The following is a 71,750-nucleotide window of genomic DNA, read 5'->3' on the forward strand; positions in this document are numbered from 1 at the left end:
TTAAAAGATTAAATGTCCAAACCTAATACTTTCAGCTAGATTTTGGCTGAATCGGACCCATAAATTTGTAGTTAATGACAATATTGGAGTTTTTAAATAAATTCAGGGGGAAAATGGCGGCCTTTTTGTTTTTGGACCCAAACATGCACTTTCGCCTGGTCAAAATGTTCTACACCATCTTGATTCATGTCTTGCCACACATTGTTATGAACAAATATTCGGAAGTGTATTTTTCACCACATTATTCTGTTCAACCAAAACTATATTTAATTTTGATCCTGACCAAATTTACCTTTTTGTTAAAATTTTCCCCCAAAATTGTCTTTTTTCAAATTTGTTTAAGCAAAACGGCGGCCATATTGAATTTTTAAATATTAAAATGTAAAATGTACAAACCTTTAACTTTCAGCCAGATTTGGGCTGAATCGGTCTCTTAATCTTCTAGTTATGTCAATGGGAGTTTTGTTATATGGTTCCAGGGGGAAAAACGGCGGCCATTTTCCAGTTTGACCCAAAAATGTTTTAAAGCATTTTTGGCACTGTGGAGCTTAGACTATAAATAAATAAATAAATAAATAAATATAAAGAGAACATTTATTTTGTTTTTTACCCATACACACCGACGTGTGTTAGCACTGTATACTCAGTACTTTCCCGAGTCCTGTGAAAAAAAAATCACATGCATGTTACTCGGGTGGGATTCGAACCCTGGACCCTTGCAATTCTAGAGCAAGGTCTTACCAACTAGACTACCGAGGTTGCCCGGGAGCTTGAGGCAGTTCGAATCCTATGTTTTGGCAGCGGGTACCGCGATATATTAGAGAAGTTTGAACACAAACAAATAAACAAATAAAGCCATTTATTAAAACAATGTAAATTTAATCTGGTGGAAAATCATAAAAGGTTACGCTCCGGAAGTGTCAGGCATTCAGGCGCCGGTTCAGTTAATGGCACACACTGGCCCCTCCCCATTGCCATATAGAACCCTTCAGGACTTGCATCCGACCCAGAGCACATCCCCCCCTGCCTCGAATCCTAGCCACCGCGCGGGCCCTGTCCCTTTAGGGGAGAAAACAAGGCAGATCCCAATCACACTGTCCCATCAGGGGCAGCAAAAAGCCTTGAATCTATATTAGAGACAGACGGTATTCGAACCCGGACCGGATGATCCGAGTTACTGAGACAGTCCCAGCACCCTTAACCCACTGCGCTAATGTGTTGGTGCTTAAAAACTGGTGTTTTCATGGTCATAATCAGTAGACCGATTGCGCCCCGTGCCTCAGGTGACCAATAGTGGGTAAAATGTAAACAAACACGGCGTACTGCATATAAACGTACGTTAAGAAGACATGGTTACTGTTATAAGGTGATTAAGCTGCGGTTGCTTTGTGTTTTTGTGCTATGGGGTCGGTGCTTAAAAACTGGTGTTTTCTACGTGACCTATAGTGGGTAAAATGTAAACAAACACGGCGTACTGCATATAAAAGTGCGTTAAGAAGACATGGTTACTGTTATAAGGTGATTAAGCTGCGGTTGCTTTGTGTTTCTGTTTACTACTTACTCTCAATTTTTTGTTCAATAAACCCTCAATTCTCGAAATCACTTGAGAGTATTCCTGAGTTTGTTAGATGAGACCTTACCCGTGGCTGAACAATGCCAGTAATGGGTAAAACCAACAGTCCACCAACTAGGAAATTCCACGAGAATGTTCACAGGATGTCATGTGTTTGGCACGGAAAGTGTGGTTTTACATAGCCCTCATTGCGATGATTTTGTTGCCATATTAAAAAATAAAACTCCTGAAGAAGTTGCAAATTTATTTTCACCCTCAAATTATTTGATTAGAAGGGGTATAGCTGTCAGCTAGAGTGCGGTCTCCCTTGGCCCAGCCCGACTTCACTCCGTGCACACAGCGTAAATTCCACGGCGCTTGAGCTCGCTCAAACCTCATTTACGTATTCTAACAATACTCTCAAATTAAACCTTTTTTTGTAGTACAATACTTAAAATATCAAACAGCAAAATGGGATTTAAATCAATATAACAACATTCAACTTTAGAAAAAGGGCTTCGTTTTTAGTACAAGTTTTCTCATGTCTTTATTTTGTAGCTATGATTTTCAATACCCACTATATAGCGCAATCGGTCTATCCCACATATTGAGGTGAAGCGCCCAAGTACCAAAATATCTTCACACATTTCTCCTATTTTACACAATCTCCACTGGTTACCCATTCATTCCAGAATCCAATACAAGATCACCCTTCTGACATTCAAGGCTCTCCATGGACTATCCCCTACCTACATACAGAACATGATTCGGCCCCATAGTGCCAGGCCGGGTCTGAGGTCATCTGGCAGCATGCTCTATTGTTCCTCTGACCCGTTTATCCAGCTATGGGGACAGGGCATTCAGTAACATTTCACCACGCCTCTGGAACTCTCTGCCTCAACATCTCATGGACACACATGACATCTCTCGATTCCAACATTCTCTTAAAACCCATCTCTTCAGATTAGCCTTTGCAGTTATTGAGTGAAGGTTTCTTCTTTTTCTTTGACCAGCGCCTTTTTAATGTTCCACAGATTTAGTGAGCTTTAAAAATGCTGTATTATTATTATTATTACAACATTGGAAACTCGTTTCTTATTTGTGTACAGAATAGTACCTTTCTTGTCTAAAGATGAAAAAGGGGGCCCTTCATAGTGACACAATGATTCATTTGTCTTAAGGTTCCATGTTGCAGGTAAAGGTATCACTCTCGCAAGACGCGCTTCAATTCTAGACGTGGTATTCACTTTGATGCACAAACTTCTCTCTCAAATTAGTTGTAATTTTTTATCAAGATGAGTTTTAATCAACACTTGGAAACGTTGTTTATTTATGTGGGATTACTTGAGTAATTCTAATTGACATGCCACCACTATCAGTCTAAGATACACAGTGCCAAAAATGCTTCAAAACATTTGTACCTTACACTATTTGCTCCCCTCAATATTTCTACATGAAAATGTGCGGTTAGTACATGCTGACCATGAATTAGGATGGTGTATACGGCAAATTTTTCCGCCGCTTTTCCACTGAAACATAATTGACATAACTACGGCAAGGGAGTGGACATGCTACCCCTTCAAAATTGGCGTATACTGCGTGTACAAACACACGCTGCAGTCAATAATAGAACAAACAATATATTTATCCAAAAATTGGCCCGGAGAAATAAATCTTTCAGCCAAACTCTCAAATAATCCTGGAACCAAAAATGCTAGAGATATGCAGTTTGTACCTGAGTCATCCTGGCATGTCCCTGCGTCCGATATCCAAAGGTTTAGGGCGACTTCCACACTTCTTGATAGCGAAAAGGACAAGTAAGCGGGGTTGCTTAGAAACGATCTCAACATCCTCCCCTAAGGGAGTTTTGTGCACAGAGCTGTCGGACAGAAAAACAAAATGGGTTAATTCGATCCCAGTGTCATGCTCAATTTTAACAATTTTACCATCATCGGATTGCCATTTTCAAGGGCTTTCTTCTCGTATAACACTTAGTGCTATGACGATTTTTAAGGCGGGGCCAGCGGCAAGGGAGTGGACATGCTACCCCCTTCAAAATTGGCGTACACTGCGTGTACAAACACACGGCGCAGTCTACCAGGGCTAGGCGCAGTCAAGAATGGAACAACAAGCATATTCATTCAAAAAATTGGCCCGGAGAAATCAATCTTACAGCCAAACTCTGAAATAACTCTGGAACTAAAAAAAAATATAAAAAGCGACAATTGCCATGCCCTCGTGTATAAAAACATAATGGCGTCGCAGGCCCAATGCAGCACAGCACTTGCGCCCTTCAGCATCTGTGCCCATCCCAGCATCTGCACCAATCCCAGCATCTATTGGTGAGACCAGGAAATTGTGTATCTGGTGCGCCAAAGCAAGGACTTGCTCTATGGCCAAAGGAACAGAGAAAACAAGGACTTGTTTTGTGACCAAAGGAACTGAGAAAGTAGATTTTAAAGGGGCGTTATCCAACAAAATAAGTGTATTAATAGATACTTGTTCGTGATAACTTACCAAAGACCAAGTTTGATATTGAAATAAGGACTTTAAATCATTCGGCCATCACTATCCTGTCCTCTTTAGTTGCCTTTCTGTCCGAGATTTTGTCTTTGTTTCCTCGTCACTCAAATGTACAGGTTTTACGGGGAATACCATAACAGTCAACCCACGGGCCGGTCCAGGGAGACTACAAACAAACTAGTGTCGGCACTGAAGGCTTTGTCTTAACTGGGAAGCTACCTCGAGAGCATTCATCCGAAGTACGGTTTAAGATGACCTAGTTCTATTGTAGTAGATTACTTCGCCATTCTCTGTATGACGAACCATGAATGTTGTTTTGTTAAGAATAGCATTACTGCACAGCCATTTGGTGTTAGAGATGTATGTATACCCCCCCCCCCCACACCCTCCTCATGTGTCTCCATCGTGTTCTGGGAACTCAGGAATGAACTCTTTCGAGGATTTTAGAGAGTTGGTATTTGTGCACAACATGGAAATAGTTTACAAATACTGACTGCTTCGAGTGCCATGGTTAAAACGATGACTCCCGAGGTGATCCCCGGAGCGTTCATTTTCCCGAGGCGAAGCCGAGGGAAAATAGAACGCTACGGGGATCACCAAGGGAGTCATAGTTTTAACCATTGCACGAGTAAAAGCAGTCAATATTTGTTTTATAACACCCCAGACATTTCAGAGTGAAGACGAGCCATCTTCCTAAAAATATGCAGATGTTGATAATGCAGAAGAAGAGGTGAGATTAAGGATTATCATTGACAAGATGCTGTCAGAAATGCAAAGGCGTTTTGTTCAGAACAACGATGTTATCCATGCCTGCGTTGCATGCGACCCAGCTAACCCAGAATCAGATCACTTTCTTCGTCTTGCCGACATGGAACCTATGACTGCACAATTTCCAAACATTATCATATACCCCACTAACCTGGAGCATCAGGTAGCTGTGGCACGTCAAATATTTCTAAAAGATGCACCGGGTTCAATGGAGGAATGGAATGGTTGTTTAAATTGAAATCACCATTCCCTGACATCCTCCGCTTTCAACTGGTCTGTACCATCCCCGTTTAACACCGACCGACCCATCAATGTGGCCTCGCCGTAGAGCGCGACATGACAAATGAACTACTCCAACATCCCAACGAGTTTGGGAGCCATTCAACATTTCCAATGTTTTAAAGTTTCGAATCAGTGGGTGGGTGGGTCAAAAGCCTCTTTTTCAAAAAATTTATAATCGACATTCACTTAAAAAAAAAAACGGCCGCCGGTGTATCGATTTTGACGCGAAAGTGCAATTTTGGCGAAAGTGCAATTATGGGGCAAAACAAAAATGGCCGCCGTTTTTGCCCCTGAAACCATAAACAGTCCATTTGACATAAATACAAATCTAAGAGACTGATTCAGCCCAAATTTTTCTACAAATTAAGGTTTTTTAAATATTTCAAAATTCAATACGGATGCCACCTTGCATAAAAAATGGGGGGGGGGAGAAACAAATGGAGTTAAGCGGTACGCGGTTACAACCCTAAATTTGTTTTCATTGGCAATCCCTCCCCGTCCAAGTTCCAAGTCCACTTGTAACAGGAGTTCGGTCTGGAAAACATTGAGCGAGGAATAGAAAAACAAGTCACCATAAAACGACTGTCTCTCCCCATTGTCCACATTCCCAGTAATATGGGGGGGGGGGGCACTATAAGAACAAAAGTCTTGGTTCGCGTCAAATGTGAACAGTTGCTATGGTAATCGCCGGTTGCTACACAAAGACCGAATAACACTTCGACAAAGGGATCTTCTATTTTTGGTTGGGAAAATGGACGAACCCAAAGGCTAATCAACTTCAAGTACCTCGTAAAACGCACTACTGTCATTCGTGGTGACTCGTGTTCAATGAAAGTAGTCTTGAAAATCTTCAATGAAAGTAGTCTTAAAAATCATACCAACAATTTCAACAAAAATCAACTTTCACAACGCTCCTATCTTTGAAGATGTCATTGCTTGGAATGATGGGGCTTCTTGGGTCGCTGATTCTAGTATTGTCCGAGAATTGCTCCCCCACCGCCGGATGTTGCCCCCCTATGTGGCAACGATGGGGTAACTCGTGTTATCGTCTCACCCCTGAAGGAGCACCATGGGAGTCATCCCGATCAACCTGTTGGGATATGGGAGGCAAGATGCTCGCCCCACGCTCGATCCAAGAAAATGATCTCCTTGTACGCATGAGACAACATCAGCCTGATTATCGCGGAATTGAACATTTGTGGGTGGCTTGCAATGATATTGAACAGGAAGGGAACTGGAAGTGTGAGGAACGTGGTGATGGTGAGACGAATGGTGCAGAATACCTCAACATGTATAGCGGAGAGCCGAACGGGGGCACACGTGAGAACTGTCTCGCCATGCGGTACTTTGAAGACGGAGGCATAGTGCGTGATGGTGGAATGTGGCATGATGTAGCCTGTTCTGACCCTAAGAAACATTACAAAGCTGTCTGCGTTCTTCGTCCCAAACAACCCCGTACATACTGTTCCTCGATCGGCAGCGACCAGCGTCTTAACACCTCATGTCTTGTAGATCACGTCACTGCAGAAGTTATCACTAAGAGCACGATGGAGTGTGCCTTTGCCTGCAGCAAGGAACCGAGATGTCGCTCCTTCAACATCAAACAGACCGAGAAGGCGGACACGAAGCTGTGTCAATTGAACAACGCAACCCGCTCAGAAGACCCCGCAAAGTTCAAGTCAACTGACTCGTTCTGTATCTACTCAGATTTGGCGACTCTTTATGATTTCAATGAGGATTTTCACAGAGAACTGTAATCGCAACTGCGATGGCACTTATGGAGGGAGTCGGCCTGCATACATGAGCTGTATGGTGTTTGCTTCATAAATTTGTTAACACTTTAAACTGACTTTCAAACTATTTGTTTTAACTCTTTTGTAACATACAACAACAACAAAATTGTTTGACGCAATGGGACCAACAATCGATCACCTGGGTACCCTGACTTGGTAAGTTCTAAAATGTAATAATTATTGTGTTTTTACGAGCACCATTATTTATTTATTTTTGTTTATAAGCAAAGAAAAGCTAGCTCGAAGCAATGCTTGGCTGTACTTGCTATATGAACATTAGGTAGGCATTTGCCCCCTCGGGTGTACAAAACACTATGATCCCCATCACAACATGCAACAATATCGTTTGTTATACCTCGGTAGCAAACTGTGAAGTTTGGTTGGTCGAGAACCAATCATGTGACGCGCAACAAAAACGCATGTTACATGGCTCGACGGGGGCCGGGTAACATGAAAAGTGATGTACACCGGTGTTCATCACCTTGATCGTTCCCAGCGTTGGTCGATTTCGCGCTGTGTACAAAACAACCGCGGGTTCGAGGGAATTGTTTCTTGGTCGTCTGCTTATTAAACAATGAATAGTCCGTCGTAATAATGTTTGAAGATGGAAACAGAACTTCGAGAAGAGGAATAACAATTAAACAAATGTATAACAAAACAATTGTTGCACGCTGTGACGGGGTCCATGGGTTTTGTACACCCTCGAGGGAAAATTGCACCCTTTGGCTTCGCCTCGGGTGCCATTTTCCCCCTCGAGTGTACAAAACGCCATGGACCCCGTCACAGCATGCAACAATTGTATAATGATTAGTTGTTAGAACAACCAAAGAGGTAACGTAGAAGAGCAAATTTTACTACTATATTTATATAATTCGTGTCTTTATTCGGTACAAAAAGGACATGTATATTAAAGCCTAGGACATTATAATCACAATCACAGAATTCAATAAATAATGAATAGCAATGTATACACAAACAAAAAACAACGAAAAACAAACAACACAAACAAACACCCCAACAATCATCAAACAAACAAATATGATTGCTTATTACTTACTTATTTGTTAAGTTTTTTTAAAATGTATATTGCTTTTTATATGAGATCTATGGAGGTGGGGAATAGAACAAGAAACTCGGTCAAATTCTGTAGAACATAGAAATACATAACTCTTATTTATACGTCTATATCATTTTGCCATGAATCTGGTGTGTTTGATTATAGTGTTTGGTTTTGTATAGGCAGTAATAAAGGCTAATTCATGTATGGCGTCATGGCCGCTTTTGATCGGTATAATAGGTGGTGCTTCTTTTCATACCACAATAGCGTTCAATAAAGTCCGTAATTATATCAAGGCTGTGATTTTTCTTTTAAAGTATTTCAGACGAAAATATCTCTCTGCGGGATTGGTAATGGTAAAACTTCAGATTATTGCCAATTAAAAGTCTTACTGCTAATTTTAGGGCAAGTAGTCGGCCAGGTTACACGTCGCGTTGTTCTATTTTGTACCCGATATAAACAGTCATTCGATTTCACTTAATGCTCAAGCAATAATTGTTCTTTTGTGCCACATGTAATAACAAATAAAATAACACAGCATTAGTTTTTCAAATGATTTTTTTTTCTTTCGAGAAAACATAGAATTACATTACTTTTGGCCTATGTTTTGCTAGGGATCTATTGGCACTTAAGGATTATAATGGCTTAATTTGGTCGTGCCATTCAAAATAAGCATGCAACGGTGATCTTTAAGGGCCTTCTCTAACCATTTTTCCTTGTGAAATATTTCCCTAGTGAAGGAAGCCATATATGAGAAAAACTCTAAAAACCTATCTTTAAATTAACCCCAAAACAAAACAGAACGATCAGCTGATTTCGGTTGTTACATCCAAAATTACAACCATGTATAAATGCTGCAAAGTGGGTATGTATTTTTCAATATTACTCCTGACTCACAACACTGATTTAGCCACAGAAAATGGTTTAATGACACACAGCGTGAACAGTGTGTGCGACTATTTTGTCAGCTCTAAACAATTCTCTAAAATAGGCCTCCCTTTAGTTTGACTACGTGAATTTGCTGTTTCAAACACAATCAGTTCTTTGTGTTATTATTACGAATGTTAATAAACGAATAGCGAACGTGTATCAATTCTGCAAGTTTGTTGTTTGTTGTGTCTTTTTTGTTAGTTCGTTTGTTTCTTTGCTTGTTTTTATTTTTATCAATTTAAAAAACAAAAAGTAGTAAATGGCCTGATGTTTCAAACCTAGCACTGAGAGTCTTTCTCGAAGGCTAAACAAACAAGACAGATAACTAGTGTGCAACATAAGCAGCTAAGTGGAAAAAAATAGGCCTACACGAATGAGAGGGGGGGGGGCGGGGGGGGGGGCGTTGGTCTGACCCATTTCCGGGTTAGGATAACCCAAAAATATTTAGACTCGGATTCTGCGTCAGTTTGACCCATTTCTTTGTCATTTTGACTCGGATACCCGGTCAAACTGACCCAGAATTGGGCCACGCCCCACGTACTCTGAGCGCATATCTTTATTATCTTTGGGAGATATTCAGTTAGATGAATCAAAACTAGTTTACTTACGCATGACCAGTCGTTCGCAGGTAAATTTTCAATGGTTACCTGGCAGAGAGTTTACAGACTCAATGTCATTGCTCTACTTCCAACGAGTTCTGCGCTTTGCGATCAACATGATTCGTTTACAGGGTAAGCGCAGATTGTACGCGCTATATAGCTAGCTGATATACTAGCTGTGTAGCTGTGTGGTCGAAGGGTGTCTAGTTTTTCATTGTGTGATGGACTGTGTGTTTTTTCCCGCGAGTTGTGTTTTGATAAGAGAATGCAGTTTGCTGAAGGTTACCCATCCAACCAAACTGTTGATGTTTGCGCTTCTTTTGATGTTTTTCGAAGCCAGTTTGATCAATATCGTGGGTTGTCATGGCGATGCCTATTTTAGAAAAAAATAATTAAAAACGTCATCTGTTGAGGCCTGCATACATGTAACCTCGAAAGGCGAGTTGAATTATTATTATGTTGGTATCTCAGTTTCCTTTTTCCCCCTTAAAATAAAATAAGTCAACTTCAAGCTCGGGTTATGTATCGTTTTTCCTCGACGTTTAATATTGTATTAACTCATAGGAAACGATATAAGTCATCTGTGAAGTTTAAAGGCAGTGGACACTATTGGTAATTCTCAAAGACTAGCCTTCATAGTTGGTGTATCTCAACATATACATAAAATAACAAACCTGTGAAAATTTGAGCTCAATCGGTCATCGAACTTATGAGATATGAATGAAAGAAAAAACACCCTTGTCACACGAAGGTGTGTGCGTTTAGATGGTTGATTTCGAGACCTCAAGTTCTAAATCTGAGGTCTCGAAATCAAATTCGTGGAAAATAACTTCTTTCTCGGAAAGTATGGCACTTCAGAGGGTGCCGTTTCTCACAATGTTTTATACCATCAATCTCTCCCTATTACTTGTCACAAAGAAAGGTTTTATGCTAATAATTATTTTGAGTAATTACCAATAGTGTCCACTGCCTTTAAGCTGATAACATCGTCTACTTGTTTTAGAAAACAGCAAATGTCAAGATCACACGAAAATCAAATCCATCCACGTTTAGCGATGTGGCGGCGAGTACACAACGTGTCTATGACCGTATCATTCGCGAACGGACATCAGCCTACGAATATCTCAGAAACGATTCATGCATGAACCGTTTCTCATAATTCAAATGTTTTGGGGTAAACATTTTCAAAACAATTTTACTTAAAAGAGAACCAACACTCAATAATTATACTACACAATACGTCAATGATTATACACCGCTAAAATTGAGGTCGAAGATGGATAATTTAGAATAATAACCACACATGCTTTAACTGGCTGATAGTTCTGAAACATGAACTATAATTGCTTGATATTAAGAAAATGCATCGGCGGGCGTTTTTTTTTTCTTCGTTAGACTGAGTCTGTCACAGTGATAGATTGACTGTGTTTTCCCTGCTATGGGTTGAGTTTTGAGAAAAGAGAAAGCAATTTGCTGACAGTTAACCGAAACAATGGTGGCACATACGCACACATGACACATCACTGCAATCAACAGGGAGTTGCAGAGTCTCAGGATAAATGTGGATGCCCTCACCATTAACGGTGGAATAACATTTATAAAGCAGGTTCATTTGTAACAGTTTTTTTTTAACTTTTGTGGTATTTAAAGGCAACCTTTCTTGAAATCGGTTTCACCTTTAAAAATAAAATCTTTTAAAAATCTTTTTAAAGGCAGTGGACACTATTGGTCATTACTAATAAATAATTGTCAGCATAAAACTTCACTTGGTAACGAGTAATGAGGAGATGTTGATAGTATAAAACATTGTGAGAAACGGCTCCCTCTGAAGTGACAAAGTTTTCGAGAAAGAAGTAATTTTACACAAATTTGATTTCGAGACCGCAAGTTTAGAATTTGAGGTCTCGAAATCAAGCATCTGAAAGCACACAACTCCATGTGACAAGGGCGTTATTTTATGCATGTGTTGAGATACACCAAGTGAGAAGACTGGATTTTGGCAATTACCAATAATGTCCACTGTCTTTATAGATATCTTTTCTGGAGAACAAAGTAAGAATCGGGTGTACGATCCCAGCCGAAAAGAGGAGGATGTAGATTTAGTTTTCTATCCCTTTGTTCAAACCAATCGGTTAAGTTACCTTCATGGTTAGATTAGATACGTTTTCCCCTTGCTACGCAAACAAAGCAAAAACGAGAAGTGGTCAATTATGTTGTCCCTTGAAACTGAAACATGACCAAAAAAAGTGCGATATATTGCTGACGAAATGGGGGATTTATCCATTGATTTTGAATTGCTTTAACCTAGAAAAGTAAGATTGATTCGTAAAATCTAGAACATGTTTTTGCACAATTTGGAGGAAATGTTTCTATAGCAGTTTTCGGACTATAGGCCTACTGAGAATTTTAAGCTGTAAGTTTGAGAAATACCCCAAAATGCATGTTAAAAATGAACCTGATTTGATAGGTTTTCTCGGTCAATTTCGGAAAATGAGCAGCTTAATGAAAATGAGCAATTTAATTTTTGTTATCCATTATTTTTCGGGGACCATGGTTAACTGACGAAGACCTGATATTGTATTGTGTTTGAATGGGTTTAAAAATGTTTTTCTTGGTTTGTTTTGTAAGTATTTTGCCAACCACAATCTGTTTGCGTGTCAGACAGCTTGGCTTATTATGTTCAAGTGCCAACAAAATGAACCGCATGCCCTTAACATTCGTAAGGAAACAAAAAATAAACCTAGCGTTTTTTAGATTGCACAAATTCCAGAATTGACTGTCCCAAAATAAAATTGAATGACACGCCTCACAGAAACATCGACGAATTTGAATACAGCTTCATTAAATTGAATGATTATTTTGTTAAATCAAATAACGCAAAAGTACATTTTGACTATAGTCTTAAACATAAATCGAATGACCCTTTTCAGTAGCATTCATTTTCGCGCGAAATTGATTAGGCTGGTGGTTAATTTAGCTGCTCATTTCCCGAAATTAATCGAGAATAAACAATCAAAATTATTGCTCTGACATGGAATTAAACGTAAATGAGGTTTGAGCGAGCTCACGCACCGTGAATTTTACGCTGTGTGACAGCTATACCCCTTGTAATCAAATAATTTGAGGGTGAAAATAAATCAAATTTGCAGCTTCTTCAGGAGATTTTTATTGAAAATATTGGCAACCATATCATTACAATGAGGGCATTGTAAAACCACACTTTCCGTGCCAAACACATGACATCCTGTGAACATTCTCGTGTAATTTCCTAGTTGGTGGACTGTTGGTTTTACCCATTACTGGCATTGTTCAGCCACGGGTAAGGTCTCATCTTACAAACTCAGGAATACTCTCAAGTGATTTCGAGAATTGAGGGTTTATTTAACAAAAAATTGAGAGTAAATAGTAAACAGAAATACAAAGCAACCGCAGCTTAATCACCTTATAACAGTAACCATGTCTTCTTAACGCACGTTTATATGCAGTACGCCGTGTTTGTTTACATTTTACCCACTATAGGTCACGTGAGGCACGGGGCGCAATCGGTCTATTGATTATGACCATGAAAACACCAGTTTTTTAAGCACCAACCCCCATAGCACAAAAACATAAAGCAACCGCAGCTTAATCACCTTTTAACAGTAACCATGTCTACGCACGTTTATATGCAGTACGCCGTGTTTGTTTACATTTTACCCACTATTGGTCACCTGAGGCACGGGCGCAATCGGTCTATTGATTATGACCATGAAAACACCAGTTTTTAAGCACCAACACATTAGCGCAGTGCGTTAAGGGTGCTGGGACTGTCTCAGTAACTCGGATCATCCGGTCCGGGTTCGAATACCGTCTGTCTCTAATATAGATTCAAGGCTTTTTGCTGCCCCTGATGGGACAGTGTGATTGGGATCTGCCTTGTTTTCTCCCCTAAAGGGACAGGGCCCGCGCAGTGGCTAGGGTTCGAGGCAGGGGGGGATGTGCTCTGGGTCGGATGCAAGTCCTGAAGGGTCCTATATGGCAATGGGGAGGGGCCAGTGTGTGCCATTAACTGAACCGGCGCCTGAATGCCTGACACTTCCGGAGCGTAACCTTTTATGATTTTCCACCAGATTAAATTTACATTGTTTTAATAAATGGCTTTATTTGTTTATTTGTTTGTGTTCGAACATCTCTAATATATCGCGGTACCCGCTGCCAAAACATAGGATTCGAACTGCCTCCAGCTATACCGGGCAACCTCGGTAGTCTAGTTGGTAAGACTTTGCTCTAGAATTGCAAGGGTCCTGGGTTCGAATCCAAACCGAGTAATATGCATGTGATTTTTTTTTCAAAGGACTCGGGAAAGCACTGAGTATACAGTGCTAACACACATCGGTGTATGGGTTTTAAACAAAATCAATTTTCTCTTTATTTTTATTTATTTATTTATAGTCTAAGCTCCACAGTGTCAAAAAATGCTTTAAAACATTTTTACCTTACACTATTTGCTCCCCTCAAAATTTTTACATGAAAATGTGCGGTAAGACGTGCTGATCATGAATCAGGGTGGTGTATAAATATTTTGACCCGGCAAAATGCATTTTTGGGTCAACAAACAAAAAGGCCGCCGAAACTAAATTGCTGGATAAACTTTGTTGAACAGAATATATGGTGAAAATTCACATGCGAATATTCTTACAGAAAATGTGCGGTTAGACATGTTGATCATGAATCAAGATGGTGTATACAATTTTGACCCGCCGAAAGTGTTTTTTGGCTCAAAACAAAAAGAAAAAGGGCCACCGTTTTCGCCCTGAAACCATAAAAAAACTCCCATTGACATAAGAACAAGATTAAAGGCGGTGGACACTATTACTAAAAATAATTATTGGCATAAAACCTTTCTTGGTGACGAGTAATGGGGAGAGGTTAATGGTATAAAACATTAAGAGAAACGGCTCCCTCTCAAGTGCCATAGTTTTTCGAGACCTCAGATTTAGAACTTGAGGTCTCGAAATCAACCATCTAAATGCACACAACTTCCTGTGACAAGGGTTATTTTTTATTCATTATTATCTCGCAACTTCGATGACCGATTGAGCTCAAATTTTCACAGGTTTGTCATTTCATGCATATGTTTAGATACACCAACTGTGAAGGCTAGTCTTGGACAATTACCAATAGTGTTCACTGCCTTTTATAAGAGACCGATTCAGGCCAAATTTGGCTGAAACTTAAAATATTAGGTTTGTACATTTAACATTTAAAATATATTCACAAACTCAAAATGGCCGCCGTTTGCATAAAAAATAGGGAAAACAATTTGTGGGAAAATGTTCAGGCAAATCTGGTTAGAAACACAAATAAGAATAAACTTTGTGGTTTCATTTACTAAATTATAATGATGCAGATTTAGACAAGAACAACAAATTTAGCCCAGGTTTTTAGCGCATTCAGTTTCAGAGTCATATCCAAACGTACACAGCGACACACATTTAAAAAAAGAATTCATTTTTTCCACCAAATATTGTCTCCCCAGATTAGGCCTTGATTCCAACAAATTATGCACTATATTTTCGAATAGCTATATAGCTATGTAATACTAGGTACTTTCAATTGTTTTTAATCCACTTTGTTAGAACGCAGTTTGTTGAAGCGCCGAGAGTGCTTCAATTCATTCGCTTTTAGTTCGTATTACGTGGTTTTTAGTTTTTATGTCTTTAGCTGTTTTAGGGAATCACGTTGTGCTTCGTGGACTGAATGTTATTTTCAGCAATTGGTTATTGTCAAAGACAAGTCTTCTCACTTGCTGCATTTCAACCTATGCATAAAATAACAAGCCTGTGAAAATTTCAGCTCAATCGGTCATCGAAGTTGCGAGATAATACAGAAAGAAAAAACATCCTTGTCACACGAAGTTGTGTGCTTTCTAATGCTTGATTTCGAGACCTCAGGTTCTAAACTTGAGGTCTCGAAATCAAATTCGTGGAAAATTACTTCTGTCTCTAAAACTACGTCACTTCAGAGGGAGCTGTTTCTCACAATGTTTAATACTATCAACCTCTCCCCATTACTCATTACCAAGTAAGGTTTTATGCTAATAATTATTTTGAGTAATTACCAATAGTGTCCACTGCCTTTAAGAATAAAAGTGTTAACCCTCTCGTATTTACGAAATTGTTGTCTGCCCATGAGCAACGTTTATAAAACCGCACATGGTCACGTTATAATGACTTGCTTGTTTCGGTGTGTAGAGAGAAGATGATGAAGATTGTGTTTTTCTTTATTACCATAGAAACATGGATTTAATCATTATCAGTAATAGGCCACGATAACAACGCAGGCCATCAGGTCATCTGTCGAATATCAAGATACCCGTACAATTATAATTATGATAAACGCAGTGGTAGTCACGTCACTACAAATCACGTCTGTGTCATATTATTTCCCATCGATTCGGACGGTTCACGGGTAGACAGCGGGTGCAGAGCAATTAAATCAGATCGTCAGTTTATAACAACTCAGGATTGCATCTAAGAACCCACAGTGTCAGTATTGAGTTCCATCTTTTTGTCATACCTCGGTGATGATCAACAATAAATGATCCATAAACGCCATTGTAACCTTATGGTGATTATCAACAATAACAATCCATCAGTAACAAGTTCTCAAAGTCATCGGCGGACATCGACAAATTGTCAGTCTTGGTCTCGAAGATGCTGGGGGTGATAAGCCTTCTTGGTTGTCTGATTGTAGTGTATAGCTCAGATCTTTGCTCCTCAAGTGCCGGATGTTGCCCTCCTTTGTGGCAATCCTGGGGCAACTCGTGTTATTATCTCACCCAAGCTGCTTCGACCTGGGAAGCATCTCGAACTGCATGTAGAGATTTGGGAGGTGAGATGCTTGCCCCTCGCTCAATCGAAGAGGCCAATTATATGTGGCAAATCGGTAAGATAGAAAGACTTTCCTACCTTTGGGTAGCTTGTAATGACATGGACATTGAAGGTAATTGGAGATGTGAAGGGCATGGGGAAAGTGTGATGTTCATAGAATGGGCAACGGGAGAGCCAAATGCTTATGGAAACGAGGACTGCGCCTTTATGGAAGTGCATAAATCTTCGAGTGTATACGATGGATCTTGTGAAGGTCCAGCAAAGGCCGTCTGTATTCGTGGCCAAGAAGTTTTCCCAGCCCAACAGGGACAACCCAGCAGCAAGTCTTGCTTTACTATCGGCACTGACCAGCGTCTTAAAACACCTCATGCCTTGTAGATCACGTCATTGCACAGGTTACCACTAAGAGTATGATGGAGTGCGCCTTGGCCTGCAGTAAGGAACCGAGATGTCGCTCCTTCAACATCAAGTAGACCGAGAAAGCTGACAAGAGGCTTTGTCAATTGAACAAAGCAACTAGCTCAAAAGACCCTGCCAAGTTCAAGTCAACTGACTCGCTCTGTATCTACTTAGATTGGTAAAACTCATACATCGACGGCTCCGCTTCATGACTTCTTAAAACTATTATAACAATCTTGTAGTTTAGACATTAAAGGCAGTGGACACTATTGGTAATTGTCAAAGACTAGCCTTCACAGTTGGTGTATCTCAACATATGCATAAACCAACAAACCTGTGAAAATTTGAGCTCAATCGGTCATCGAAGTTAAGAGATAATAATGAAAGAAAAAAAACCAACCTTGTCAAACAAGTTGTGTGCGTTTAGATGGTTGATTTCGAGACCTCAAGTTCTAAACCTGAGGTCTTGAAATCAAATTCGTGGAAAATTACTTCTTTCTCGAAAACTATAGCACTTCAGAGGAAGCCGTTTCTCAAAATGTTTTGTACCATCAACCTATTCCCATTACTCGTCACCAATTAAGGTTTTATGCTAATAATTATTTTGAGTAATTACCAATAGTGTCCACTGCCTTTAAGGCATACTTTGTCTCTATTGTAAAAACGTGACAGTGCATATTTTAGAAATCAGACGTGGTAAATTAAGGAAATTACGAACAATGGTTGTTCTTGATTATGATTCTCATGGTGTACCCGATGTTGAAAACCGGCGGGAAATTGGAAAGTTGAACACTTGGAGAAAACTTATCAAAGGGGAAAACTCATCAACAAATTATATGTTGAAATCCGTCCAAAACCTGGCGGAGACTCTATATTAAATAGGGGGGAAGATGTATCAAAGCATTGATCGCTACTTTATTTAAAATAAAATAAATTTTGCAATTCTGCCTAAAAGAAGAAACTTAAAGGAGACTAGTCGAAAATGTAAACAAAGAAAAAGCTGAGACCCCTTGTTTTTGACTTTCACAAAAGTGAGATTGTGAGTGTGGATAATATAATATAATATAATGGGTCATACAATTAAAATAAGGCTTGTACAGTTAAAGGCAGTGGATACTATTGGTAATTACTCAAAATAATTGTTAGTATAAAAATGTACTAACCAGCAATGGAGAGGTGTTGATAGTATAAAACATTGTGAAACATTGTGAGAAACGGATCCCTTTGAAGTAACGTAAATTTCGAGAGAGAAGTAATTTCCACAAATTTGGCTTCGAGAACTCTGAATTAGATTCTGAGAGATCCCGAAATCAAGCATCTGAAAGCACACAACTGTGACAGTGGGTTTTACCCATAATATTTACTCGCAACTTCAACGACCAATTGAGTTCAAGTTTTCGCAGTTTTGTTTTGTTTTGCATGTAAAGACAGACCAAGTCAGATGATTGGTGGTTCTTAACAATTAATCAAAGGTGTCCAGTGTCGTTAACGTTGAATTTATTTTTATCTATCTGGTATTGATTGTAAGCAGAGGTCAACCTTAAATTGGGCATCTCTATATATTTCATAAAGCTGTTTAACAGAAATTCTGTAGCTTAGCAAATTTCAAAAAGGAAGAAATTACCGAGGCACAAGTACCAGCATTGGTAATTGTACGGTGTTCTAGCTGGTAACCATCTTGTTCTCCTTTTTTGGCTAAGCAAGAAGTTCTTGTGCTTACAGGCTTTATGAAATTTTTCCCATCCGGACTTTGTCTCTCGCGCAACTCCTTTTATAATGTCTAAAAATATTGTAAATATCGATTGCACTAAACATAGATTCTACACTGAGTGGGTGTCATCAACTTGATAGAGGGTCATGGGTCTTATGTTAATTGCAGCTTCTTATAATTATTATATATTTTGTACTGACCGTGTAAAAAAAGCCTATTATGTATTAGCATGGAGGTAGAAAACTACCTCTATGGTATATTTAAGTGACCGTGATTAAACAAAACTACAGATTTCTGCCTAAAACAATGACTGAAAATGATTCAAAATGAGAGTCTTTCTCCACTCTTGAAGGCTTCATCGTCGAAATCAGAAGCCGCTTGCTCTAAATCCACGATCACAACATAACCTCATTGGGTCAACGACACACTGAGAATCTTATCTTGTTTACACTATAAATCTACTTTTAGCATAAGATAATTTTGTGTCCTTTGTTAGAAAAAGGTACCTTTTTACCTTTCAAGGCAGAAGGTCACTCTATAAGTATAATATTGTACCTCAGAAAAGGTACAGGGTCCATGATCTGGGTTGATCCAAAACCACTAGCACTGCGTAACACATTAACATCATACACCTGATGATGCCCGTGTACAGAAGCAGCCTTAATATCGCACACAAAATATTGTGTCTTTGGTGAGTTGTATTCACTTAATAATGTGATTTATTGTAGCCTACTTAATTAAATTATATTTATTTATTGTCCACGCTAAAGCTTGACATCCACTGGCCAAATACATAACTATACACAATCAACATCTAAAACTATATAAATTACAAAATAGGAGAAGTTAGAAATACAAAGCAACAAAAGACCCGCACACTAAAAAAAAATGCACTAGCCAAAACAACGCCAGCCGGTCACATGGGACATCAAGACAATTATAGTCAGCACGCCCTCTCTTACTGATTTAAAGGCAATGTACACATTGTTTGTTTTTTAACCAGGTCGATTGTTTTACTCATAAATGTAGTTGCATACAGTCAAATTAACCTGTGAAAATATTGTTTCAAAAGGTGATCGTTTTTTGGAGATATCGCCTAAAACTCCATAGCGAGTATCTCCACGCAGGAAGAATAATTCATATTTAATACACATTCTGAGAAGCGTTACGCGGTACCGCTTCATATTCATATTTTTGGTGATAAACAAAGTGCTGTCTTTTTACATAACCTTAGAACTACTTCGAAGTGAAATAATTCTCAAAATGCATTATACTATCCACTTCATTGAACTGATTTTAAACGCAGATTTTCGCTCCAGAACCCCAACCTAAAAAAAAAAAATCAAATTTAATAACGTTTGGGAGGAAATGCAGTCTTAATCACATGAGAAGGTCGCTTCTTTGGTCATTGTCATGGTTTCAACGTCGGTCACCTTTTGTGTCGGTAAATAACCTCGTATAATAATTAGTAACACGGGGCCCAACTAATACTAATAGGCAGGGGGGGGGGGTGAGAAATGATCGATTCACTGTCCGAATCCAATAGGGCGCTGTTCGCGTAGAAAAGTTGATTAGTTCCAAGTTCAATTTGCATTCATCACTCCGAATCAATTATCTTCGAAATATTCACACAAAGCTGCTGAAGTTTCCCCATGCAATCTCACTGTCAATATGAACGTTCCACGAACTCGACTGGTTTATCAGTATTATTGCCCAGCATTAGAAGCTGAATTTTGCCCAGAATATTATTAACCCTTTAATTTCTGTGTCATCGTCACGATAAGCATGGGATCCCGGGAGCAGCTAGCTGTTGATTATTCTAGTTGATTATTGCACACATTTTCTGGTAGCATCTCTGAATTGTAATACCAAACAGAATTTTTGTTTTGTTTTAGGAATGTAAATAGTTACATGGGAACGAAACAAAACATTGGAAATGCGCATTTAGGAATTAAGATTAGGGCCTAACTTTGACATTTTGGGTTGGGAGAGTATGGAAGCTTAGGCCCCTTTGGACATTTTGGTTCTGCATACGCCCATCTCCTCTTAATCTTTGTATAACCTCTTTCTCCACAATACTATCATCACCTTTAAAGGTACTATTATGCTAGAGGGCGCACTTCCGATACCCGTTGACATGTGGCTGATCATCGTAGCCTCTGCAGCAGTCGTTGCCGCTGTCCTGGTGCTGGTAATCATCGAATATACCCACATTGATATCAGAGGGAAATATGTCTGCATCACGGGATGCGACACTGGGTTTGGGAATCTCCTCGCACGTAGTCTGGACAAACACAGAGGCTGTCACGTGATTGCAGCCTGTCTGACAGAGGAAGGCATGACGAAACTGAAGAGTGTGACGTCATCGAGGCTCACCGCAATACAACTCAATGTCAAGAGCAGCGAGAGTATCCGAAGAGCACGTGATCAAATACAAGATATTATACCGACTGGTGAAGGTACGAGGTTCACATGAGGTCAATGGCATAATTAAAAGTGAGGTACACCTTAAAAAAACAAAATCGACATTGGTATACCATTTTATGGTTAACTCATCACAATATTTCGAACAGATGAATATTACAAGTTATCCTTGTTAATCGGATCGATTGGTACTAAATGAGGTCAGCCACTAATTCATAACAATAGCACCAAAACAATGAGGCTCACCGCCTAATGTATCAAGTGAGGTCAAACACCTCACTGCAATAATACGTGAGGCTCATCATGACCTCTCACACTGCATTGTTGAATAAGGGTCAGCTCATCACACACTGCTCACAATTTAAGTGAGGTCGTTTAACTGAACTACTGAAAACAAATCAACTTAACATTTTGCAGTTGTCTATGTATGAGTAAATCAAGGTTCATATTGTACACAGTTTTAGCTAATCAAACAAAATTCGGCAAATTGTTAATCATTATGACAACTGATCATACGGTTTCAGGGTTATGTGGTTTAGTCAACAACGCTGGAATTATCTGCCCTATGGGACCCTTCCATTGGTTGACCAGAGATGATCTCACAAATGTACTCAACGTGAATCTTCTGGGAGCCATTGAGATGACCAACATGCTTTATCCACTACTACGGACAGCCAAGGGGAGAGTGGTCAACGTGTCCAGTGCAGTCGCCCTCTTCCCAACTGCGGGGACAATCTATTCCGTGTCGAAAGCTGGAATTGAGGCCTTCTCGGACAATATAAGGTTAGACTCAACCTTTACCGTTATACTATTTAAACGTAAACAATTATATCACTGGATGTGGAAAGTTACAATAATTTTCATCTTAGTTCAAGTAACATGTATGGTTGAACTTGTCATCGGTTGATCACTGGTCATTGACCGAAACAGTTGGTTTAAAGCCCAGAAAACGTACCCCATGGTGGCACGTGGTAGTTGGGTGCCTTTTTCTTCCAATGGGTGCGTTCGTTTAGCTGCACAAACACGCCACACACCGGGGTCGACCCAGGGAAGCTAAACGAACGCACCCAGTGCAGTCTAGTTTAGCGCCTTGAGCGCAAATACGGTGGAGTGTTGTTTGTTTAGTTTTGTTTTATACCAAAAACGGCTTATTGCAAGTTAATAATAATAATATTGACTTATGCGTACATCTCATACAAGATCAACAATAGACCTGTATACAGATACATTTATTTAAGGTGTCGATTATTCGAAGAATGTTTGGGATCGGTTACAGTTATACACTTCCAAAACATTAAAAAAACATCAAGGCCTAAAAAAATTCATCAGTGTAAAAAAATTACTTCAAGAATGATTTTTCTTTTTCTAGGTGTTCAATGAAGGCATCGGGCGTATCAGTACATATCATCGAACCCGGTGCATTCAAGGGTAATTTTTCTGATGTTGATGCAATGAAGAGGAGGATGGATACAGTGTGGGAGAGACTCCCTCAAGCAGAGAAAGATGATATCGGTGGTGACATTACACTTGAAGCTAGTAAGTACACCACCCAAATCTCATCAAACTCATAATAAGACAAACAAAATAAAAAATACCTTACCCCTAAGGTAAGGTAAAGTCACATACATTTGTAAATGCATTTGTTTACAAGAATTGGCGCTTGTAAAGATAATATACATTCACCAACAGCTAGGCCGGAGATGCCGTCCCCCCAAAACGCGCATCCCTACTAATTACACTTGGGAGGGTTTTTCTGACCGCCATTTTTGTTTTTAGAAGTGCCTTTTACTCACTGCGGGATGGGGGTGAGGGCAGCCTCGCTACCATGGGCAGCGCGCCGTATCGATACTTCTCGCCACCTCTCGTCACTATGATCGTTGTGATCGAGCAAGGCATGCTTAGAAAAATGGCGCGGCGAGATCGATCACCCCTGGGAACGAGGTTTGGGTGAGGGGGCTGATGTTGGTGTGGCGCGGACGCGTTTGTGCACAAGTTTATGGCGTTTGCAAACCAAAAGTGTTTGTTAAACCAGAGACGTAATCCTATCTCCATGGTTATACCTGGGTGATAATTGTGCATTGTTATTGGTTGAGATCCAAGGCATATGAGCATATTGACGCATGCCTGAATATAATTACCATATTTTAGGGAAAGGCTAATTTTTTCCGTTTTCTTTTCAGTGAAACTTCTCATTTCCGACGCCTTACGCATGTCGTCACCACACTTGACTACAGTAACTAACGCCATGGAACACGCCCTTAGTGCTCGGTTTCCATGGAGACGCTATCTGCCCGGATTAGACGCAAAGTTCTTCTACAAGCCAATATCTTTACTTCCTGCCTTCATAGCAGACAACGTCTATAATTTAATGTTTACAAGAATGATAGACAATAAGAAGAAACTTGTAATGAAAGAACGCAAGAAACACAAAACAACGTGATTTTGTTACGATTGCTGACTGTAATCAGCTAATTAGATTACAGTTACGATTGCTGACTGTACAGACCTCTATTACTGTGACTGTGTGGTCATCTTGATTTTACTCGATTCCAACTCATAGTAACCAAACTGAGGCTAGACGAAATGATAGTCTGGTGCCACGCGCAATGAATGTAAGCATTCATTGCTGTTATTGGAAACAGGGAACATGACCAAGATGGTGACAGCATGATAAAGGTATATACAAAACCATTACCGGGTCCATCGATGCCATTATAGTCCTTCTTCCTTTATTCTAAATTGATTTTTGATTTAATAATCTTGAAGCCTTCAGCATCCATTCAATCAAACAAACTTGTCCAGGCTATATGCTATACTTCCAGACAGAAACACCTGATGTTGTACCCAATGGAGAAGACAGATTTTTTCAGAATGCTCAGCAGAATGTTCAGTCACATGATTTGATTATCGTGAATTGTGAATTGAAATAGTGTTTGATGAAACTTTCGGTGGGCAACTTTTTTTTATATGGCCTCAACATTATGACATATTTTTGTACATTGTAGAATTGCCTCAAATACCAAACTTTTTGCAATTACAAGTGCAAATAATCAGTGGAGCCTTACGTGTTTCTAAGTTTTGATCAAGGGAGAGGAGGCTCTTTGCTTGGCAAATAAAACCAAAATGTTTGTATCTAGGGACTGTTTACATTGCGCACAGAGAGGTAAAAGATTTGCCACGATTTTAGGGACACCTTGAAAACAGGACCTCCTACGATAATCTTAATTCTTAATTCTTAATCTTAATTCTTAAATCATTTCCAATTTAGCACGAACACAATGAGTAATGACGTCATACAAACAATCACTTGATGCAAGCGAGCAATTTAAGAAGAAGCGTTGCCATGGCGTCACCAGTAATTAACCCCCTTCACACATAATTGGATGGACTAAACACAAAGAGTGCCCATCGGTAGGTTCTTACGGTTTCAAGGCAGAGTGTACCCTTTGATTTTGGAACCGTTCGATTGTAAATAATGTTATGTGTAGATATGCCTAATAAAAACTAACATCTGAACATTTTCAGTTTAACAGGTGATCGCGTTTTTGAAAATCCGGAGCGAATAATGTCCACACAAAAAAAACCTCCCTTATAGGAAACTACACAATCTGAAAAGCGTTACGCGGTTACAACCCTAAATTTGTATTAATTGGCAATCCCTCCCCGTCCAAGTTCGAAGTCCACTTGTAACAGGAGTTCGGTCTGGAAAACATTGAGCGAGGAATAGAAAAACAAGTCACCATAAAACTACTGTCTTTTCCCTTTTGTCCACATTACCAGTAATATGGGAAGGGGGGGGGGGCAATATAAGAACAAAGTCTTGGTTAGCGTCAAATGTGAACAGTTGCTATGGTAATCGCCGGTTGCTACACAAAGACCGAATAACACTTCGACAAAGGGATCTTCTATTTTTGGTTGGGAAAATGGACGAACCCAAAGGCAAATCAACTTCAAGTACCTCGTAAAACGCACTACTGTCATTCGTGGTGACTCGTGTTCAATGAAAGTAGTCTTGAAAATCATACCAACAATATCAACAAAATCAATTTTCACAACGCTCCTATCTTTGAAGATGACATTGCTTGGAATGATGGGGCTTCTTGGGTCACTGATTCTAGTATTGTCCGAGAATTGCTCCCCCACCGCCGGATGTTGCCCCCCTATGTGGCAACCATGGGGTAACTCGTGTTATCGTCTCACCCCTGAAGGAGCACCATGGAAGTCATCCCGATCAACCTGTTGGGATATGGGAGGCAAGATGCTCGCCCCACGCTCGATCCAAGAAAATGATCTCCTTGTACGCATGAGACCAAATCAGCCTGATTATCGCGGAAAGTATGGCACTTGAGAGGGTGCCGTTTCTCACAATGTTTTATACCATCAATCTCTCCCTATTACTTGTCACAAAGAAAGGTTTTATGCTAACAACTATTTTGAGTAATTACCAATAGTGTCCACTGCCTTTAAGCTGATAACATCGTCTACTTGTTTTAGAAAACAGCAAATGTCAAGATCACACGAAAATCAAATCCATCCACGTTTAGCGATGTGGCGGCGAGTACACAACGTGTCTATGACCGTATCATTCGCGAACGGACATCAGCCTACGAATATCTCAGAAACGATTCATGCATGAACCGTTTCTCATAATTCAAATGTTTTTGGGTAAACATTTTCAAAACAATTTTACTTAAAAGAGAACCAACACTCAATAATTATACTACACAATACGTCAATGATTATACACCGCTAAAATTGAGGTCGAAGATGGATAATTTAGAATAATAACCACACATGCTTTAACTGGCTGATAGTTCTGAAACATGAACTATAATTGCTTGATATTAAGAAAATGCATCGGCGGGCGTTTTTTTTTTCTTCGTTAGACTGAGTCTGTCACAGTGATGGATTGACTGTGTTTTCCCTGCTATGGGTTGTGTTTTGAGAAAAGAGAAAGCAATTTGCTGACAGTTAACCGAAACAATGGTGGCATATACATGTACACCGCTACACAAAAACAGGAAGCACACATGACACATCAATGCGATCAATAGGGAGACGCACAAAAAAGGATGGAGGGTAGGGACTGGTTCGACCGCAAAGAAGATGGATACACCAAGTACAGTATCAAAGTTTGGAAGAGGGAGAAGGTAATTAATTAGTGAATGAGGCAGGCTAAAAGGAAGGGTATCTGTATGGGGAAAAGGAGAAGGCAAAGACAAGGGGTTATTAGTCATTTCGTTCTTGGATGTTCTGACACTGGGGTTGAATGGTTTGAAGGCGCCTTATCCACAGTTTCTCCCTACTCAAACGACTGTCTCTCTAAAACGACTGTCTCTCTAAAACAAAAAATGTATCTTGCATAGATACTTCTAAGATGCATTGGAGATAGCCTTTTTTATTTGGATTCTCTGAAATCTTTAACATAACCACTGACGCCACTGTACGCCATTATTAGTCATTTCGTTCTTGGATGTTCTGACAATAGGGTTGAATGGTCTGAAGGCGCCTTATCCACAGTTTCTCCCTACTCAAACGAACAGTCTCTCTAAAAAATTAATGTATCTTGCATAGATACTTCTCAGATGCATTGGAGATTACCTTTTTATTTGGATTCTCTGAAATCTTTAACATAACCACTGACGCCATTGTACAGCAAGCCCCATGAGAAACAAATTCAGGCTTTAACGAAAATTAAAGCAATCTTCTCAGATGGGAAAGAGTAACAAACTGCCAACAGAAATAAACCCTTTTCAGATATAAATCGACGTAAAATATCGTCACATGTGTTGGGTCGTAAGGGAGGGGAGGCGGGCATCTCAAAAAGCCTTCTGGAGTTCTATCTAAAGGAAATCTTGAATCGATCATATATATCTACCTTAACCCTTTACCCAAAAAAACGTTGCATGTCTGAGGAAGAAACATTACACCCCATCAGTCAAGACAAAGAAATGTGTTCAAGAAATATAGAACATCTGCTGCTAAAACAATGCAGCCAACTCAACCTACATTCTTACACCTGTAACTGCATTGATTGGTAGTAATGAATTTGAAAGTCAGATATACCGTATGTCTGGAAATATGAAGGGGTTTAAATGTCAGGGGTTTTATTCTTTACTTATGGGAAGGCGAGAAACATTCCAGAACATTACACTTTACAATACAACGACCCACGATAAATACTTCTCTCATATCAATTGGATGACTCGCTTGGCAACGGGCCTATCCGCATCATATCATACGGACAGAATTCTAGCATTACGACACACCAACACAAATCTATCAGACTGTCATAAACAGATAAACTTGAAGAATGTTATCATTTCGCCTCAACTGCGCGGGATAACTTGACGAGAAAAGCAAACACTGCTGGTTGTCTGACTTGGTGGAGACTTTGGGTGTACAGTCTGGTTGTAAAAGGGCCTACTAGCTGACCCAACCCCACTGTATTTCAATAACAATGTCATGCCGATTGCACAGTGAGTGCTAAACGATCTTACCAGTTATCAACTCGGCTAGTCTTGACGACAGTTTTATATTAGTCATCTTTGGAGTACGGAGGGATTTTTTTCTTTAAGATGATGGAAGTGATGCAGCCATCAACTCCTGAGATTTACATTGAGCAGGAGGATAATAAAGGAGATGGCGGCCATCGTATGGAGGTAGATGAAGGCGAATATGAAGAAGTTGGCAGAGCTTTAATCAGGTAATCATAGAATATTATTGTTAATATTGTTAATTTTTGTTTATTCAATTTCTATTCTATTGAAACTCACATTTATTTTCAAACTTCATTATTTTTTTAAAAATAATATTGAATAACAAAACAAAAAGTCAAAAAAAAAAATAAGGGGCCTATCCACAAATCCAGATGGTCTCAAGGCATCCTCTAGAACCGAAGCTTGTGGTTAGATGCCTGATGTACATTCAAACAGACAAGAAACAATACGGGCAGATAGGTTGAACAAAGACAGATTAATAATGTAAAACAAGTATGAACTATTTAATTCCGAAACTTACTTAATGTATTTATGAACTGAGGGGCAACATATTCAGAACTTTTAAAGTTTGGATTGATATTTCGTACATAAAAACGTCAATATTCCACTCGACGGTTAACAATCAATGTTAATCAAGTTGTGAAATGTTATGATAACGTGTAAGAAGAAGTAAACATTTGAAACATCTGGACAAGTCAATTCAATGTTGTTTGAATATTTAACAGATAAGCGTTTGAAAAGTACATTCTCAACTTACATTTCCCCCAATGAAAGTGTGTTACCTTCACTAAATGAATTAAATACTTTTAGACTGACTGGTTTCTGTAATAAATATCAAGAAACCCTTTTATAGGACTGGATACAACAACTTATTAATGTTACTCATCTCTTTTATTTAAGGTACAAATGCATTTATTTGAAGAAGAAAAACAAATTGGCGTTAATGGTCGGTGTCTACTGTGTAGAAAAATTACTATTAAAAATGACAATAGCGTTGCCATGACAATAACAATGAATGGGACAAGAAGGGAGTTCATTAACTGACAAGGAAGGTGTCGTTAAATGAAGGTTGGGGCAATGTTTATGAACTAATTGGTAGCTATAAACCATTTTGCTTTAGTTTCGTTTATTTAGGTCATTATTTCATTTACACATGAAGCCATTTCTACAGTTGGTATATGAAATCGAACATTATAAATAAACACTGTGAAATGCCTTGAATGAATTCCAAGACGTTAAGACGCGTATCACTGGTTAGTTATTACAACAATGTGACGAATGCGCAGAGAGCGATAGAACAACCCTGTGTGCTCTGCTGCTATGGGCCGTGCACCCTGCACGAGTAATGCCATAACTGGCACAGCCGTAGGGGATCACATTCCCACATTAATATTATCATCGTCAACGGCTTGGTATCTCTAAGTTAAGTTGGTATTACGGATTGCATAAATAAAACAATAAGACTTTTTTTTTCTGTCAGTAAGATAATAAGTGGCAATCGACAACAAGGTATGCATATTAATGAGGGCATTAATTGAATTGGTAAAATATTGCCATTGGTATATATAGGCCTATAGGTATACACTCATAAGGTATTCGAAACCATGCCATAGAGCTATATAATAAGCTTTTATATAGCTCTATGAACCATGCACATGACCCTTAAAAATAAAGCAGTCGAATGCTGGTCTCCCTATCAACACGTACGCACATTCCCTACGAGTACTAATGTTGTCTACATTAACTGTTGCCCTGGTATCCCCTAATTCTTAAAATTATAACTCACTCTGTGATCTGAATGGTTAACGATGTCAGAATGTTTTATTAATTGTTCTTATTGAGAGGGGGGCGGCACGGGCGGGCGGGTGTTCTTGGGGGGGGGGGGGGCTTCTGCCCAAACCCTTCTGGTTACGCCACTAGGTAGGACAATTCATCTTCAACTCAAAGTGCATTAATGTTCAGACTGATCCCGGGCTGTCATGCAAAGATGTCGTTCAGATTAATGCCAGCCCCATAGACATTTGCTATTAGCAATGACCAACGTAGTCAACTAGGTAGTATCACTCAAATGCAACAGCTGCGATTTATTATTACAATTCGTGACTATGGAAATGTTCTATCTGATAGTCTTATGTTCACATAAGACATTAACTTGTCGCAGAATGATTGTTTCACCGAAACCCCGCGCCGTCCACTTTTAATTTCTTTAAATAGTTATGACTGTGATGTGGCCGTGGACAAGTGCCGAGCAAAACATAATATGACTGACTGGCATTATGAAAGTATTGCCAAGGTACGCCGAGAATAATGTTCATCTAGAAAAAATGGTAGGAGGGACGGGTGGGGACAATGGGGAAACTAGGCTGATTCTCTGTCTTATAAATCCGCAAAAATAAAAACAGGCCCTAATATCATTGGCAACAATTATCTCATTTGATAAAATGTTCTGTGACGTAAGCTTTCAATCATTATAGCTGTGTTCATGGTCAAGGTATTGCACTTTCGATCGTCTGCATGCAACGTATGCACAATGTTGTGTACATCATTGATGTGTTTAAACTGCGACTCTCCCGTGTGAAATGTATACAAGGTCAAAGGTACATTTGGCAACATCCGGTAAAACTGGTATCTGGCATTATTCGTGAACCTCGAGGTGTGACGTCGGATGCTCAGTAGGCTATAGGGGCAGTAATGAGGAGAGGGGAAGTGTCAAGGTCGTCAATTCGAAATGAATAAGTTTCTGTTTTCCTTCCTAAAAGGGGCACCTTTAAAACACAAACACTCAGTTTAAAACACATCAGACTCCAGTATCCGAACTTCACACTTCCAAAGAGTGTACGAGACTTTGAAGTACGAGACTTTGAAGCAATTAGCGTTCTCATCGCTCATACTGTGCTCGTAAGCAGCCCCAAAGAATCATTGGTACATGTCTTTAATCATTCACCACCGGGGATGTAAAGTGAACTTGAGTAACTGTCCACAACCTCCGCTGACCCCTTATAGTACCTCAATAAAAACAGCAGCCAATTACATGACATCAAAGGTGAGTGCTTTAATCAAACTGGCCGGACGAACCCCTCTGGAATCTGTTTAACATCTCAAGAAAGCCCACATGTAAAGTGTTTTTATCGGAGGGAGGGTGAGGCTGATCTTACAGACGCATGAAGACAGTTTGATTATTTTAGTAAGATCCAAGGCAGGCAGCATTAGTATCAGACTGTACATGAACAGCATGATACGGATAGCCAAGGCGTCTTATTGGTGGGGTTTTACATCCTTATGACGCCTGAGGCAGTCTTGAGACGTATGGATTCAAGAGTGCTGGAAGTTTAGCTGTTAAGACCAAAGTAGTCACTATGTGAAATTTCTTTTTGGAGTTGCTGGTATAATTTGAATAAAAACGGAGAAAGTTTTTTGAGAAGAAGATGGCCAGTAATGCTTTGGGTCGTCGGTTTACCATGGATTTTAATTATTTGGATATGGTGTGGCCGACTGGAACGAAGATAACAGTACGGGCTGGTGATTGTCAGCCTGTCACTGTGCTGAATTCACAATCTCGACTCTTGGCTCATGAAAAGAGAGACAAAATTGGGTGAGTTCAGTGTAAGCTTCTATGCAAAATTCGGAGATGAGTTTCATCTTCATCCGCCTTTATAATTATTCTGGAGGCCTCGTTTTTTTTGCAGTCGAAATTGTATTCAAACATTCGGTTCATTATATGGTCAAAAATAACTCATCAATATTGACAAAGATGTCAATTTGTGTAACACTATAGTCCGCATAATGGGCAGCAGACGGTCCCCATTTTCAATTTCTCAAAAAAATTAGTCATGATCTTTCGCATTGAGTGATGACATTCGAAGCAGACAAAAATTTTCTTCATGCCTCATGTTTGAAGTACACAGTGTTGTTCCGTTGTTTCTTTAAAGTGTTATAAACTATACGGACAGTATTCAAACTAATTCCACAGCCGTAAACGTCCAGATGGTCCAGGCGGGGCTTCACAATGCACCAAAAGAAGGGAGTGGAAGGAAAGATACGGTGGCAACATAAAGAGTGCACCAAGCCTCACCATCTCTATCTTGTGCGGATATTATGGCATATTATTACCACAGTGCCAGCACGGCCACCAGATGCTTTACACAAGGACGCGTTATAAGAAACCCGCTCAGGAATCTCCCAAGAGTTAACGATGAAACCCCGAGTGTTTTCTCTTCATCTAATGATGTCAATGACCTCAGGGGTTTGCCCTCATTATAACAGACGGGATGTTCTGCAAATATCACATGAGTGTTAACGGACAAGTCACTGGCCTAATTCCCAATGGTTCATGTTATCATGTCAGACGAAGGCAGACAATAATTACTCATTCAAGTGATGAACACGATATTGCACAAGACATCAACGAGATGATGTGTTGATATTGAGCTCCTGGTATCATTTGAAGACTTTGGTTTGCAGAGAAACGGATGCAAAACGATTATTTCAATCCAAACAGTAATAACGAAGAAAAAGAAGTTAATAGTACAACAAGTTGCTCAACTCGAAATGAAACAGTGGTACGACATAAATTCTTTGAATAACTTTAATACATCTTGTGGCCTCGACAATCTACCTGGATGGTTGCAGGCTTGACCACAGTTGCTTCTCTGAACACATGTGTATAAAATGGAAAATACCAGGGGAGCAGAACAAAAATTTTGAAAGAAATGTTTTGGTTCTGTTGACCAGGGGTAATAAAGGGTTATACAGCGCCCTCATGGGATGGGTGGTATAAAAGTACTTAATACCCGATGTTAAAAACTATCATTCTATGATTTCTTTCAGTGGTTTGAACCCCGTGGATTCGGTGATCTTAACGGCTGACAGAGGCTACCTTCTATGGACCAATCCAAGAGGATCCATTGAGGTCAAATTCAAATACGGTCGCTCGGGGGAAGATTTCAAGTAAGAGCACAATGGGGCACACTATACGAATATCGGTTAATTACAAACTAGGCCACAGTTGTTTTATGTTCAATATTTTGTTGATAGGCTAGTTGTAACTATGAGGCGATAATCCGCACATCTCTTTCATCTTAAACTTAAAGAACATTTCACGGTAGGCCCTATGTGCATGCATACAGGCCTACGACTGACAACTATTGTGGTAATTGGAATATATCTATAACTTTAAATTATTCAAAGAAATATTTTACTATTTTTATAACAAATATTTGTTCTATTCTGATGCAAGTGATGTCCGTGAGAGTTTAAACACGACTGTGCCATCTATTAGTTCTAATAGGTATGCAGTGGTGGTCTACAGACCACCTATTGTGGACGCGTCTTGAGCTATGCCATCCTACTGCTTAGGAATATGTATTGACTGCGAATAATATTATGAGGTTATTACAGGACAAGCTCAATTTATAAACTTGACATTGCAAAACTTCACAGATACACAGCGTCAAGAATTTGCATGGAAAGAAGTTTTTTTCATAAGTGGAAAAAGGGGTTAAGTGCATGCATGGATGGGAAATTTTTGGGACGCTTGGTGGCAGCAGACTTTCCAGGTAAAATCCATTGTTTTGGTAATGTACGCATGCTCAGAACTACGTAAACAATGGAAATTTACCTGGTAAGTCTGCTGCCACCTAGCGGTCCAAAGTCTCCCATTGGTTACTTGATGTTTAAAACTCGTGTCTATATTCTATAGCACCTGTAACACGACAGGTTTCCGGTTTTAGGTAGTTTGTAGTATAACTGCTAATATTTAGCACACATAAAGGAATACAATCACGAGGCACTATTCTTCTCAACTTTCCTCATCATATCAGCCTCGTCAAGGGAAATTTCATAAATTCAGGTGATCCCATTTAATGAAAAACAATTACGGGAAAAAATTGTCATATTTTGTAAGGGATTTCTTACACGTTAGGACCATGTCCCACGAGGCAATTTACAGGCAACCGGTTCCAGGCAATCTCCAAGAAGAAGAAGCATTCTCATATGATTTTTCACATAGCTTTCTTGGGGATGGTAAGACACCGTTTGTAAAATCACTCATGTGCTATTAAAGTAATCCCGTATACGCACTGAAGTTGGTTGCCTCCAAGTTGCCTGTAAAAGTTGTCTCGTGTGACAGTGCCCTTAGATCGTGATTTATGTCGATTGAGGCAATCAAATTAAGCGATGGTAAATATTGTGGCCTTCAATTGCTATTCGACTTCTACATCTTTGGGGCGGACTTTTACTCTGGAGGATTGATAACGATTTTAACTGTATAACCAGTGAGTTTTCAGGATGAAGCATAACATTGTTTCTACTCATCAATATTTTGTACTTGGTCTGGAAGTACATTTTTACTGCATAACCCCAAACGAAGGACCAAGCCTTGTGTCTCACGCAATAGCTTCGCGAAATGGCGCAAAGCTATACATTATTTAAATGTTCACGTGCTCCATATGCAAACATAACAAACACATTCGACATATTTGCTGAAAGGATTATTGTTTCGTAGGACGGCAGTGAAATTCTATTTTTCAATATGAAAATACAAGTGAAATGCCATCATGGTATAATTATGGTAAAAGTGAATGAGGTGATTTTAAACATGATTTGCATTTGAGATCGTATAGAAAACAGTCATTTGAAAAGGAGTGTACACCATTGTAAATGATACAAACATTTGCATATAAACTTCATTGATGACAACATTTGCATATTAACTTCAATGCTTGAAAAAATGCCATGAAAACAACCATCATGAGAGCTTATTGTTCTGAAAGAAGTTACTCTTATAAAATAAAATAAAAGGCAGTATGCGATATCCAATTTAATTGTATAGATTTAAGCATTGTAAATGTTTAATTTCTAAAGATTTGTAGATGTTTTTTAGCATCAATCGATTACAAAAATATATGCCTCTTTTGATAATCCTGTTCAGCAGCAGTTGGACCTGTGCTAATGAATGATTCATTTTTCTTTCTCACTCCTAACCAATCAGCTGCTTCATCGACCCCCAGCACCAGGGCATCATGATCTATGAAATGCGTGGTAACTACCAGAAGGAGTTAGTTGTTGACGGTCGTCAACCAATCTCTAAAAATACCAACCCACATCATCTCAAATCAATGGGAGTTCGTCGTGGGGAGAACAACTTTGAATTCCGCTCAAAGAAAAGCGAAGTGAGGCTTGTGTTGGAGACGGTGCGAGACATGCCAGCGCTCCAGGCGTTCAAGTTCAACTATGTGCTAACATTGTAACAGAGCCCCACTCTGCAGAATTCCAGATATTTATTATCAATTAATTTCACTACTGCTTAAAATTATTAATTTAAAATTTTTTAAACAAGCTAAGCTTATCAGTGACTTTAATATAAGTATTTAATTATCATTACATTTAATAATATTAAAGGTGTAATATCCAGCTGGTTATGTCGCTTTGTACCTTCCGTGGTTAGAGCATCAACTTCTAACCTTTGACATTATGATCACATGACTGCCATCATGATGATGTTGTTTTAGCGACCTCGCCTGCTCATATAAGAAGCACACTTGGTCTTCGCGGAGCAGTCAAAAGCCGATGCGTTCGTTTAATTATGTATGGGCATGTTTACTAAATAAGTTTTCGCTACAAACAATGTTTTTGGAAAAAGACTCTTTATTATTCGTTGCACAACAAACTTTGCCGTTCGACGACCAAGAGGGCATAGTCTACCAAAACAAAATTTGTATAGACATTATAATAAACAGATAATTCATATAGAAAGATTTGCTAAAAAACATTTGATAATAAATATTTTAAATCAATAATATGTAATTAAACAAAACATTATTTCAAGACGCAAACTATCAGGACTGAACGAATTCCAAATTTAAAGCAGAAGGGGAGATGAAGTAGATGTACACCCCTAATGCCAAAAGGAAATACCCAAATAATATATTTAGCTATTTAGCAGCTAAAGGAACAACAGCATACTCTAATCAATTATTCATGTAAAGACTTAGCCACTTCTTAAATATATTTAAAAAGAGATAAGGGATATATCCCTTGTTGGTTGTTGTTGTTTGGGTGAATCTCAAGTGTTTGAATGAAACGATGCCAAATTGTTCTTTGCAAATAAACTTTTGAAGTGTCACTTCAAATTTTCGCAACCTTTTTTGACTTACTACTATAACTACTAAGGATGTATATGAATAATCCTTTTTGCACAATTATTTCAGTCGAACCACGCCCAGTTTTCCAGTTGAGAAGTGTTTGAATGAAATATCTGGACAATGCAAATGCCTTAAAACACAACTAAAACAAGGTGACTAGTTGAGTATTGCATACTTCACTTTTAGATGTTAATTCTTCAGATTGATTTATATTAAATATATTTATTATAACTATGTATAAAGTGTTATGTAGATAGATACATGCAATTTGCAAGAGCAATACACTTGTCCAAGTATCTAATCATGTAGAATGTAGAATGCATTTGCACAATATTACACCGGCTTACATTTGAAGCTCTGATAATGAGCTAATTCTTGCCGCACAGAAAAAAAGCATTAAAACAGTTGCATATTTGTGTTAATAATCCAAAGTAGTTACCTGATTGTTGTTAGGAAAACATTTTTATTTAATTTTATAACACACCTATTGCTTGTTCTGTATTCTGGTTGGCTGAAACACGGTCACGTGGGGGGAACTAATATAGTCTAGTGATCGCGCGCGCTTTTTTTGCGGGAACTAGTACCCGAGCGGGCACTAGTCTTTGAAAATAGTGCCCGGTTACAGCGCCCTCTCTTGACTTGAACCGTGAACTACAAAACTTCCTTTCTTTTCCAGATTTCTGATTTATTTGACATTTAAGACCGGAGCTGTGTTATAAAACACCTATTGACTGGCATAATTCGGTAACTAGTGTACGTCTATTCCCCCTTAGGCCTGTGAAAGACCAGAAGAGGGGCCTATTTCCCTCGGCCAAAGTCCCTTGGGGGAATAGATGTACACTAGTTACCTCATTGCCATTCAATATGTGTATAACAATAAATGCCTTCAATTACAACATATACTGCTAAAATACCAGAACTATACTACAGGTATTCATCGAATTTGTAAAATAAACCATAATTTGTTTATCAATGTTCAAAGTTGTTTGAATAATTTCAACATTGATGTGAAGTGACCATGTATCTTGTTCAAACACAACAAACAAATTGATAGAATACCTTCTCAAAATATTCTCTAATGAAAAAAGGGAGTAGAGGCATACTTTAACAAACTTAATGAACTTACTAGTTGCCATAGCATACATTTTGTGTGTGAAATGGTTCAATTGAAGTCTCCTGATTGTTCGAGTATAATACTATGTTCTGGTTAAAATAATTTTATTCTATAAAGTATGATAGTTTACATATTATGTAGTTGACCATGTTCTGCCTTTTCCCTACACACCAACATTTTATTACTAGTTTTCAATATTTTGTTTTCTTTTTTTAAGAAAGAAAAAAACAGCAAAACAAAACGTATCGTAACTTGCAGGCTGATTTATTTGTTCTTACTGTTTTCAAGTAACATCGTACACTACTGAAAATTGTTCTCATACTCCTCTCTCTATTTCATTTTACATTGAGTCAGTAAATGCAGTCAGACACAATCAGCTTCTCAGGATATTTGTTAACACAACTTGAACCCAAAGCAGCTTCCAAATAAAAGCTCATACACAAATGAATATTACAATGGTGTACACTACAATTCTAAAACACCTAGTGTTAAGATACATCCTTTTTCATCCAATATATTGGACTCAATGTTGTGAAAGTGTTGAGTTTTAATGGTGGAGGAGGAGGTGGGGGAGGAACACTTACTAAAGTGTGGGATAAATTAGAAACACTTTGTACTTTATTATCCCGTTGAACATCCACACGGTTATCTGAGGTTGCCTCCCTTCCTTCCAAACATCCACCATCTGGCTCAGAGAGCCTAACATCACTCACCCTAGGTTCTTGGGAGACGCTGGTGCAGCTGTTTGATGAACAAGGAGTCTGGTTCTCACAGGGCGGGCTGGGTGTAGTAGGTGAACAATCACAAGTCTCTAACATCTGTACAAAATCAGAAGAACATTGAGATGGCATAATAAATCTTAAATGAATCAACACACAAATTTCTCCAATGGTTTACATGATCAGGAATGTTTCCTTCAAAAGAGTTATTCAGTATTACCAAACAATTCTTGCATATAACCCTTTTTTAAGGGTGGTTCATGTACATGTGTTATCATTGGTTTTGGGAAAAGTCCATAACAGGCACTTTGTGTCATTTAGCCTTCACAAAACAAATGATAAATCAAACAAGTGAAATAAAAATTTAAGGGTGTTCAAATACTTTGAGAAAAACTTACATTATGCTTTTGTGTTTAGAGTGTTGCAGTAACCTTGCAGGTGACATTTGGTTAGTGTAGCTTTCTCAACAATGAGAGCCATTCAAAAGGAAACTTTTCATATATGGTGACTGTTCTTGTTCAAGCTTTAAATTCATAGTGGAAAATTAATATTTTGAAAACAATCTGATAATGTTGTAAAATTTGTCATAATTGCTTGTCACTCCTCCAACTTTTCATGAATGAATGCTTATAAAGTTGTCTTTGGACAAGAATAATTGTTCACCTGAGCATTTAAGGTATTGACCGGTGAGCAGAACTCATATCCAAGATGAGAGTAGAAGCCCTGCTTGTCTTTAGTGTTAAGGAACATAGTGGTATAGCCTTGACTCTTAGCATGTGTTTCAGCCATCTCCATGACCTGTCGGCCGATACCTTTACCTCTCAGATGTTCTGGGACAACGACTGATAAAAGAAAGGGAAATTAACAAAAGTGATTTATACATATAGAATATAAGAACAGAAAAATTGAATGCAAAATTTAACATCGACTTTGAGGAGTTTCCCTTATATGCAACAGCCAGTAAAAGTTTATCAATGCAAGCATCATCTTGCGTCCCCCCCCCCCCCACCCCCTCAACTAAATTAATTAATGGCAGTGCATTGCGGCCAATTATTTCTCGTCTAGTGTTGCCATACCATGCTGCTTTTGATGGATGAGGGATAGTTCCGTGCCAAAATGCCTTGGAATGTTGAAATTGTACTGGCCTAAAGGCCTTGTGACATGATGCCATTTTAAGGCAACCAGTTCCTGGCAATCTCCAAAAAGGAAATTCATTCACATTTCATTTTTTCGTTATTTTCCCGCTGGGAGTAATGAGTTACAACTAGAAGATTGTCTCTATTGCTGCCAAAGTGTTCCTTTTGCATAGAGTGCACTTGGTTGCCTCCAAGTTGACTGAAAAATTGCCCCTTGTGACAACACCTTTATATATTACATTCAAAGACAATTGAATCTTCAACAGTGTACTGCATTTTCATTGTCAATGTAATTTTCCTTCTTACCGGATTCAATGAGGACACTGCTTGGCATGCTGATGACTCTGACCAATCTGCAGTAACCAATTACAGCTGGACTTGATCTACCCTGTTCATTAGCCACCATCACAAGTGAGTACGGAAGTTCATCACGTGACTTATCCAATGAGTGAAGTCTAAACATGTAAAAAAGTATAATAGATGTTAAATTTGCATCGGGGATAGAGAACATTAATTTTTTGTTTTTACCTACCCGCTGCCAAAACATAGGATTCGAACTGCCTCTAGCTACCGGGCAATCTCGGTAGTCTAATTGATAATACACTGCTCTAGAATTGCAAGGGTCGTGTGTTCTAATCCCACCCGAGTAAATGCCTGTGAGTGTGATATTTTTTCAAAGGACTTGGGAAAGTCCAGTGCTAGTCCAGTGAGTATACAGTGCTAACACACATCGGTGTATGGGTAAAAACCAAAAGTTAATAAAAAAAAGTATTATAAACAATTTATTCATCATGTCAATCATGCAGGCCTGATACTTCTGCATCAAAATTATGCAGTCGACAAACATCACAACAACTTTTTGTAGAGAAACCAATGAAGAATCTTCATTTATAGCTAGACGTGGGAAGAAAACCCCTCGGGAGGGTAAAACCCGCGCAGTCAGGTACCGTAGGTATGAAAAACCCAATCCTTATAAGCAAGGCTCCGATCCCAGCTCAAGCTGGGGTCCACAAAGGTGAAAGGCATGGAGAGAAACCACTAAGCCAACCTGACTGACCTCAACGTTGTTGTTGTATTAGCAAGGTAGTTTTCCTTTGTAAAGGGCACCTTCATAAGGAAACTTAAAGGCAACTAGGCAACTGCTTCCATCATGTCCATTAAGTATCAGGCCTGCTTCCTGGAGTAACTATATAGAATACACAGCCATAATTCACTCCACACAGCTACCTCTATATATATTCCCCATTGAAAAGAAACCAGAAAACAGGGCCATAGTGGAGTGGACCTGCTTTCTATGTACCTGTTTCCTTTATAATATTTCCATGAAAAATGTGTCTCAACATTCTTATGAGTGTACACATTTATAAGCAGAGATTCTATGCATTACTTATAAGCAATACTTGGCTGGAGCACTGGACAAGGTGAATAATACATCCAATACATTTATTTTCAGAATAAGTGGAAGTGATATACATTGTACACTGACAAAACTATTAAAATTCAACATCAGTACGGTGGGTTTTATTATTCTCCCATGCTCTAAATCTAATCTTATTTCAAACAAGTATCTTACCTTGCTGCTTTACTGCGAGGCCATTGAGCGTTAAGTAAGTCCGCACAATCATCAATTAAATCTGGTCTTCTGTGCAACGGTTCCATACGAATGTTTGAGATGTCCATCTGCAAAGAGCAGAAGAAAAAACTCTTTAGATTTTCTATTTGCAATTTTATTCAAAAAGAAATACTCTTGCTTCTGACACTGCAGCCAGCCTACCTCAAAGATGTTCCTTGCTCCCTGCTTGCACACGGTTCCACATTTACGAACCAATTATTCAAGCTTATGATAATGTTACAGCGACTTGGAAATATTGAGAGGAGAAAAACTACAGGGACAACATTTTGACACGTTCTGCAAAAGTGACAATTTAGCAGACGACCGACTGCATGCTGCAAGTCACGTGTTTGTGTTGACAAAAATTATTAAGAAAATAGTCAACATCATATTATGTGTTGATGTTCCCTTGAATACGTCTAGGTACTGTACATAATGTGCAGGAATCTCGATTATTTGAAATGGTATTTTTTGCGGACTCAAGTATCGATACCATTGTAAACTTACGACATTACTCCCAATGCTTTCGCAAGAATCGATACTATACCAATATGTATACGAGTTTACGTAGTGTCGACATTAAAACACCATGACTTGACCAAGAATTAACTGATCATCAACATGGCGGCGACAAGCAGTGATGAGAATGATGGACTTCCACCGAGATTATCAGCTCGTTTCGAAGGGTACAGTTGCGTTTCAAATATCAATACACTGTATATACTTTGGAGGTTTTGTTGGGATTACTTTTTCTCTTTAACTCAACTCAAGTCTTCAGTAAAAACAACTTCCGGGATGGGCGGGCCCAATTCCAAACAACAACAACAACAACAAGCCATTGCTTTAGTCAGCTCAGTTGAGTTACACCATAACTAGTAAAATGACTTGGAATTAGATGACATATTTTCAGTAGTACACTTACTATATAAAGCAACCTACTGTCAACCGCTGACTTATTTAGTAACATTTTTTAAAGCCACGATCGATGATCATTGTGTAATTGTATGATGCCCTGGGGCCCATGCCCCCCCCCCCCCCCCCGCAAACCCCTCCACCGTTGCTGGGTCTTCCCTACAGTACTAATGTATCGAGGTCACTGGATACAATTCGCTTGTTGCAACAGTACAGTTTTTTTTAAGATCTCGATTAGACCAACCGGGGACCTGTACCATCTCTATTTTAAATTCTGACTTTAAGAATCGGACCTAGGGCGACGATCTGTCATAGTCTTTAATTTCAACGGGAGGCCATCAGCTGTCAAATCAAAAAGAGGAGTACAGTACAGCATCCCATAGTTCAGTTGCGATAACCTAACCCTCCTCTTGATGGCCGGAAGGCCGGAGCCGGCCGTCGGGAGGAGAGTTACGTTATCGCAACTAAGCATCCCAGTGCTAGTTACTTGGTCTTAAGCTCTCCACCAGTAATGGTAACAATTCTGTCTTATTGTTGTTTTTCACAGGTCGTTTGCATATCTCACAATCAAAGATCGCCTCCCTGTCATCACCACCAAAGTGGTAAACACTGTGTACACCTACCGCATTGAGGCTGCACAGCTACATGGGCAGGTAAGAAAGACCCCAGACAGAACTTCTAGGTTTGTTCCGCTATCCTTACTCCACATGGAGGCGATAGTGTAACGAACCTCGCCATTGACTATGTTATAGTTCTAGGATACTTCTAGAAACTATATAGTTTCTACAAATAGTTCTAGGAGTACCCAGGTAGTATCGTATGATAGCTGTTGGCTCTGAAATATTGTACCAAACCCAAAGGCCAATGGAGGTTTGTCGTAGCATTCCGTCCCATCTACAGTTAGGACCAGTACGAACTTAAGTGTTACAGTTAGGACGGCCGAAACTATAGCTTGGATGGCATGATAGAGATAGCGACATGCATGTTGTGATAAGACTTTAAAAAATGACACTCTATTCTGGAGTGATTTGCAATCCTCTTAAGTTTCTCTCGGCTGACAACGGGGCTCATGTGATAATGAAGAAATTCTAATGGCAATTCTTTTAAAAAAGAATATTGTTTCTAGCTCAAAATATATAGAGAACCAGCACGCCTGAAGTTTTTTGGTTGTGAAGGTAACTCTTTTCTTTCATTGCTCTTTAATGTTTCTCAGGATGGAGCCACAGATTGCAAAGACATCGTCGCTAAACTCTCCAAATTCCGCAACGAGTTACAGACAGACAAGGCCATTCTCCCTCTGCAACCAGATGGAGAGGACGACATTGAGATCTGGGAGCGATGTCTGGAGGAGGAGACTAAGGCCAATGGGGGTACCCCTGCAAGCTGGTTCACATCTCCCTGGTTGTATGTGGAGTGTTACATGTATCGAAGGATTGTGAATATAATAAGACAGAGGTACAACTTAATTTTGATCTTTTGACAATCAGTTAAAGCATATTACTGTGCCGTGCCATTAGATGGTGCGCAAATTGGACGGTTAAAACTGAGCATCTTTATTTTTGTGACCTTGACTTGATCTGACTTAATAATAGTTCTGACTCAATAACAGTTTACTTTGTTTTCTTATCTCCTTAAAGCAATCACCTGAGGAACTTTGATCCGTTCAGCGAGCAAAAAAAGGCAGCATTGAAGCAGTCACAGGAGGCCTTGGTCACCCTTGCAGAGTACCAAAAGATGACACATGGGAAGGACATTGACTGTTTTAAAGAATTCATGGAGGTAAGGGAAGAAGCAAAAGGTTGCGGGAAGGAAAGTTCTGACACAAATTATCAGAAGTAGACCAATGTGCACCCACAGGTTAAATCTCCCTTAGAATTGTGTGTCAATGATGTCACTTAGTATTAGCTTGTGGGGACAGTGTGTTGTGACTGTAGACATCAAGGTCGTGTCTCTCATGTTCGGGGCCACATGCCTTTTACTAGAAGATTCTTCTCAGTCTACCTTCATGATGGACCCAACCTCTGGAATAAACTTCCAAATCACATCAGGGCAACAACATCCTTCAACATGTTCAAGTCACTTCTGAAAGCCCACTTGTTTCAGGAGGCCTGTCATCAATGACTTATTTATTTCTTCTGTGCCTCAGCGCCTTTTTTAGCAAACCTTTGATTTGTGCGCTTTATAAGTTGATTATGATTGATTGATTAATTAGTTTGTTCATGTTTTGTTTCCATCCTCTTTCTTCTAGATTTCTCTTTGGGGAAATAGGTGCGACCTCTCCATCTCAGCCGGTGTAGAAAACTCACAGAAAATTAGCCCACTCGCACACATTGCAAATTTAAGAAACAAAATATTAGTTAACGACAGCGATAAGCTTTGGCGTGTCTTGCAAAACTCACGGGAGAGCAAAGCTGAGAATGAGGCAGTGAGGATGGACATCGTGTTAGACAATGCTGGCTTTGAGCTGTTTACTGATCTGTGTTTAGCCGAGTATGTCTTGAGAACCAACTTGGCTGACGTTATTGTTATGCATTACAAAGCAATGCCATGGTTTGTATCGGATGTAGGACAGGATGACTTTACATACACATTAAACTACCTTGAACATCAAGAGAATGACAGCCTGAAAAAACTTGGCCGGTGTTGGTCGCAGAGAATCAACACAAAATCATGGGTTTTACAGGGTCATCCATTTTGGACAACTCCGCATGATTTCAGCGCAATGCAGTCAGTCGCTCCAGACTTGTACTCTGAACTTGCCAAATCGGATCTGATTCTCCTAAAGGGAGATTTAAACTACAGGAAGCTGGTTGGAGATCGGCAATGGGAACCAACAATCCCCTATGCGGAGGCATTATGTGGATTTCATCCGGCACCTCATTGTGCCTTACGGACATGCAAGGCTGATGTTATAGTAGGGCTTGATGATGGCGTTGCTGAGCAAACTGCAGCTGAGGATAGCGACTGGCTCATTGATGGAAAGTTTGCCGTTATACAATTTTCTGGAATGATCCGTACTTAAATTGTTTAACAATATTAAAATGTTAAAGGTTCACAAAAATAAAACACATTATACAGTTTGTTTGTTTGTTTGTTTTTTATTTCCTAATATCACAATAAATAATCATGAAACATACAAGTTGTGAGAATGCGAGTGCATTTCAAGTGTTGTATTGCACTTTCTTATTTTGAATGCGCCAATTACAATAAATATTCCATAATTATTTTTAAGTTCACCAAAATGGTACAGAATTATACAGTTGTTGATACTTTTCAAGTGTTTTCAATTATATCACAAAAGCTAAAAATCTGAAGTTTCCTCTTGGTCACTTACTATAAAATGCTGTTTTCCAATATATTTGTGACTATTTAAAATCATACTGGTGTATACAAGTACATGTAAGTGGAATTAAATTGTAGAGTAAATGTTTTTTGGGTGTGCAATATTGTATTCAGTGTACACATTTAAAATCTTATAACAGATTTCTTAGGTAAAGGGAAGGTATACATTTGGTAACCACTCCTAAAATTAATGGCAATAAAAACTTCAATGCTTGGTTAGAAGTACAGCGTTTTAAGAAACATTTCACTTCAAAGTATTAAATGGGGTTAAGGAAAAATTCATCTGTTTTTGTCTCCCAGGATATGTATGTTTTCTAGTTTAGGATTATTCTTTCTGCGAGGACATAACTGCGATATCTCAAAAACGTGACCACCTTTTGTCAAAATAAAATGTTCACAGATTAGTTTTATTGCATCTACATTTATGTTGGATAAAAACAATTAGAACCGTTCAAAAAAACCAAAGGTACACAATGTAAACTTTTCCTTAAAGCAATGTATCAGACTATTATATCCTTTCAGCATCAGTTTTATTCAACTTAGCCTCTAGTGACTTTGGCTAAAACTATGGCTGTTTCTCAATTTCAATATTGAGGAATCTAACTTTCTCAGTCTGCCAGCCAAAGCCGCTAATTCTGACCATCCTTAATAAGCTGTCGTTGCACTTTTTATTTTATAGATACAACATTTTGCATTTGAAACATTAAAAAGATTTGAATGTTTGTTAAAATTGTTTTCAGGTATCCATTCAAATGAAGCACTTTACATGTATTTATAAGTGTCAATAACATTGTATGGCAGGTACAATAGTAGGCCCTACAAATTTCTGCATTTTTGACAACAGGCCATACTAAATATTAAAACGATGGGTTTTAATAGATAAAAATTGGTTGAGGTTTAAAGGGTCTGATGTACTTTTTCCACACACAAAACACAATGTCCACAGATTTACATTAAACTTAAACAGTTTGAAGATTATGATAGTAGAAAGCTTCCCTTGAAATTTTCCCTACTGAGATGCTGTAGTTTTTGAGAAATGAGGAAAACAAATAAATTTAGTCTCAGTTTTAGCATGTAAAACCGTATTATATTATACCATAATCATAGCATAACTGGTTAATGGGATTTTACATGCTAAAATAATGTTTGTCTTCCGGAGACGGAAATTATTTTGTGACTTGTTTTACTCATTTCTCAAAAACTACAGAACCTCAGTTAGTAATATTATTTGAAGGGTATTTGAAGGGAAGCTTTCCACTATCATTATCTTCAAACCCTGTAAGTTTAATGTAAATCTGTGGACATTTTGAAAAAGTACCCAAATCCTTTAACAAATCATGTTAGACGAAAATGTTCTTTTGCAGGATTTGCAATTGTGTAAACTTTATAACCAGTGACTGTTCAGATTAAAAACAAATCAACATTTCCCCTATAATCTACCTATCTCGTAATTTGTTAATAAACAAATTTATTATTATTTTCATTTCATGAAATAAATATGGTTCCTTTATAAGTGCATTGATCTACTCTATATATTGTATATTTCAACGTCCTCCTGGTCCTTTTTCAAATTTATCTTCCGCACCAATCTCTCCAATTCAAATAAATGTTGATCAGAAGCTTCAGGTAATAAAGTCCTCACAGCTTCAGCCAAATTCAGTAGATATTCTGTATTCGCTCCGCTCTCCCCAATGGAAGAGCATATCTGCAGGGCTATATCCTCCATGGAAGCTGGACCAAGGAAGTTCTGGTTGTCAGGAGTTGCTATGTAAATCATAACCTCAAAGGGCTCATAGGTGCTGGTATCACGGGGTTGAAAGGTCACAGAGGTAAGTGAGTAGCCGCCTCTTTCTCGGAAGTCTAAGTACTCACGCACCTGAGGGACGTCTTCCTCTGCTATTTCATATGCTATGCCCCATACTCGTTCCTATAGGGTATAAAATAAAAGTTTCATTAGATCAGGAAAGAACGATATAGCATTGATTAAAAGAATGGTTTAACGTATTTGATTAGAAATGTCACAAATGGGGTTCTCTGGTAACACATTATTTGAACTTCATAAACCCCAGGTTTTTATGCCCTGTGGTGGCAAAGCAATATCTCAGGTACTTGGTTTATGGATTGTATTTTTTTAGTGGATTGGTCTTGGGATTAAATCTCCTTTCAAAAATGTAATGCAGAAAGACTAGAAATTTGTGTGTGGGGGTGGGGGGTAGTTGTAACGTGTATGAGTGTTTTTACCCATTGGTTTTTCCAACCTACATGGCACACTATCTGCAGCACAACATTGTACAACACTGGCTAAGATTATTTGTGAACAAAAAAACTCTGTTCAGTATACACTCTGTTTTTTCTTGTTTTTATCACAATCTCAACATGCAGCACCCACAGTGAGGTCAAAGGAAGACCTGGTTGTGAGTTGTGGTACATAGAGTTGTATTCAGTGTTGAAGCTAGACTAGGTTTAGTGGTCGGCTCTAAATCCACCAAGGGCAAGATCAACACACTTAGGCCGTGTCCGAATCGGTGGCTACGGCTGCGGCTACGACCGTTGCCAGGGGTGTTGCTAAGGGCGTCCTATACTTCAATGCATGATGATGCGGCGATCCGGCCGTAGCCGTAGCTGTAGCTGCCAATTCGGATCTGGCCTTATTCATGTTTTGATATTGTACCATCTTCATTACTATCTGGTGGAAATCTGTTGTGGGCAGCACATTGTTTTTGCTTAGAGTGCTGGGCGAAATGTTTTAGTTCTGGGAGACCTGCCTGGAACCGTCCGCCATACCTCAAAAAAGGCTTATGGTGGGCGGTGATACGCGCGCGTCACACGCAGCGACTGATGCCACGCTCACCATGTTTGTGGTCATTAGGTTAACGTGTAAGCGCCGCGTCGCCTAAAATGCGCACTTCACAGAATAACACACGTTCTATTTCTAGTGCTCAATCACACAAATTTACCCAAACCTTATAATAGTGTTGTTATAGCATTGTGTCCGCCATACCTCAAAAAGGCTTATGGCTACAATGCTGGTTAATGTTAGGCCGTGTCCGAATTGGCGACTTCGACTAGCTACGGCTAGGGCACGCGCGTCTGCTATTCTTCAACACTGGCAGACGCGCTGATCTAGCCGTAGCTGTAGCCAAAGTCGCCAATTCGGACACGGCCTCAGGCTCTTCAACTCTATGGTGAGGTTATACACACACACAATGTATTTGACCTTGGCAAAATTAGCGGTCTAGGTACATGTATGCAGGGGTTAGGTTCTATTGTTTACCTGAGAGTCTGGCAGCAGCGTAACTACACGTCCAGGCTGAAAAAGAAACACACACAAAACATTGTAAGCTAAACTTGAAAATTTACTAATAGAAATAGGGTGGTGTTGAGTGTTTGAACTACAACATAGAAATTGTTTAGTAGCTGAGGTGACATTGAGGGTCAAACTCATCAAAGACAATAGCCATGTTAAGTGTAACCTTCATTATTTTTAACTTGAAAGTTGAATTGAATGGCAGGTACATTTAGTATGTAATTCAAAACTGAATGACCATAAAACTAAGTTGTAGACGTAGGTAGTACCTCCATGGGCTGTTGGCATGGTAGGTTGGTGCTGTATAAAAATGACGAGTCATCCTCATTTCTCTACCGACTGCGATTGGTCATGGATCCGTGGATCCGTATTGGATGGGATTATTTATATTGTATAAACGGCAAAGAAACGAGTGAGCTTACCTTCCTTGGGTTTCCCCTGTGATCTGGGCTTCCTTGCCAAAATCGTCTTGCATATCCATCGATGTATCCTGCTACTTTTCGTTGGTAAGGAAAGTTCACTTTCCATATCAATGATCCGTAGCCGAAAGCCCACATAACCGTGTCCTTTTTGAGAGTTTTCTGAGGTAGAGTGTTGTACCAGACTGAAGTGAGCACCAAATTTGGGCCCAACACCAAATTTGGTGATGGCAAAAAAATTTGGTGCTAGCACCAAATTTCGATATAACTGTCGACGACCGTCATTACCCGTCGAAGACAGTGCGGAAGGATTGTACACGCGTAAGGTATGGGTAGATTCAAAGCCAAGAGTTCTATCTTAATTGGGCAATATTATTAATTTTTATTTCATAAATCTATTCCTCATACCCCTGGCTAAATCAGATTAGCGCCCCAGTGTTTGAAGTCTGCTAATTAGCTTAGCCCAATTAATTTAGTCAATGAAGAATATACGAATTTTTGTACTGTATGCGCTGTATGCGTAAGGTATGGGCAATTACAAAGCCAAGAGTTCCATCTTAATTGGAAAAATTTATTAATTTTTAGTTCATAAATCTATTCCTCATACCCCTGGCTATATCAGATTAGCGCCCCAACTTGTTAAGTCTGCTAATTAGCTCAGCCCAATTAATTTAATAAGGGAAGAACTTGCTAGTTTTTGTACTTTATACGCTGTTTATATGCTATGCAAAGAACAAGCGTATAGGTACGGGCATATACAAAGCCAAGAGTTCCATCTTAATTAGCAAAAATTATTAATTTTTATTTCATAAATCTATTCCTCATACGTCTGGCTATATAAGCCCGGCGCCCCAATGTGTTAAGTCTTCTAATTAGTTCAGCCCAATTAATTTAATAAGGGAAGAATTTACGAGTTTTTCTACTTTTTACGCTGTACATTATGCTGTACACAAAGAACAAGCGTAAGATATGGGCAATTACAAAGCCAAGAGTTCCATCTTAATTGGAAAATATTATTAAATTTTATTTCATAAATCTGTTTCTCATATCCCTGGCTATAATAAGCCCGGCGCCCCAATGTGTTAAGTCTTCTAATTAGTTCAGCCCAATTAATTTAATAAGGGAATAATTTACGAGTTTTTCTACTTTATACGCTGTACATTATGCTATACACAAAGAACAAGCGTAAGGTATGGGCAATTACAAAGCCAAGAGTTCCATCTTAATTAGAAAATATTATTAATTTTTATTTCATAAATCTATTCCTCATACCTCTGGCTATATAAGCCCGGCGCCCCAATGTGTTAAGTCTTCTAATTAGTTCAGCCCAATTAATTTAATAAGGGAAGAATTTACGAGTTTTTCTACTTTTTACGCTGTACATTATGCTATACACAAAGAACAAGCGTAAGATACGGGCAATTACAAAGCCAAGAGTTCCATATTAATTGGAAAATATTATTAATTTTTATTTCATAAATCTATTCCTCATACCTCTGGCTATATAAGCCCGGCGCCCCAATGTGTTAAGTCTGCTAATTAGCTCAGCCCAATTAATTTAATAAGGGAAGAACTTGCTAGTTTTTGTACTTTATACGCTGTTTATATGCTATGCAAAGAACAAGCGTCTAGGTACGGGCATATACAAAGCCAAGAGTTCCATCTTAATTGGAAAATATTATTAATTTTTATTTCATAAATCTATTCCTCATACCTCTGGCTATATAAGCCCGGCGCCCCAATGTGTTAAGTCTTCTAATTAGTTCAGCCCAATTAATTTAATAAGGGAAGAACTTGCTAGTTTTTGTACTTTATACGCTGTTTATATGCTATGCAAAGAACAAGCGTCTAGGTACGGGCATATACAAAGCCAAGAGTTCCATCTTAATTGGAAAATATTATTAATTTTTATTTCATAAATCTATTCCTCATACCTCTGGCTATATAAGCCCGGCGCCCCAATGTGTTAAGTCTGCTAATTAGCTCAGCCCAACTAAATTAATCAGGGAAGATTTTACGAATTTGTGTACTTTTACGCTATACTTATATAACAAGCGCGTAAGGTATGGGAAATTACAAAGCCAAGAGTTCCACCTTAATTGGAAAATATTATTAATTTTTATTTCATCAAATATGTTTCCCATACCCCTGGCTATATATGCCCAGCGCCCCAATGTGTTAAGTCTGCTAATTAGTTCAGCCCAATTAATTTAATAAGGGAAGAATTTACGAGTTTTTCTACTTTTTACGCTGTTTATATGATATGCAAAGAACAAGTGTATAGGTACGGGCAATTACAAAGCCAAGAGTTCCATATTAATTGGACAATATTATAAATTTTTATTTCATAAATCTGTTCCTCATACCCCTGGCTATATAAGCCCGGCGCCCCAATGTGTTAAGTCTTCTAATTAGTTCAGCCCAATTAATTTAATAAGGGAAGAATTTACGAGTTTTTCTACTTTTTACGCTGTACATTATGCTATACACAAAGAACAAGCGTAAGATACGGGCAATTACAAAGCCAAGAGTTCCATATTAATTGGAAAATATTATTAATTTTTATTTCATAAATCTGTTCCTCATACCCCTGGCTATATAAGCCCGGCGCCCCAATGTGTTAAGTCTTCTAATTAGTTCAGCCCAATTAATTTAATAAGGGAATAATTTACGAGTTTTTCTACTTTTTACGCTGTTTATATGATATGCAAAGAACAAGTGTATAGGTACGGGCAATTACAAAGCCAAGAGTTCCATATTAATTGGACAATATTATTAATTTTTATTTCATAAATCTGTTCCTCATACCCCTGGCTATATAAGCCCGGCGCCCCAATGTGTTAAGTCTGCTAATTAGCTCAGCCCAATTAATTTAATAAGGGAAGAACTTGCTAGTTTTTGTACTCTATACGCTGTTTATATGCTATGCAAAGAACAAGCGTATAGGTACGGGCATATACAAAGCCAAGAGTTCCATCTTAATTAGCAAAAATTATTAATTTTTATTTCATAAATCTATTCCTCATACCTCTGGCTATATAAGCCCGGCGCCCCAATGTGTTAAGTCTTCTAATTAGTTCAGCCCAATTAATTTAATAAGGGAAGAATTTACGAGTTTTTCTACTTTTTACGCTGTACATTATGCTATACACAAAGAACAAGCGTAAGATATGGGCAATTACAAAGCCAAGAGTTCCATCTTAATTGGAAAATATTATTAATTTTTATTTCATAAATCTGTTCCTCATACCCCTGGCTATATAAGCCCGGCGCCCCAATGTGTTAGGTCTTCTAATTAGTTCAGCCCAATTAATTTAATAAGGGAAGAATTTACGAGTTTTTCTACTTTTTACGCTGTACATTTAATGCTATACACAAAGAACAAGCGTAAGATATGGGCAATTACAAAGCCAAGAGTTCCATCTTAATTGGAAAATATTATTAATTTTTATTTCATAAATCTGTTCCTCATACCCCTGGCTATATAAGCCCGGCGCCCCAATGTGTTAGGCCTTCTAATTAGTTCAGCCCAATTAATTTTATAAGGGAAGAATTTACGAGTTTTTCTACTTTTTACGCTGTACATTATGCTATACACAAAGAACAAGCGTAAGATATGGGCAATTACAAAGCCAAGAGTTCCATCTTAATTGGAAAATATTATTAATTTTTATTTCATAAATCTGTTCCTCATACCCCTGGCTATATAAGCCCGGCGCCCCAATGTGTTAAGTCTTCTAATTAGTTCAGCCCAATTAATTTAATAAGGGAAGAATTTACGAGTTTTTCTACTTTTTACGCTGTACATTATGCTATACACAAAGAACAAGCGTATAGGTACGGGCATATACAAAGCCAAGAGTTCCATCTTAATTAGCAAAAATTATTAATTTTTATTTCATAAATCTGTTCCTCATACCCCTGGCTATATAAGCCCGGCGCCCCAATGTGTTAAGTCTTCTAATTAGTTCAGCCCAATTAATTTAATAAGGGAAGAATTTACGAGTTTTTCTACTTTTTACGCTGTACATTATGCTATACACAAAGAACAAGCGTAAGATATGGGCAATTACAAAGCCAAGAGTTCCATCTTAATTGGAAAATATTATTAATTTTTATTTCATAAATCTGTTTCTCAAACCCCTGGCTATATAAGCCCGGCGCCCCAATGTGTTAAGTCTGCTAATTAGCTCAGCCCAATTAATTTAATAAGGGAAGAACTTGCTAGTTTTTGTACTCTATACGCTGTTTATATGCTATGCAAAGAACAAGCGTATAGGTACGGGCATATACAAAGCCAAGAGTTCCATCTTAATTAGCAAAAAAATTTAATTTTTATTTCATAAATCTATTCTTCGTACCTCTGGCTATATAAGCCCGGCGCCCCAATGTGTTAAGTCTTCTAATTAGTTCAGCCCAATTAATTTAATAAGGGAAGAATTTACGAGTTTTTCTACTTTTTACGCTGTACATTATGCTATACACAAAGAACAAGCGTAAGATACGGGAAATTACAAAGCCAAGAGTTCCATCTTAATTGGAAAATATTATTAATTTTTATTTCATAAATCTGTTCCTCATACCCCTGGCTATATAAGCCCGGCGCCCCAATGTGTTAAGTCTTCTAATTAGCTCAGCCCAATGAATTTAATAAGGGAAGAATGTACGAGTTTTTTTACTTTTTACGCTGTACATTATGCTATACACAAAGAACAAGCGTAAGATACGGGCAATTACAAAGCCAAGAGTTCCATCTTAATTGGAAAATATTATTAATTTTTATTTCATAAATCTGTTCCTCATACCCCTGGCTATATAAGCCCGGCGCCCCAATGTGTTAAGTCTTCTAATTAGTTCAGCCCAATTAATTTAATAAGGGAAGAATTTACGAGTTTTTCTACTTTTTACGCTGTACATTATGCTATACACAAAGAACAAGCGTAAGATACGGGCAATTACAAAGCCAAGAGTTCCATCTTAATTGGAAAATATTATTAATTTTTATTTCATAAATCTGTTCCTCATACCCCTGGCTATATAAGCCCGGCGCCCCAATGTGTTAAGTCTGCTAATTAGCTCAGCCCAATTAATTTAATAAGGGAAGAACTTGCTAGTTTTTGTACTCTATACGCTGTTTATATGCTATGCAAAGAACAAGCGTATAGGTACGGGCATATACAAAGCCAAGAGTTCCATCTTAATTAGCAAAAATTATTAATTTTTATTTCATAAATCTGTTCCTCATACCCCTGGCTATATAAGCCCGGCGCCCCAATGTGTTAAGTCTGCTAATTAGCTCAGCCCAATTAATTTAATAAGGGAAGAACTTGCTAGTTTTTGTACTCTATACGCTGTTTATATGCTATGCAAAGAACAAGCGTATAGGTACGGGCATATACAAAGCCAAGAGTTCCATCTTAATTAGCAAAAATTATTAATTTTTATTTCATAAATCTATTCTTCGTACCTCTGGCTATATAAGCCCGGCGCCCCAATGTGTTAAGTCTTCTAATTAGTTCAGCCCAATTAATTTAATAAGGGAAGAATTTACGAGTTTTTCTACTTTTTACGCTGTACATTATGCTATACACAAAGAACAAGCGTAAGATACGGGCAATTACAAAGCCAAGAGTTCCATCTTAATTGGAAAATATTATTAATTTTTATTTCATAAATCTGTTCCTCATACCCCTGGCTATATAAGCCCGGCGCCCCAATGTGTTAAGTCTGCTAATTAGCTCAGCCCAATTAATTTAATAAGGGAAGAACTTGCTAGTTTTTGTACTCTATACGCTGTTTATATGCTATGCAAAGAACAAGCGTATAGGTACGGGCATATACAAAGCCAAGAGTTCCATCTTAATTAGCAAAAATTATTAATTTTTATTTCATAAATCTATTCCTCATACCTCTGGCTATATAAGCCCGGCGCCCCAATGTGTTAAGTCTTCTAATTAGTTCAGCCCAATTAATTTAATAAGGGAAGAATTTACGAGTTTTTCTACTTTTTACGCTGTACATTACGCTATACACAAAGAACAAGCGTAAGATACGGGCAATTACAAAGCCAAGAGTTCCATCTTAATTGGAAAATATTATTAATTTTTATTTCATAAATCTGTTCTTCATACCCCTGGCTATATAAGCCCGGCGCCCCAATGTGTTAAGTCTTCTAATTAGTTCAGCCCAATTAATTTAATAAGGGAAGAATTTACGAGTTTTTCTACTTTTTACGCTGTACATTATGCTATACACAAAGAACAAGCGTAAGATACGGGAAATTACAAAGCCAAGAGTTCCATCTTAATTGGAAAATATTATTAATTTTTATTTCATAAATCTATTCTGTATACCTCTAGCTAAGTCAGATTAGCGCCCCAACTTGTTAAGTCTGCTAATTAGCTCAGCCCAATTAATTTAATCAAGGAAGAATTTATGAGTGTTGATACTGTATGCGCTGTATGCGTAAGGTAGGGGAAAATAAAAAGGCAAGAGTTCCATCTTAATTGGAAAATATTATTAGTTTTTATTTCATAAATCTGTTCCTTGTACCTTTGGCCATGTCAGATTAGCGCCCCATTGTGTAACGTTTTCTAATGAGCTCAGCCCAATTAATCCAATTAGGGAAGAAATTGCGAATTCCGTACTGTTTATACGCTAATATGCATAATACATCATGCGTAGGGTATAGGCAAAAACTAAACAAACGAATTCCATCTAACTTTGAAAATATTAATATTATTTATCTCATAAATGTGTTCCACATACCCATGGCTAAATCAATTTAGTACCTCGACGTGTTACCTTACCTAATTAGCTCAGCCCAATTAAATTAATAAAGAGAATCATTCATGAATTTCTTACTATACGTTGTATGAACACACGCGTAAGGTATGGGCAAATACAAAGCCAAGAGTTCCATCTTAATTGGTAAATATGATTAATTTTTATTTCATAAATCTATTCTTTATACCTCTAGCTACGTCAGATTAGCGCCCCAACTTGTTAAGTCTGCTAATTAGCTCAGCCCAATTAATTTAATCAAGGAAGAATTTACGAATGTTGATACTGTATGCGCTGTATGCGTAAGGTAGGGGAAAATACAAAGCCAAGAGTTCCATCTTAATTGGAAATTATTATTAATTTTTATTTCATAAATCTGTTCCTCACACCCATGGCTATATCAGATTAGCGCCCCAACTTGTTAAGACTGCTTATTAGCTCAGCCCAATTAAATTAATAAGGGAATAATTTACTAGTTTTTGTACTGTATAACGCTATTAATATGCTATACAAAGAACAAGCGTAAGGTTTGGGCAAATAAAAAGGCAAGAGTTCCATCTTAATTGGAAAATATTATTAATTTTTATTTCATAAATCTGTTACTCATACCCCTGGCTATATCAGACTAGCGCCCCAACTTGATAAGTCAGCTAATTAGCTCAGCCCAATTAATTTAATCAGGGAAGAATTTACTAGTTTTTGTACTGTAAGATGTAGCCACTTGCACGAACTTGTTCTAATATATGAAAAAGACATGTTACCCCTTCACAGAGAGTTTGCAGACGGTTTTTGCAAAAAAAAAAAAAATATGTAATAAAAAGCCTCTAAAATTAGCGAGGGAAAAATGGTCTAAAAGAGTCCGTCAGCCAGGTACTCAGGGAATATACCTAACGCCACCAACAAAAGAAATTAAATTTAAAGGTCTTTCAACGAATACGACAAATACAAGAATAAACACTAAAACATGCTCCCAAACGTAAAAATGTCAGTGACCCCTCGCATGAACCAACACAGCCAATCATGACGAAAAAGCCTATAAACACGAACACCGGCCATCACTTTTTCCAGTCGGCAAGGGCATATGTAACAACTCTGTTTCATGTTGGTGGGTATCATCAATCCAGGCTCTTTTTCCTGTTTACATAACAGTTCGTAGAACTGCAAGTCAAATTCCGAATTTAAACGCTTTCAAGCGTGAATTAATTCTTACTTTTGAAAAACTTAAAAACCAAGTGTGTCAAGCAGTTCCTTTCTATTCCGTTAAACAAAGTATTAGAACGTGTGCAAGATTTTGTTCAATAGATCCACTCCAACAGCAGGATGCAGCAGAATTTTTAACCTGTCATGAGGTTTGTAGCTTTTTCCATGATGCTGGTGTGTCGCCCTATATAATTAGTAAACAGACACGGCGATGTGATCGATGTAAAGACATTTCCACAGTCAATACAAGGACCCCAATTTTGCCAGTAACAGCAATGGACCAAATAATAGAATCTGGCATACGAGAGTATTTTCGCTCAAACGACTTGTGTAATGTTTGTAATCGGGGAGTAAGATATAACGAATCAGTAATAACCCTTGCACCTCAAATTGTCATTGTTCAATTAATGCGCTTTAGATGGGAAGACGGGAGAGCTTCAAAAGTATTGGACAATGTTTATGTGGAAGATGTAATTGATCTTACCCCACTTTGTGCAGATCAAACATCGAAATCCTTGTATCATTTAATATCAGTCGTGGTACACCGTGGAAACAGTGTTCAAAGTGGTCACTATGTTACTTATGTTAATGATCGCATTAACCAGAGAAAAATATTGTATGATGATCATGAAGTTGACCAAGTGACTGACCAAGAATTTCAACAATCTGTTGATGAAGGCGCCTACATCCTCATTTATGAAAAATGTCATGATTTAACCAAATATACTGATGAGCATGCAACAGATGGGGATTCGGCAACGCCTTCAGGTTCAAGTACCCAGCATCAAAACAATGACAACCGTAACAATGCTCCTCTTAACAGTAAACATTTCTCAGTTACACCAAACGAAAAAGTCTTTGTTGAAAATGTGTGGGGTTACATTGACGAAAGTATTGTACACAAAGATGCACTCAAATTAAAAACAAATAATGAAACTATTACTTTCTGCCATCTTGCCATACTCAATTTTCACATACCTAATACATTATTTCAAACCTTGCAGACGACTGGAACAGAATATATAAGGGGATGGACGAGTAATTTTTTTGTTGATTTTTACCTCCAGCAGTTAGCCGACAGCAATGAGGTTACGTCAACCATTGGTGCACTTCTGTGTTCTGAAACACTGGCTATAGTTGATAGAAAAGAAAGTGTTTCAACTTACCGTTCAGTGAAGCGCAAATGTATACATAACAATCGGTGGTGCGATTTGATACTCTGTCCCCTTTTGAAGAGCAACCATTTTGTATTGTACGTCATAGATCAAAATAAACAATGCATTTTGTCTTATGATCCACTGCGTCCATCATTATTCACATCAATGCCAAAACACGCAAAAGCTTTTGCAGATTTTTTTTCTTCTGGTCTGAGCCTCGTTCACTGGGATAAACTACCAAATATCATACAACCTGGAGGCAAGGTAGCAATAACAAATTCTACGTCGGTTTCTCAAAATGATTTTTCCGCATGTGGTCTGTATTGCTGCGTTTTTGCTGAAGAGGTCGCTTTGGGAAAACGAAAGGTGAGACACATTGATACAAGTGAAGAACTTAGATTATACTTAACAATGAACGTCATTCGTAGAGCTCACATATTAGATGTCGGGCTAAAACAGCTGTTTGGTCAAAGTTTTCATAATTAGTGATCAAATCAAACACAATATGCTTTTTAATTAATCAAATATTATGTAACAAGATAGATCTCTCGCTCTTGTAATTACCCATTCCATACGCAGCATGTGCTAGCGTATACTGAATAAATATGTGAAATCGTCTCTCGATTAACATGATAACTTGTTTCTACTTAAGCTGGAACTCTTATTTGCCCATACCTTAGTAGGCATGTATTTAATAAAGAATATTAGCCCACGCAGTAGGAATTTGTGAGGTATTAATTTGGCTGAGCTAATTAACCAATGTTACATGGTATATAGGGTGACTAGTCGAATATTAGCTCCCCTCGGTATGGAAATTGAAAAACTAGTTTGTCAACTTCCAATACCTCGGGAAGCTATTATCGACTAGTCACCCTCAAACCATATAGAGCAAGTTCAATCAACAGACTAAAGTTGACTACTGTTGACCATTTGGCGATTTCGCCTGTTTGTGAATCTTCAATCTATTAAATAAATTTTGCTGAGCTAATTAGCCAATGTTACATGGTTTATTTAGGGTGACTAGTCGATTAGTAGAACATTGACTATAGTGGTTGAAAAATGGTCGCTGATCGAACTTGCTCCATGTTATCTTTGTATAGTACATACCTCATACATATTCATGACCTAGAGTCGAGTTCTCATTGGTCCATTCATAACCAGGTGTTAATTTTGCTAATTACCAAGCGGTACGTGAGTATTCACGCAAGTGGTAGATGCGCATGACAAGTAATAGCTCCCCGGGAGCTATTCTACTTGTCATGCGCACTACCATTGCGCGACGTCATCCCTGGGCGATATTGATCGTGGCACCGTTTGTATACACGCGCACGAACAGCGCTCTCTAAGCGACATCCAACACATGAACAAACTTATAATGTGCATTTTGTTTCAAAGTCATCATTTTCTCTTGCACAAAACTCATGTTCCGGTAACTGAATATGTACGAAGTATAGTAAAACAAATAACATGATTTATTTCAGGTGACTAGTCGACGAGAGGCCCCCGAGGTATTGGGTAAACTTCCTATACCTATAGGGGAGCTAATATCGACTAGTCACCGTCAAACCATGTTTTGTATATAACAGCCAGGGGTGTGTGTTACAGATTTATGGATTAAAAAATTGTACCTTCTTTCTATTAAAAGATGGAACCATTGGCTTTGTATTTGCCCATTATGTTACACACGTATTAAGCATGGCGAATTAGAGCATACAATAGGAAATTCGTGTTGTGAATTTAATTGGGTTGAGCTAAGTAGCCGATGATTAACACGTATGAGCACTAATCTGATATTGGTTTCAGATTTATGGATTAAAACATTGTACTATTTTTCAATGAAGATGGAACCATTGGCTTTGTATTCGCCCATACCTTAAGCATGTATTTATGTATAGGCAAATAGCACATGCAGTAAAGTATGAAGTTCGTTAATTATAGACTTGTTTACATTAATTGGGCTGATTTCTGATCAGAGTTGTGAAAAGATTTGAGAAATAAAACATGATTATTTCTTCTAAAGAAGATGGAACTCTTGCCTTTGTAATTACCCATTTAATACACAGCTTGCAGCTTGTATTAGCCCAACGAGTAGAAAATTCGTAATTTTTCCTCTTGACTAAATTAATTGGGCTGAGCTAATTATCAAACGTAAACACGTCGGGCGCTAATCTTCCAGGGGTATGATGATATTTTTTAATTCGTAATCTCTTCCTTGATTAAATTAATTGGGCTGAGCTAATTAGCAGACTTAACAAGTTGGGGCGCTAGTCTGATATAGCCAGGGGTATGAGGAATAGATTTATGAAATAACAATTAAAAATATTTTCCAATTAAGATGGAACTCTTGGCTTTGTAATTGCCCCTTACTTACGCGCTTGTTATCTATAAGTATATACAGCGTATATATACAGTACAAAAACTCGTAAATTCTTCCCTTATTAAATTAATTGGGCTGAGCTAATTAGCAGACTTATCAAGTTGGGGCGCTAGTCTGATATAGCCAGGGGTATGAGGAATAGATTAATGAAATAAAAATTAATAATATTTTCCAATTAAGATGGAACTCTTGGCTTTGTAATTGCCCATTACTTACGCGCTTGTTATCTAAGTATATATAGCGTATATATACAGTACAAAACTAGTAAATTCTTCTATTATTAAATTAATTGGGCTGAGCTAATTAGCTGACTTATCAAGTTGGGGCGCTAGTCTGATATAGCCATGGGTGTGAGGAACAGATTTATGAAATAAAAATTAATAATAATTTCCAATTAAGATGGAACTCTTGGCTTTGTAATTGCCCATTACTTACGCGCTTGTTATCTATAAGTATATACAGCGTATCTATACAGTACAAAAACTAGTAAATTCTTCCCTTATTAAATTAATTGGGCTGAGCTAATAAGCAGACTTATCAAGTTGGGGCGCTAGTCTGATATAGCCAGGGGTATGAGGAATAGATTTATGAAATAAAAATTAATAATATTTCCTAATTAAGATGGAACTCTTGGCTTTGTAGTTGCCCATACCTTACGCTTGTTCTTTGTGTATAGCATATAAAATGTACAGCGTATAAAGTACAAAAACTCGTAAATTCTTCGCTGATTAAATTAATTGGGCTGAGCTAATTAGCAGACTTATCAAGTTGGGGCGCTAATCTGATATAGCCAGGGGTATGAGGAATAGAGTTATGAAATAAAAATTCATAATATTTTCCAATTAAGATGGAACTCTTGGCTTTGTAATTGCCCATTACTTACGCGCTTGTTATCTAAGTATATACAGCGTATATATACAGTACAAAAACTAGTAAATTCTTCCCTTATTAATTTAATTGGGCTGAGCTAATTAACAGTCTTAACAAGTTGGGGCGCTAATCTGATATAGCCAGGGGTTTGAGGAATAGATTTATGAAATAAAAATTAATAATATTTTCCAATTAAGATGGAACTCTTGCCTTTTTATTTGCCCAAACCTTACGCTTGTTCTTTGTATAGCATATTAATAGCGTTATACAGTACAAAAACTAGTAAATTATTCCCTTATTAATTTAATTGGGCTGAGCTAATTAGCAGTCTTAACAAGTTGGGGCGCTAATCTGATATAGCCATGGGTGTGAGGAACAGATTTATGAAATAAAAATTAATAATATTTTCCAATTAAGATGGAACTCTTGGCTTTGTAATTGCCCATACCTTACGCTTGTTCTTTGTGTATAGCATAATGTACAGCGTAAAAAGTAGAAAAACTCGTAAATTCTTCCCTTATTAAATTAATTGGGCTGAACTAATTAGAAGACCTAACACATTGGAGCGCCGGGCTTATATAGCCAGGGGTATGAGGAACAGATTTATGAAATAAAAATTAATAATATTTTCCAATGAGAATGGAACTCTTGGCTTTGTAATTGCCCATATCTTACGCTTGTTCTTTGTGTATAGCATAATGTACAGCGTAAAAAGTAGAAAAACTCGTAAATTCTTCCCTTATTTAATTAATTGGGCTGAACTAATTAGAAGACCTAACACATTGGGGCGCCGGGCTTATATAGCCAGGGGTATGAGGAACAGATTTATGAAATAAAAATTAATAATATTTTCCAATGAGAATGGAACTCTTGGCTTTGTAATTGCCCGTATCTTACGCTTGTTCTTTGTGTATAGCATAATGTACAGCGTAAACAGTAGAAAAACTCGTAAATTCTGCCCTTATTAAATTAATTGGGCTGAACTAATTAGAAGACTTAACACATTGGGGCGCCGGGCTTATATAGCCAGAGGTATGAGGAATAGATTTATGAAATAAAAATTAATAATTTTTGCTAATTAAGATGGAACTCTTGGCTTTGTATATGCCCGTACCTATACGCTTGTTCTTTGTGTATAGCATAATGTACAGCGTAAAAAGTAGAAAAACTCGTAAATTCTTCCCTTATTAAATTAATTGGGCTGAACTAATTAGAAGACTTAACACATTGGGGCGCCGGGCTTATATAGCCAGGGGTATGAGGAACAGATTTATGAAATAAAAATTAATAATATTTTCCAATTAAGATGGAACTCTTGGCTTTGTAATTGCCCATATCTTACGCTTGTTCTTTGTGTATAGCATAATGTACAGCGTAAAAAGTAGAAAAACTCGTAAATTCTTCCCTTATAAAATTAATTGGGCTGAACTAATTAGAAGACTTAACACATTGGGGCGCCGGGCTTATATAGCCAGGGGTATGAGGAACAGATTTATGAAATAAAAATTAATAATATTTTCCAATTAAGATGGAACTCTTGGCTTTGTAATTGCCCATATCTTACGCTTGTTCTTTGTGTATAGCATAATGTACAGCGTAAAAAGTAGAAAAACTCGTAAATTCTTCCCTTATTAAATTAATTGGGCTGAACTAATTAGCAGACTTAACACATTGGGGCGCTGGGCATATATAGCCAGGGGTATGGGAAACATATTTGATGAAATAAAAATTAATAATATTTTCCAATTAAGATGGAACTCTTGGCTTTGTAATTGCCCATATCTTACGCTTGTTCTTTGTGTATAGCATAATGTACAGCGTAAAAAGTAGAAAAACTCGTAAATTCTTCCCTTATTAAATTAATTGGGCTGAACTAATTAGCAGACTTAACACATTGGGGCGCTGGGCATATATAGCCAGGGGTATGGGAAACATATTTGATGAAATAAAAATTAATAATATTTTCCAATTAAGGTGGAACTCTTGGCTTTGTAATTTCCCATACCTTACGCGCTTGTTATATAAGTATAGCGTAAAAGTACACAAATTCGTAAAATCTTCCCTGATTAATTTAGTTGGGCTGAGCTAATTAGCACACTTAATACTCTGGGGCGCTAATCTGACATAGCCAGAGGTATGAGGAATAGATTTATGAAATAAAAATTAATAATATTTTCCAATTAAGATGGAACTCTTGGCTTTGTATATGCCCGTACCTAGACGCTTGTTCTTTGCATAGCATATAAACAGCGTATAAAGTACAAAAACTAGCAAGTTCTTCCCTTATTAAATTAATTGGGCTGAGCTAATTAGAAGACTTAACACATTGGGGCGCCGGGCTTATATAGCCAGAGGTATGAGGAATAGATTTATGAAATAAAAATTAATAATATTTTCTAATTAAGATGGAACTCTTGGCTTTGTATATGCCCGTACCTAGACGCTTGTTCTTTGCATAGCATATAAACAGCGTATAAAGTACAAAAACTAGCAAGTTCTTCCCTTATTAAATTAATTGGGCTGAGCTAATTAGTAGACTTAACACTATGGGGCGCTAATCTGATATAGCCAGGGGTATGAGGAACATATTCATGAAATAAAAATTAATAATATTGTCCAATTAATATGGAACTCTTGGCTTTGTAATTGCCCGTACCTATACACTTGTTCTTTGCATATCATATAAACAGCGTAAAAAGTAGAAAAACTCGTAAATTCTTCCCTTATTAAATTAATTGGGCTGAACTAATTAGCAGACTTAACACATTGGGGCGCCGGGCTTATATAGCCAGGGGTATGGGAAACAGATTTATAAAATAAAAATTAATAATATTTTCCAATTAAGATGGAACTCTTGGCTTTGTAATTGCCCATATCTTACGCTTGTTCTTTGTGTACAGCATAATGTACAGCGTAAAAAGTAGATAAAATTGGAAAATTCTTCCCTTATTAAATTAATTGGGCTGAACTAATTAGAAGACTTAACACATTGGGGCGCCGGGCTTATATAGCCAGAGGTATGAGGAATAAATTTATGAAATAAAAATTAATAATATTTTCTAATTAAGATGGAACTCTTGGCTTTGTAATTGCCCATACCTTACGCTTGTTCTTTGTGTATAGCATAATGTACAGCGTATAAAGTAGAAAAACTCGTAAATTATTCCCTTATTAAATTAATTGGGCTGAACTAATTAGAAGACTTAACACATTGGGGCGCCGGGCTTATATAGCCAGGGATATGAGAAACAGATTTATGAAATAAAATTTAATAATATTTTCCAATTAAGATGGAACTCTTGGCTTTGTAATTGCCCATATCTTACGCTTGTTCTTTGTGTACAGCATAATGTACAGCGTAAAAAGTAGAAAAACTCGTAAATTCTTCCCTTATTAAATTAATTGGGCTGAACTAATTAGAAGACTTAACACATTGGGGCGCCGGGCTTATATAGCCAGACGTATGAGGAATAGATTTATGAAATAAAAATTAATAATTTTTGCTAATTAAGATGGAACTCTTGGCTTTGTATATGCCCGTACCTATACGCTTGTTCTTTGCATAGCATATAAACAGCGTATAAAGTACAAAAACTAGCAAGTTCTTCCCTTATTAAATTAATTGGGCTGAGCTAATTAGCAGACTTAACAAGTTGGGGCGCTAATCTGATATAGCCAGGGGTATGAGGAATAGATTTATGAACTAAAAATTAATAAATTTTTCCAATTAAGATGGAACTCTTGGCTTTGTAATTGCCCATACCTTACGCATACAGCGCATACAGTACAAAAATTCGTATATTCTTCATTGACTAAATTAATTGGGCTAAGCTAATTAGCAGACTTCAAACACTGGGGCGCTAATCTGATTTAGCCAGGGGTATGAGGAATAGATTTATGAAATAAAAATTAATAATATTGCCCAATTAAGATGGAACTCTTGGCTTTGAATCTACCCATACCTTACGCGTGTACAATCCTTCCGCACTGTCTTCGACGGGTAATGACGGTCGTCGACAGTTATATCGAAATTTGGTGCTAGCACCAAATTTTTTTGCCATCACCAAATTTGGTGTTGGGCCCAAATTTGGTGCTCACTTCAGTCTGGTGAGTGTTGTTGTTAGTTTGTTCGTTTTTAAATAGCGCCACCAATAAACCAGAATTGTTTTGAAGCGCCCTCTTGCGTCCAAAACGAATGCTCTTCGTACATTACATAAGTTGCATTGAATCCCCTGTCCTTCATGCACTGGTACGAAATTTTCTTCCTCCAGGACGTAAATAGTGTTCAAAATACACAGAAAATCACTGCCGGCAGAATGGAACAAAGTTGAAGTTTTTGTTTTATGCTGTAAATTGGATTTGCCGAGGTAAGTGTAAAACTAATTTGTAAATTCGATTACTGACACACTACTGCTGAGCAGCTGACTGGGTTGTCAATCTGAATCTGTATTGACTGACTGCGTGTTTTCCCTGAACATGCTAAATGGCATCTATTTTTTTTTTTGGGGGGGGGGGGGGGGGGTTTCCTATAAACTCGTTTCCTATAAAATCTATGTGATTAAAATAACGTTGTATTCTTTAAAAAGTAACATAGATGTGATGTTTCCATTAGGCATTATTAATATTATTAGGAACTTTTGGCGTAGTACTACTACTACTTACTAGACAGTTCAGAGATTCTATTTTACTGTAGTGGATTGCGGTTCAGTTGCAGCTGCTATTTATTGACGGATATACAAAAGAAAGTTATTGTCATTTTTGGTTGAAATTGTTGTAATCTTTTACAGGTGTACACACCGTGGTTCATCATGTCCGGCAAGCTTACAAGAATGTTATTAAGTCTAGGTCTTATTGGAGCGTCTGGTGCAGTTGGTTGGGGACTTCTCAAACTTGTCTCACCAAGTCCTGAAGTTCTACTGAAGGTATTTTAACATTTCCCAAAGAATGGAGGTAGAACTACCTTCATCCTCAAAGTCGGGATGTTTTTGCCAAAATGTTCTGCGAACTGACCACAGAGACCGAGACTCTTGAATTGCTCACCTGCAACCCCTACATGTAAATTAAAGTAGGATAATGGCCAATTTCAAAACAGGGCGTCCACAAGACACCAAGATACCCCTGCTGGATTTTGGGGGAAAAGTGTGTCCAACTTTGAATTGCTCACCTGCAACCCCCACATGTAAATTAAAGTAGGATAATGGCCAATTTCAAAACAGGGCGTCCACAAGACACCAAGATACACCTGCTGGATTTTGGGGAAAAAGTGTGTCCAACTTTGCTGGCAAATTAAACAATGGTTGTCAAAATTGATACTAAGTGGTGTAGTTACTAAACATTTACAGATAAAACAGGGTGTCCAAAAGACACTCCTCTGTCACACACAGAGGTACTTTTCTAGTTAAATACATGTACTGTGTTTTTAAGTTTGTTCACATTAAAAACTTTGTTTTTAGGTAAATTTAATGAACACTTAAAAGTATTGTATGAGTACGTTAGCAAGCATCATTCACTGTCATATAATTCTGTGCTTTACACTCCATTGATTTGTCAACAGCAACTTCCAGAAAACAACCCATCAGTAATGAGGGAGTCTAAACAGAAAACCCAGGAGTGGATGGATGCATTGAAAGCTGCTGCAGACGACCCCAACCCAATCTATAAGTCATTCGGGGCCAAGAAAAACTGAAGATGTTATCAAGAGTGTAGAAGAAAAACCAACCCTATCTTATATGTAAGGCAGTTGTGCCTTAGGGAAGAAAATGAAGATACATTCATTAACTCAAAAAATCTATTGGATTCGAACTGCCTCTAGCTTCCGGGCATTCTTGGTGGTCTAAGTTGGATGCTGCTCTATATTTGTAAAGGTCGTCGTGGGTTCGAATCCCACTCAAGTAAAATGCATGTGAGGTTTTTCCACGGAGCACGGGAAAGTGCTGACTATACAGTGCTTACACACATCAGTGTTTATTTGTAAACCAAAGTTAATATAACTTTTAACTGTTCAACCTTTTAATGATATCGTCAGAAAATGCTTAATGTTGGTAAGGAGTGTCTTGAGACACATTTTGTGAGTGTTGGTGCAGTGTTGATGCAGTTACATTATACATGCACAATGGAAGAATGCGTTGAAAACTGCCATTAAGAGGGATGTTCTTTCTTTCACTGTACATGTATGTTGACTTAAAAAATTACAAAAAAAAATAGAGCACACATCATGTTTACATATGTGTTTTGATTGAGGTTATTTATGATTAAATAATCAACTTTATCACATCCCACAATCTTGTTTACCTGAAATAAAAATCTGTACTGAATAATGTATCAGACTCGGATGGGATTATGTTGCTATATTCCAATGAGGTAACAAACACAAACATTTTGAACAAAATTAATTTTAAAGAATGCTGTGAAATTAGTTTCAATAATTTTATGGTAGTTTTTATCAATACAACAAGGACAAGAACTTTTACAAGTTAAACAAATTATTTTAGTAAATGGATAGTTTGGATAGTTTCTGATTTAACAAAGAAATGTAAATAAGAAGGAACAATAAAGAATGAGGAGAGAATAGTGAAAGTTAATGTTTCTTTTGTGTGTTATTAGGTAGCTGAATGTGAATTAATTCCCCCCTTCCCCCACTCTTATTCCTTTATTAGAAGTAGATTGCACCTACTGCACATGTAATTAGAACCATTGTCAATTTCCACAATATCGCTTTATTTTGTTTACAGTTTATTTGATTGGGTACACCTTTCAAGCAGTGATTACCATTACTGATTTTGCTTCATATAGTATCTAGTGTGGGAGTTCAATGACCCGACCAGTCGGCAATCGATCAACTATAAACCTCTGCAAGAATGGAGGTAACCCTGCTGCAAAGCAATACCCAGTGACTTAAAGGCAGGGGACAACTTTGGTAATTGTCAAAGACCAGTCGCCTCACTTGGTAGATCTCAACATATGCATAAAAAAACAAAACTGAAAATTTGAGCTCAATTGGTCGTCGATGTTGCGAGATTATAATAAAAGAAAGAACGAAAGAACACCCTTGTCACACGAAGTTGTGTGCGTTTAGATGGTTGATTTTGAGACCTCAAATTCTAAATCTGAGGTCTTGAAATCAAATTCGTGGAAAATTACTTCTTTCTCGAAAACTATGTCACTTCGGAGGGAGCCGTTTCTCACAACATTTTATACTATCAACCTCTCCCCATTACTCGTTACCAAGTAGGGTTTTATGCTAATAATTATTTTGAGTATTCCAATAGTGTCCACTGCCTTTAAAGCCATTGGACCCTTTCGGTTCAGAAAAAAAAAAAAAGTTCACAGATTTACAAATAACTTACAGGGTTTACAGAAGGCAATGGTGAAAGACTTCTCTTGAAATATTATTCCATGAAATGCTTTACTTTTTGAGAAAACAGCAAAACAATATAAATTCTCGTTAACGAGAATTACAGATTTATTTGAAACACATGTCATGACACGGCGAAATGCGCGGAAACAAGGGTGGGTTTTTCCGTTGTTTTCACCCGACTCCGATGACCGATTGAGCCTAAATTTTCACAGGTTTGTTATTTGATATAGAAGTTGTGGTACACAAAGTGTGGGCCTTGGACAACACTGTTTACCGAAAGGGTCCAATGGCTTTAACCCAGTAATGAGATACAAAAATAATGTATAACTTGACTGCCAACAATACTGGCCAATAATTTTTAATTCTGATAGTTCAATAGATTTATTTCATATTCCTCCCTTCTTATCCTCTAAACATGTGTAGGCACTAGGCACGTTATGTGCTCTGTTCAGTTCGTCTAGCAAGCACCTGGGTGTTAAACTCGTGCATGAATTCTGACGACAGCTCTTGGAGTTGAGTTAAAAACAGTGTTCTTTCCACTTCGCTCCATTCCTGAAACCAATCCGTGAAGAGTTTGAGCTGGCACTGGTATATACTTGGTGCCTTGTCGTTTACTTTCAGAGTCTGCATGGCATCAAATAGGGTTGTAACATCTGGCGGCACTGCCTTATTCACAAGGTCCGATAAAAAGTCCTTTCTTTGGTAGTGGCTCCAAGTTGAGAACCAGTGAAGGACGGTTTTCAGCTCCTGCTGGAATACGCTGGCAGCCATTTCTTCTCTAGTTGGTGGTGCTGCAGCTGCCATAGTCACATCATGTCCTTGTGTCATAGACTTGAAATGTTGATGGCTCTGTTATAAATACAAAAAGGAAGAAAAAGTAACATTGCATTGAGTGTTCCTAGAAAGGAGCTGATCAATTTTTTCATCAAGATCAAGCAGTGTATGGTGAAAAGTCAGTTTATTAAATACATGTAATGATTGTCATTTGATCTCAAATTCTGCAGTCACTTGTCTTTTTTATTTTTGTTTACTATTAAAAGAGGTTTCACAGTAATGAAGACACTCTATAAAAATAATACAATTAATTTCCAAAAGAAGATTTCAAAAAGCCTGTGAGTGTGACTGTGCTCTTTAAATATATATATATATATATATATATATTTGAAAATTAATAATTAATTAAGCGGGCTTCCCTCTTTACTATTATATTTTAAAGGAGAAATTGTGTCGCAACTTTTCTTGCACCATCAATTTCATATCAAGATATTTATTGAATTGACTTACACAGTGTCAGGAAAACACTTGGTGGAGCATCATCAAGTAAAATCATCTGCATATTATATTGAACTAGTAGTCTACATACTACAGACTACAGCTCTTTTATTAATAATTCTTTTTGAAAATAAGACTGATTACGATCATACACAGTCTTTAAAAAAATAATATCACTATCACTTTTCTTTCAGTGCTCAGTCTAGTTTATTGCTCCATGGTTTAGTGCAAGCATGGAGCTATAATTTATAAACATTTTTATAGCTCCATGTGCAAGCATGGAGAGAGAGGCAATGGCAATTGCTGGCAAAGAAAAGACCGCATGAATTTGATTACGAAACCTTCACAAAAACACAACAATACTTACATTTTCATCTTGATTGCATCACGTATCCGTCCAGATCATTATACACCATTCAGAGAGAGACAATGGGCACTAATGATGATCAAAATAACAGCGCTCCTTTCCCCATGCACAACGCCTGACTCATTGAGACAGTTATTTTCAAATAAGTGGCCTTGCAACCTCGTTTTCAAGTAACGAGTGAAACGCCTGCGACGTGTAGATCGATAGCACGTAAAATTACCCCCTGAGAACGTCAATGTATTTCGATAAAGATGGCGGCGCCCATGGTGACATCTACGGTCTCTCTTCGCACTGGTGAAAAGCACAGCTTCAGCAATCAAATTGAACTCACAAATGGTCAGATTACGAACGAGAAATTGAGAGAATCAGTGCAGGGAATCCAGAAGGAGTTAAATGATTTTCTTACCTCACAAGTTGATATTGCAAAAGGCTCAGCAGTCAACCGAAAAACCAACGCTGGAGATGCATCGCAGGATGACGATTTAGGTATTATTTTATACAAAAGAGGGCGCTATGATAGTTTGTCTTCCTGTCATTAACACTGTGCGTAGAAACTAGTACTTCTTGAACCATATTATTCCGAGCAAGGATATGCTTGAACTATTTTACATCTTGTGTTACTCGTCAAAGCCTGGTTTCAGCAAATTTTGTCAAGGAAGTAGGACCCCATATTGTCAGAATTGCCCAGTAGTAACATTACATTGAGTTTCCTAAAAAGAGCATGGCTGCTGTCGGTACTTAAAAAGTAAACAATGCAATACATGCATTTCATTACTGAGTCTGTGGTAAGCCAAACAATTCTAACCAAAAGAAAAACACAAGAAGTTTCTTCCATTCAATACAATGTAAGCAGTATGTCAATTGGTCACGAAAATTTACTGGTCTATGAAAATTATTTTTATATGAATGTTTATTTCTCCATAGATGAAAGTGACGATGACGGTGATGACCTTAATGATGAAGATCAAGAACCTTCCGCTAAAGAGCAACCAACTGAAGAACCACCTGACAAGAAACCTAAAAAGTAGACCTTCCATGAAGATTTTTGTAAAAGCATCATGTTCTCTAGCCCTGTTATGGTAGGACGTCAGTCAGTGCCTGCAACGGAGGAGTCCAACCTGGGCTACAGGTTCTCTATTGTACAAGGCATAATGAGAGCTGCACAGTGGGACGGAAAGCATTTTGCAGAAGGTATGAAGTTGGCCCAGAAGCTGCTGAGTAATGCGGAAAACAACTGTGGAAGAGCACTGGGAATATATTTTCATTAATGAGTGAATGAACTTCAGCAGATGTACATGTACTACCATGGAGCATCTCCATCATTGTGGTCCATATTAAGAAGTTGATGAACCATTAATGTACAGATGACCTTCCAGCTGTGTACCAACTGGTGCTTTGGGTATAAATAATGTTATTTAGGTTGCCTTCTAAACCGATTATAATGTGTTATATTTTAGATATGTGTGCCCTCTCTTGTACTCTGTTATTTTCCCAGTCGTGTGAAAATAAATCTGTAGCGTATCACTCGGGCTATATGCAAATGTTTTCGGTCTTTTTTAAGGTCCTGGGGGGGGGGGGGGGGTATACAGTATACAGTGCAAGGGTAAAAAAGCAAATATTGGTCCTACGTTTAAAATTGTACTAGTTCTAGTGAGACGTCAGAGTAACATGTGCCCCAGTTGGAACTAATGGGGTACGTGTGGCCCCTTCGTCTCATGGTTGAACATTTCCACATAATTAAACTGATTAAATCAAGTAAAATGGAGCTGGTAGATTTAGTTTACTATGGAGTACAATAATGTCTGCAGTTAAACATCAATAACAAATTATACCAAAACAAATAAATCAAAGAATAACTACTAAAAAAGTAAAAACCATTGTGCAAATAAGTTTTTACTTTCACGAGGTGACTGTTTAATAGCAAAATATTAATATTGCCACAGTATTCTTGTAGCAAGTGTTTTTTTCAGTCCGCGTTTTTTGCTAAAGTCAATAAGTCCCGTTTGTATGATTTGGCCTATAGTTGACACACCTGCTCCGAGCAAGTGCCATACTTGTACAGGATTATGTCAACATTTAACGACATATATAATTACATTTTTACTTAGACGCTTTATATTTCTGGGGTGTTAAGTTGATTCTCTTGGTATCTATGTGACAACACCGACACGGTGTTAATTTCACCAACGGTAATGGGGATGATACATAGATACAATAAAGAATTACACAACTGTTTTTGCAGTGCATGTTTACAC

The 71,750-nt window shown here is 38.0% G+C and overlaps 6 protein-coding genes across 7 annotated transcripts in view; 4 read left to right on the forward strand and 2 right to left on the reverse strand.

Moving 5' to 3' along the window:
* The first annotated feature begins 20,521 nt into the window (after positions 1-20,521).
* LOC117297547 (retinol dehydrogenase 7-like) lies at positions 20,522-23,823 on the forward strand. Its single transcript, XM_033780646.1, has 4 exons — positions 20,522-20,945; positions 21,435-21,693; positions 22,280-22,446; positions 23,091-23,823. The coding sequence occupies exons 1-4, from the start codon at positions 20,591-20,593 to the stop codon at positions 23,348-23,350; spliced, it is 1,041 nt and encodes a 346-aa protein (XP_033636537.1). The 5' UTR covers positions 20,522-20,590; the 3' UTR covers positions 23,351-23,823.
* Positions 23,824-27,123: 3,300 nt separating this feature from the next.
* LOC117299334 lies at positions 27,124-36,079 on the forward strand. Of its 2 annotated transcripts, none has more exons than XM_033782866.1 (3): positions 27,124-27,616; positions 32,238-32,357; positions 34,399-36,079. In XM_033782866.1, the coding sequence occupies exons 1-3, from the start codon at positions 27,489-27,491 to the stop codon at positions 34,655-34,657; spliced, it is 507 nt and encodes a 168-aa protein (XP_033638757.1). In that variant the 5' UTR covers positions 27,124-27,488; the 3' UTR covers positions 34,658-36,079. The 2 variants fall into 2 exon arrangements, with proteins under 2 accessions (XP_033638757.1, XP_033638749.1); XM_033782858.1 differs by lacking the exon at positions 27,124-27,616 and adding an exon at positions 30,669-31,002.
* Positions 36,080-36,290: 211 nt separating this feature from the next.
* On the reverse strand, positions 36,291-40,463 carry LOC117300085 (N-alpha-acetyltransferase 80-like). The gene is made up of 5 exons (XM_033783809.1): positions 40,295-40,463; positions 40,094-40,200; positions 38,827-38,975; positions 38,048-38,226; positions 36,291-37,483 (listed from the first exon to the last, which is right to left on the reverse strand). The coding sequence occupies exons 2-5, from the start codon at positions 40,198-40,200 to the stop codon at positions 37,154-37,156; spliced, it is 765 nt and encodes a 254-aa protein (XP_033639700.1). The 5' UTR covers positions 40,295-40,463; the 3' UTR covers positions 36,291-37,153.
* Positions 40,464-40,712: 249 nt separating this feature from the next.
* Positions 40,713-44,736, forward strand: LOC117295883 (damage-control phosphatase ARMT1-like). Its single transcript, XM_033778672.1, has 5 exons — positions 40,713-40,818; positions 41,592-41,697; positions 42,258-42,499; positions 42,682-42,823; positions 43,293-44,736. Exons 1-5 carry the CDS (start codon positions 40,754-40,756, stop codon positions 44,064-44,066), a joined length of 1,329 nt encoding a protein of 442 aa, XP_033634563.1. The 5' UTR covers positions 40,713-40,753; the 3' UTR covers positions 44,067-44,736.
* Positions 44,737-45,643: 907 nt separating this feature from the next.
* LOC117295893 (putative glutathione-specific gamma-glutamylcyclotransferase 2) lies at positions 45,644-48,285 on the reverse strand. Its single transcript, XM_033778683.1, has 3 exons — positions 48,116-48,285; positions 47,661-47,696; positions 45,644-46,313 (listed from the first exon to the last, which is right to left on the reverse strand). The coding sequence occupies exons 1-3, from the start codon at positions 48,248-48,250 to the stop codon at positions 45,915-45,917; spliced, it is 570 nt and encodes a 189-aa protein (XP_033634574.1). The 5' UTR covers positions 48,251-48,285; the 3' UTR covers positions 45,644-45,914.
* Positions 48,286-69,747: 21,462 nt separating this feature from the next.
* LOC117293301 (nucleolin-like) overlaps positions 69,748-71,750 on the forward strand; it is a 2,098-nt gene continuing 95 nt past the window's right edge. Inside the window, exons 1-2 of the mRNA XM_033775549.1 lie at positions 69,748-69,981; positions 70,420-71,750. The exon at positions 70,420-71,750 is cut by the window's right edge and continues 95 nt beyond it. Of these exons, the coding sequence (XP_033631440.1) occupies positions 69,759-69,981; positions 70,420-70,523 (327 nt within the window). The 5' untranslated portion in view covers positions 69,748-69,758 and the 3' untranslated portion in view covers positions 70,524-71,750. The remainder of the gene's footprint in view (positions 69,982-70,419) is intronic.

Source organism: Asterias rubens, chromosome 1 (genome assembly GCF_902459465.1).
Source record: "Asterias rubens chromosome 1, eAstRub1.3, whole genome shotgun sequence".
Classification (NCBI taxonomy): Eukaryota; Metazoa; Echinodermata; class Asteroidea; order Forcipulatida; family Asteriidae; genus Asterias; species Asterias rubens.

What these genes read in the sequence shown, in the direction of transcription:
- LOC117297547 (XM_033780646.1), top strand. Translation starts at nt 20,591, where the DNA reads ATGCTAGAGGGCGCACTTCCGATACCCGTTGACATGTGGCTGATCATC. An exon ending in TATTATACCGACTGGTGAAG is followed by an intron (nt 20,946 to 21,434) that starts GTACGAGGTTCA and finishes ATACGGTTTCAG; the next exon opens with GGTTATGTGGTTTAGTCAAC. An exon ending in GCCTTCTCGGACAATATAAG is followed by an intron (nt 21,694 to 22,279) that starts GTTAGACTCAAC and finishes TTCTTTTTCTAG; the next exon opens with GTGTTCAATGAAGGCATCGG.
- LOC117299334 (XM_033782858.1), top strand. Translation starts at nt 30,836, where the DNA reads ATGGCCAGTAATGCTTTGGGTCGTCGGTTTACCATGGATTTTAATTAT. An exon ending in GAAAAGAGAGACAAAATTGG is followed by an intron (nt 31,003 to 32,237) that starts GTGAGTTCAGTG and finishes GATTTCTTTCAG; the next exon opens with TGGTTTGAACCCCGTGGATT. An exon ending in CGCTCGGGGGAAGATTTCAA is followed by an intron (nt 32,358 to 34,398) that starts GTAAGAGCACAA and finishes CTAACCAATCAG; the next exon opens with CTGCTTCATCGACCCCCAGC.
- LOC117300085 (XM_033783809.1), bottom strand. Translation starts at nt 40,200, where the DNA reads ATGGACATCTCAAACATTCGTATGGAACCGTTGCACAGAAGACCAGAT. An exon ending in CCTCGCAGTAAAGCAGCAAG is followed by an intron (nt 38,976 to 40,093) that starts GTAAGATACTTG and finishes TTACATGTTTAG; the next exon opens with ACTTCACTCATTGGATAAGT. An exon ending in TCAATACCTTAAATGCTCAG is followed by an intron (nt 37,484 to 38,047) that starts GTGAACAATTAT and finishes GATTTTGTACAG; the next exon opens with ATGTTAGAGACTTGTGATTG.
- LOC117295883 (XM_033778672.1), top strand. Translation starts at nt 40,754, where the DNA reads ATGGCGGCGACAAGCAGTGATGAGAATGATGGACTTCCACCGAGATTA. An exon ending in TTATCAGCTCGTTTCGAAGG is followed by an intron (nt 40,819 to 41,591) that starts GTACAGTTGCGT and finishes TGTTTTTCACAG; the next exon opens with GTCGTTTGCATATCTCACAA. An exon ending in GTGAATATAATAAGACAGAG is followed by an intron (nt 42,500 to 42,681) that starts GTACAACTTAAT and finishes ATCTCCTTAAAG; the next exon opens with CAATCACCTGAGGAACTTTG.
- LOC117295893 (XM_033778683.1), bottom strand. Translation starts at nt 48,250, where the DNA reads ATGTGGGCTTTCGGCTACGGATCATTGATATGGAAAGTGAACTTTCCT. An exon ending in ACAGGGGAAACCCAAGGAAG is followed by an intron (nt 47,697 to 48,115) that starts GTAAGCTCACTC and finishes TTTCTTTTTCAG; the next exon opens with CCTGGACGTGTAGTTACGCT. An exon ending in CGCTGCTGCCAGACTCTCAG is followed by an intron (nt 46,314 to 47,660) that starts GTAAACAATAGA and finishes TATACCCTATAG; the next exon opens with GAACGAGTATGGGGCATAGC.